We start from the raw sequence: 72,089 nt of genomic DNA on the forward strand, positions 1-72,089 counted from the left end.
CTGGAAACCACTCAAATTCCCATCCCACAATGGAAAAACCAGCAGCTGCGTGCGGGCTACATCTCTTCAGTGGTGTTCGACTCTTTGCAACCCTATGGACTGTAGCCCACCAGGCTGTCTGTCCATGGGATTCTCCAAGCAAGAATACTGGAGTGGGCAGCCATGCCCTCCTCCAGGGGATCTTTCCCACCCAGGAATCAAACCCATGTCTCTTATGTATCCTGCATCGGCAGGTGGGTTCTTTATCACTATTGCCAACTGGGAAGCCCCAGACTGCAGGCACATGTGTCAAACTGGATGGATCTTAAAAGCATAATATTAACTGAGAATAGCAAGCTTCAAAAGAACAAAACCAGTTTCATTTATGTAAATCGGAAATGCACTGGAAATGAAAAAAAAGAACTGAGTAACTATATATACATAATACAGATAGTAAAACTCTAAAGAAAAGAGAGATGTTTAATAACACATAATTTGGAAAAAGCAATTATTACTCCCAAGAGAATGAATTTGACAGGGAACAAACAAGGATTTTTTAAGGTATGAAGCTGACTTCTAAATATACTGTTTGGCTTATCAACATGATTTAATTGTACATCTAAGTTATACACAGCAGCAGCTATATGTATACTTGTATGTGTGTGTATGTATATATATTTCATGGTTTAAAAATGAAAATAATACAATGCTAATAATACATTATATAAAACAATACTAATAGTACCTTATGTGCACAAAATCTAGAGACACAGCCCATTGATAGGGCAGAGTTTGGAATCAGAGAAAATCAAGGTTGAATAGTTATTGCACTACTTAACTAGGTTTGTGACCGAGATTTTTTTAATAAAAATAATAATATCCATTCCATAGGACTGCCATGAGAACTAAATGAAATAATGAAGCAACATGCAAGCAGAATGCCTGGCACATAGATGCTCAAATTGAGAATCAGCAAGAAGGAAATTAACTTTCCTTTGCTGACAGCAGTTACTACAGAAGAGAAGTATGTGTTTGCTGCTGCAACTACACTGTAGGTGGAATTGTCAAATTGTGAGTGAAAAATGCAATGGAGCAACAGCTTCCAATAAATAATATTGTAAGAAAGCAAGAGTTTCCTCCTACTCAGGCATGCATATAGATAGGCAGAGGGGAGGTGCGATAGAAGTGGCTCTCTTCTCACTGAGACTCTTTCGCCCTTTAGATGATCTGTCATTGTATGCAGAACACAGTGGCAGATTTATCCTCATGATTCAGGTTGCTCAGTAATGGTGCAGGTGAAAGCATTTCAGGAGTGCCATAAAGTGGGAACTCATAAATGACGAAGTCTATTATTGGGTGACAAGCTTCAGCCTGGTGACTTTGTTTGTGACTTTGTATAGAATCTGCAGAAATGCTTTCATTGTCACGAGCTTCAGAAGGAAAGGAAAATGAAATGATAACACCAGTCAGCACATTTAATGGCCTGATACTGTTCAAAAAACAAAACTCTCATATAACTGAAGGCTAAGCAGTTTAAAGTAATTGCTATGGTACAGAGCAATTACATTTACTGATGCAACTTGTAATTGTGGTGAGACTGAGATGTACTTTATAGTCTCCTTAATATTACAAGGAATATTGTTATTTCCATGTTCTGAATAAACTGAATTTTCATTCTGCTTTCATTTTATAATCATGATGATTAATGGTGTACTTCTCTACAATTAAATGATAGGTCACAAGAAAAAATGTATATTGTTAGCTTATACATGTGACTAGTATGTTCTGTAAGAATTACTTTGAGGAAGGCAGCAGGAATAAGCTAGCACTTGGGCTCCTGTAAATCTACATTTATAGATAGATAATGGCACTGGTTACTTCCTGTTACTATATTTAAATTTTGAATCATTTAAATTTGTACTTGTGCAAAATGAAAATCATATGGGAAAATAATAATCCTGACGTTTATCCAATTATTGGTATTACAGGGTATTATAGACTCTGCAGAGTGCTTTGTAGAATCTTTAGAAATTACCTATACATTCTTTAATCCTGCTCCCATTAATATTTCATAGGATTCTTCTTTGAAGTTAACCTAAAATGATATAAACGGCATCCTTCATCTCACGTTTTCTGTGATATGCAAAGAGCTGCATCATCACACCAATTAATCAAAAATTTAATTTTAAATATTATTTCATATTTTTGCAATAAAATATCATTATTTTGGGCTTAACCAAGTGGCTCAGTAGTAAAGAATCTGCCTGCAGTGCAGGAGCTGCAGAAGACGTGAGTTCAGTCCTTGGGTCATGAAGATCCCCTGGAGGCAAGCCTCTCCAGTATTCTTGCCTGGAGAATCCCATGGACAGAGGAGACTGGTGGGCTACAGTCCATAGGGTTGTACAGAGTCAGACATGACTGAAGATCTTAGCATGCATGCACATCATTATTTTACTTTTTATTTATGTCAAAGTGTTAATCAGACTAGGTGAAATCAGGAGTCAAAAACAGGTCCAAGTACCTGCATATTACTAGTGATTTACTTGATAACCTAGAAATAATGATCATTGCTTATACAGAAATTTTTATATCCATTAAATCATATTTAAATGAAGAGGCATAAATACAACCACACAGAAAGAAAACTAATTGTGGAGAATTCTAAAGGAATTAGATAAAAAAGAATTTCTTAGGATTAATGGATATAGCTCTACTTTATTGCTCTTTCAATTTTGTTACAATCTGATCTAAATAAGATAAGCAGTTTTTGAGTTGGGTATCTCAGTACATTGAAAAACCTTAGTAAAGCAACACGCTGCTGCTCCTAAGTCACTTCAGTCGTGTCCGACTCTGTGCAACCCCATAGACGCAGCCCACCAGGCTCCCTCGTCCCTGGGATTCTCCAGGCAAGAACACTGGAGTGGGTTGCCATTTCCTTCTCCAATGCATGAAAGTGAAAAGTGAAAGTGAAGTCGCTCAGTTGTGTCCGACTCTTCGCAACCCCATGGACTGTAGCCTACCAGGCTCCTCCATCCATGGGATTTTCCAGGCAAGAGTACTGGAGTGGGTTGCCATTGCCTTCTCCGAGTAAAGCAACATACAACTCATTAAAAGTAATAAAAAAGAAGAAAGAAGATTTTATATAGTTCTATAACCAATGAATAACTTGCGTATCTGATTACATTTCCACAAGAAGGCCAATGCATTTTTCCGACAAATTCTTTGAAACTTATTGTGAAAAAAGTGTAAATCTTCTACAAACTCTGCCAAGATCAGAAAAAGAAGAATTACTTGCTAAATTCAGGTCAATCCCTCACTCAGAAGTGAGTATGCCTAAATATTAAATAAAATATATATAAACAATATATATGAATGACAGTTCTTTATGAACACATTGGCTTTATTAGACCATGAATGAAACATCCTTTGAAATTCAAATTTTGTCATTATAATCCCATCATAACTGAATCAAGAGAAAATATTATAACACTAAGCACCAATGAAAGCACTAGGTAAAATTCGATTATCAATCTTAATGAAAATTAAGCTAGTAATAGAGAATTTCCATAAGGGATAAAAGATATTTATCCCTTAAAGAAGGACATTTATGAAAAGGATAAAGAATGTTCACAAAACCCACAAAAAGATTTGAAATACTATTGAAATGGAAAGTTTAACGTTTTCTCTGTGAACTAAGGAAGAAGACACATTAGAAGAAGGTGTAAAACTATTATTATTCAGAAATATAATTCTGAATAATAACATAATAGTATGTTACTAATATGTCAGTAGAATGTGACTACTCTGCAACAATTGATTGAATATCTATATACCAGATATAAGCCTTATGGAAAGAAAATGATATAGCTGACAGCAAAATCAAGAGGCACGAAATATATTCATATTAAATGAAAAAGTCCTTCAAACTAAAGACCATGAAGCTTATTGATGTACATTTAAAAAGACCTAAATAAATGCAGGATGATATCCTATTCCTGCAACCAGTGATTCAAACCTGATAAACATTAATCTGCTCAGATTGTTCTAAACATGCTGCACAATCACAAACATTACAATGAGTTTCTTTTGTGGATATTGTAAATTAGATATTAAAATATGAAGTATAAGTAATGCAAAAGTAATTAATTAAAAATAAAGAGTTGGTGGATTATTCTAATGACTATTACATATACTGGAAAATAAATTAGAAAGGTATGTTTTGGATTAAGGTTAAGCGAAAAAAAAAGTCAATGGTACAGATTTGGGAGTCCAGAAACACTCACACATACATGGATGTGATATATGACAATAAAGAAAGGATGGTCTGTTCAACAGATAGTGTTATGTCAATTTTTAAAACACCACAAAATATATAATAATGTACTAGTTAATACAATACCATATATATCAGATTAAATATTCAAGTCACAAACTAAGGAACAATATTTGTAAAAAATATAACTGGCAAAAGCTTATCTTCAGAACAATATATATAAAGTCTTACCAATCAATAAGAAAATAGAATCTCATAAGCAATGGACAGGATGGTTGATGAGGCACTTAGATAAAAAGAACATCCAAATGGTCAATTACTGTATGAAAATGTTCCCATTAATCATGAGGGCAATATAAGACATAGTTATCATGACGAAAAATAAATAAATAAACAAGGTAACACTATACAACCACTAGGTTGCTGCAGTTAATAGGATTGAGAATAACCTATATATCACTGATGGAGCTACAATGTGATAGATAAAAATGGAGAATTGGCACTATCTTTTGTTGATACTCATGCACTAACAATTTTATTCAATTGTATGTCTCAAACAGAAATGCATAATATGTTCATTAAGAGACAAAACAAAAATAAACATGGAAGCTTTGACTATACCTGCTCTAAACTGGAAGCAAACTAAATATTTATCAACAATGCACTGAATAAACCAATTGTTATATATTTCTATAATATGAAATTATAAATCAACATAAATGAATTAACTATTGCTACAAGCAACATCTCCGATGAATGTCATCAACCCAAAATTAGACTAAAGAAGACACATATATTTACACACTTATATACATTCATAAACAATAACCCACACCTTCACCATGCACAATGTACACACACACAGATCAAGCACAACTAGACAAAATTATCTAAGCTGTTGGAAATAAAGACAATGGTTATTTGGAGGGAGAGGCAGGAGAAGTATAAATGAGGAACCACTCCATGAACTGTGTAGGTGTTAAATGTCCTCACGATGTGCAAATTGATTGAACTACACACTTAAAATTTTTCATTTTTATACATACATTATATTTCAATTTAACACCTTTCAAGATAGTGGTATATGAAAGGCAGGGCTCCCAGGTGGTGCTAGTCATAAAGAACTCACCTGTAAGAGACATAAGAGATGTGGGTTCCATCCACTGGAGGAGGGCATGGCAACCCACTCGGTTATTCCTACCTGAAGAAGCCCATGGACAGAAGAGCCTGGCAGGTACAGTCCATAGGGTCGCAAAGGATTGGACACGACTGAAGCAATTTAGTACACACACACATATGGAAGATGTATACATTGTGCATGAATATTTTTTTGCTAATTTAGAATGATTTTATACATTCCCTAGCAACAAAGATAAAGATAGTTAAGAAACTTTGCATACATAGAAAGAAAGGCTTGGTGTGGATGTATCAAGGAATACCTATTGCTAATCTAATGGAGTTGGTATAAAATCATTTTCACACTGAAAATCATTATTATAGTCCTTAAAATTCAATCTGATCTGGAAATTTCCAAAAAAACACTCTGAAATACAAAATCATCATTTTTATAACAATGCAATCATATGATATTTCAGACATGCAGAAAGTACATAAAATACAAAGCACCGTTTATTTAGATTTATCAGGAATCAATCCTTCACAGTGGTTGCTCAGTTCAGTCGCTCAGTCGTGTCCAACTCTGCGACCCCGTGAATCGCAGCACGCCAGGCATCCCTGTCCATCACCAACTCCGGGAGTTTACTCAAACTCATGCCCATCGAGTCGGTGATGGCATCCAGCCATCTCATCCTCTGTCGTCCCCTTCTCCTCCTGCCTTCAATCCTTCTCAGCATCAGGGTCTTTTCCACGTGTTGCTGCTGCTGCTGCTAAGTCACTTCAGTCGTGTCCGACTCTGTGCGACCCCATAGACGGCAGCCCACCAGGCTCCGCCGTCCCTGGGATTCTCCAGGCAAGAACACTGGAGTGGGTTGCCGTTTCCTCTCCAATACATGAAAGTGAAAAGTGAAAGTGAAATCTCTCAGTTGTGTCCCACTCTCCGCGACCCCATGGACTGCAGCCCACCAGGCTCCTCCATCCATGGGATTTTCCAGGCAAGAGTACTGGAGTGGGGTGCCATTGCCTTCTCCGACCATGTGTTGCTACAAAGGTTCAAATGAGGAGATTACAGAGGATCGTTTTGAATAAAAGTTCCCCGGAGAAGAACAAGAGTTCAAAGTCGTTTTGGTCTCTTACTGGTGGTTTATGCATTGTTGCCAGGACAGGGAGGGATCTTCCTTCCTTTTCTTAAAAGCAGGTGGTGAAATTCCTATGTAAAAAATGTCCCTCCTTGTACCACAAGAACAGGAACGTTTGTAACATCATGGATAAATGGTTGAAACACAGAGAATGTTACACAAAGAATTCTATACAAACAGACCTCATTGCAATCACTTCTGGACCTTCTTTGCTGGCTCACTCTGGTATGTGCATGAGAGTGCTCCCTGCAGACCCTCCTGATACAATTTCACATGAAGTTTTCTTTCAATTATTTTCACATTTTATAACATGTGGTATAGCATAGTATAGAATAGATTAACATGTTAGAATAAAAGAATGTAAAATAAATAATTATTTTTCCTGTTTCTGTCACCATATCTATGTTAGACTGTCTCTAGTCTAGCCTTGCTGTTATTTAAGACAGAGTCAGCTCCAGATAATTCCACTGACATGCCACTTGTTTGTTTTCTTCTTAAAAATAGAAGAAAGCATATTTTAGAAGAAAGCATATTTTACTTAAACATCCCACATATAAAATAAAAAAGAAATTTTCAACTGAGTCTTAAGATTTTTGTTTTAACTTTGTTTCTATTTAAAGATCTGCTATAATTCCGAGAGAATTGTAAAAGTCTGCTCAGAAACATTATAATGTAAAATGGACGGAGAAAGACAATGAGATATTTAATTTCTCACTGCAAAGCCATTGCTGTGAAGAATGGATAATATATATCAATGGTAATATATGGAGAAATAACACAGGTGAGTAGCACAGACTATAAATTTGTTTCTACCACAGGACTTGTCTAAGGCATTCCTTTTAGTAATAAAATAATTTTAGACCACATGGAACCAGCTTGAAAAGTCCCTTATTTATGGCAATACACATCAGTTTTGATTCAAACAATATAGTCCATTGTTCCAAAAACCTGCAACAAAGGAATAAATCCTCAGGTGAATATTTAAATCATTATTCATTACAAAGTTTCATTTTTTGTCTTTATTGATTCTCATTATTGGAAGTCATATATTTGGTCTCATGTTTTACTCTACTAGGGGCTTCCCAGGTGGCTCACTGGTAAAGATATATTTTTGCATATATATGGATATATATATATGTAAAGATATATATTTTGCAATTAGCAAGTGTCTCTCTACCCATATAGATCTGCTAATTTATTCCTCCAGCTTGAAGTTTCACATGTGTTGTAAAATTAAAAAAATAAACAAAAAATAACTCACAATCTATTTTTTGGTTGGGTTTCATTCTTCAGTACAGAAATAGAGCAGAAATGAAGAGTTGTAAACAGAAACTTTTTCTAAGCTGTTACTTTCTCTCTCTCTCTCTCACACACACACACACACACACACACACACAGAGTCCAATCTCTGGCTTAGAATTATATGCATATATGTAATATATCAACATATATTTCCATTTATTAATGAGTTTCCTACGTATTTCATGTTGGCATTCTATTTCGATGGAATTTCACAAAGCCTTTTCTCAGATGAGTTATACACTGAATTTCAATCTTATCTGCAGTCATTTCCTTTTTAAGATCTCAATGCAATTTTATTAGGCATTTATGATTCTGTAGTTTTATTTTCAAATAGATATTTCATGGTCTCACCTGTTAAAATTTTAAGATATATTTTAGACAGAGTACCTTTCAATGAATTAAGGCAACTGCTTTCCATATGAACTCGTGCTTGAATTGTGAACGTAACAAAATGGCTGCTCATATCCAGCAGTGAAATGAATAACAAATAGAAATTATACATATACAAAAAGACAGCATAAGAGGCTTATGTCACATATATATATCTATATATATAATTCCATACCTTCCTCAAATTGGAGTAGTAAATAGAACAGGAAAAGAGGAGATCTAGAAGTCTCAGTCACTCAATTGACTTTATTTTTTAGAGATACAAAATCTGAATTATTCAAGCTGAAACTATTAAATATTCATAGTGCTTCATATTATAAAGTTATTGATTAATGTCTTTGGTAAAGAACACTATTATCTTTGATTACCTCAAGGTCATTCCAAGGAACAGGACCAAGGCACAAAGTTTTATATATGGAAATATGAGGAGCTAATACATAATTCATATTTAACAGATAACATAAAGGTTAACCCCTTGGAGATTCTGAAGATAATACTCATGTTCTTCTGACAATTCTTTATACTGGCAATTTGGAAAATGCCACTGTTTTATTACTACCTATTCTTGTACTATGACATGAATTAATGCATACCTGCCTCACTATTCCTATGGGCAAAAAAAGGAATTTGAATTATGTACAAGAGAGAGGTCTTGCAAAATTAAATGAGCCAAAATACTTTTCCTCTGTACACTCATTGGAAACACTCTCAGAGCAGTTCCTTTCAATTTTAAGGAAAGTTGGTACTTCATTGTAACATTATACCAGATATCTGTTAAATTTTCTAGGTCCACTGAAAGAATAAAGATATTTGGGATCGATTCACATTTTAAAATCATATACATATTAAGCAAAAGTGAAATATCTCAACTTTAATTTGATCTAGGTATGTCGTCTCAATTAAAAAAATCAGAGACTGTAATTTCAGTAAGTTTAAATAGCTCGCCCAATGTTTCTACAATGTGCACATTGACTGTCTCATGAAAAATGTTACTTAAACTGTCAGTGTCATCATTTTTCTCATATATACAAATGAAATCAATGTCTACTCTGCAAGATTTGCTGAGAGGATGAGATAATGCAAGTAAAAGCATTTGACACATTTTATCACTATCAATATTAGCTGTACTTTTTGTGGAGGGAATAAATTTAAGGTCTTGTCTCCCAAAATTCCTCTTTCTTTCTCTTTCCACTTCACTGCTCTATCACATTTAAGTCAGTGAATCTGTCAATGAGACCAAAGTGTGTATAATTGTCTCCCAAAACCATATTTGTTTTCTTTGTCCGTAATACCATTTCAAAGCAATGGAAGAGAGCTCAATTATAGTATCGGAGTTATTATTTTTTTTCCTCAAGCCACCTTTTTACTGACATCTGCATGTAATTTTAAAATTATGACTTAATTTTAAACATCAAATCAATAAGAATGTTCAATCCCAAGTCTGTCACACCTCAGAATCTTATTCATCATCACCTCCCATTGATTGTATCTTCAAAATACAGAGAGATTCTGGCTACCTCTTGTTACTTCCACTGCTAGCATCCTGCCTTTCTTTTATCATCTGGATTATTACAGTGATATGAAAGCAGATGTCTTTGATACTGAATCAGGAGCCCTTCAGCATACTCTCAAAAATGCACTTTAAAACATAATTCAACTTCTGACTCAATTTTGTTTAAAATTTATTCTCATTTCACTGATTGTAGAAGCCAGAGTTTGTACAAATATTTTATAGAGCTGCACTGTATGAACTCTCCAATGTCTCTGTGAACTTCTATCCTCTTGGGTCATTCATATTCTCATTCAGTTTCAAGTTCAGTAGCCTCTTGTTTATTACAGAACATGGCAACAGATACGGTTTGCCCTGTATCTTCTTGATGTCTTTGGTCAGATACTATCTTCTGCATGACAATTTCCATGGTCATTTTATTAAAATATTCAAATCCTCTGTGCTCAATAGATACTTATCATGCTTGACTTTTACCATAACATTACTATCATTTTACACACTGCAAATTTTACACTTTTGCTTATTATATTGTTTCCTTACTAGAGTATTAGTTCCACGAGGACAGAGATTTCTATTAACAATTTTTTGTGCTGTATTTCAAAAGCCTAGGACATTACTGGGCAATAAATAGTTGATTAAGAAATACATTAGGAATGGTCACCTCAGATCAGAGAGATAGTAGAGTATAATGATTTTTAATAAAAGCATAAAGAGTCACAGATATCAGAATTTGTATCCTTTCTTTAACATTTAAAACTGTGCTACTCTAAACACAGAGTTTGCACTCTCCATTCCTCAGTTTTCTCATGACTCATGTATTAGAAATATTGTCTACACTCAGAGAACTGTCAAGAGTAATATTGAGATAAAATATTAGCAATGTTTAGTACAGTGTCAAATATTTAATATATTACTTCTATTAATCACAGACTTTTTTTCCTAGAAAGAGAAGATGGAATAGGAATGAAGATCATAGATATACTGGAAATAAATAAAGGAAAATACAAATGATATCTTTCCAACACTTTTTAACCCAAAGAATAAAATCTATGTATGGTGCAGAGCTCAACACTTTCCTACATCATGCTTCTGAGGACTGATTGCACTTAGTAAGTAACTCATCTTAACCAGAAGACTTGAATTTATTACAAAGCTGTTCCCCAAGCTTGTGTCCCTGCAATGACTTTTTACCATGTGTTTTCATCTACCATTTGTTGTTGTCACTCAGTCATGTTCAACTCTACACCCCTTGGACTACAGCATGTCAGGCTTCTGTGTCCTTCACCATTTCCCAGAGCTTGCTCAAACTCATATCCATTGAGTTTGTGATGCCATCCAACCATCTCATCCTCTGTCATCCCCTTCTCCTAGTGTCTTCAATCTTTCCCAGCATCAGGGTCTTTCCTAATGAGTCGGCTCATCGCATCAGGTGGTCAAAGTATTGGAGCTTCAGCTGTAGCATCAGCCCTTCCAATGAATATTTAGGACTGATTTCCTTTAGGATTGGCTGGTTGGATCTCCTTGCAGTCCAAGGGACTCTTAAGAGTCTTCTCCAACACCACAGTTCAAAAGCATCAGTTCTTCGGCGCTCAGCTTTCTTTATAGTCCAACTCTCATATCCATACATGACCACTGGAAAAACCATAGCTTTGACTAGATGGACCTTTGCTGACAAAGTGGTGTCTCTGCTTTTTAATACAGTGTCTCGGTTTGTCATACTTTTTTTTTTTTTCCCAAAGAGCAAGCATCTTTTAATTTCATGGCTACAGTCACCATCTGCAGTGATGTTGGAGCACAAGAAAATAAAGTCTGTCACTGTTTTCATCGTTTCCCTATCTATTTGCTATGAAGTGATAGGACCGGATGCCATGATCTTAGTTTTTTGAATGTTGAGTTTTAAGTCAGCTTTTTCACTCTCCTTTTTCACCTTCATCAAGAGGCTCTTTAGTTCCTCTTCCCTTTCTGCCATACGGGTGCTGTTATCTGCATATCTGAGGTTATTGATATTTCTTCTGGCAATCTTGATTGCAGCTTGTGTTCTTCATCCAACCCAGCATTTCACATGATGTACTCTGCATGTAAGTTAAATAAGCACAGTACAATATACAGTCTTGATGTACTTTTTTCCCAATTTTGAATTTGTGATGCATAGTGACCTACTTAGGGCCTTACAGAGAGCAGTGTGTATAAGGAGACACCAACTTTATACTTTACTGTGTATAAGGAGAGACCCAACAACTTCATATATATATATATACACACATAGTCCCATTTCCAAAATAGCCTCTTGAAACTGAACTGCAAGGTATACTTATCTAAGAGAACAAAATTCTTTTGTTGATTTCTGCAATACACTTGTACGCTATCATTCCTAATTTGTCTAAAAAAATCTCCCCTTTAAAAAAACAGTTTGAAAGCCATATTTACTTTTAAAACACCAAGATTAAAAAAGACTAGGAAGCACTGGAAGAAATTAGAAAAATGCTTCAAACTTCAGAGCTAAGGGCCAATATCCCAAGAATTTTTACTACTGTAGAATTCTACATATCAGAGAAACATTAAGTTCTTAGGCTAGTCTTTTTATTTTGTTAGTATCAATACATATGGAAATCATAAAGAAAAACAAAGAACCTTTATATATTAACCTTTCAGCTAGGTATAAAGTAATGTCAATTCAGCTGGAGGCCCCTGGGAACTTTTATCAAATTCCCTTTTCTATTCATAGAATAAACCAATACTTTAAATTTGGTAATGAATATGTTCCTGTAATTATTTATCTTCCAGTTTTTATATGCACACAATTGGATGATTATGTATTTTTAAAAGTTAAAAAAAATGTATATCTTTACCTATACCTTGCTTTGCTTTGTTTCACATTAGACATTCATGATATCCATCTGTTTTAACATTTCTTATCCATTATTTAAATGCTGTTTAGAATCTACCTGCCAATGCAGAAGATGCAGGAGATGCGGGTTGGATGCCTGGTTTGGAAAGATCTCCTGAAATAGGAAATGGCAACACACACCAGTATTCTTGCCTAGAAAATTCCATGGACAGAGGAGTCTCGTGGGCTCCAGTCCATGATGTTGTAAAGAATCAGGCAAGACTGAGCACGCAAGCACTGTATGAACATGTCACAATAAAGTTATCCATTATTCAATATATTGTCATTCACCTTTCTGAAGTGTTTGGCACTTTTAAAAATAGCTTCTATGAGAAGGTGTTAGTGTTAGTCGCTTAGTTGTGTCCGACTCTTTGCGACCCCATGGACTGTAGCCTGCCAGGCTCCTCTGTTCGTGGAACTCTCCAGACAAGAACACTGAAGTGGGTAGCTATTCCTTTCTCCAGGGGATCTTACTGACCCAGGGATTGAATTCAAGTCTCCTGCATTGTGGCAGATTCTTTACCTTCTGAACCACCAGGAAAGCCTCTCTGAGAATGTATTCTTATACAAATGGGTCAGAATTTCTCTATGCTATTGTCATAGTCAGTTCAGACTGCTATACCAAAGTATCATAGACTGAGTGGCTTGTAAATAACTGAAATGTATTTCTTACTGTTCTAGAGGCTATAAATCTAAGATCAGAGTGCTGGTATGCTTGACTTCTGGTGACAGCTGTCTTTCAGTTTGAAAACTTCTAATTTTTTGTATCGTCATGTGACTGGGAACAGAGAGTCTCTCTGGCATGTCTTTTATAGGGTACTAATCACATTCTTAATCACTTAACCACCTTCCAAAGTCCCCACCTCCTGTATTATCATCTTGGGAATTAAGATTTCAATATATGAATTTGGTGAGGACATAAACATTCATTTCCTTACAGATATACACATAGGAATGCAATTTCAACATCATAGGGTACATTGGCTGCCTCTTGTGTGATCTGCTGAGTCACTCATTGGATGTCTCTTCAGTTCAGTTCAGTTCAGTTCAGTCGCTCAGTCGTGTCCGACTCCTTGAGACCCCATGAATCACAGCACGCCAGGCCTCCCTGACCATCACCAACTCCCAGAGTCCACTCAAACTCATGTCCATCGAGTCGGTGATGCCATCCAGCCATCTCATCCTCTGTCGTCCCCTTCTCCTCCTGCCCCCAAACCCTCCCAGCATCTGGGTCTTTTCCAATGAGTCAACTCTTCGCATGAGGTGGCCAAAGTATTGGAGTTTCAGCTTCAGCATCAGTCCTTCCAATGAACACCCAGGACTGATCTCCTTCAGGATGGACTGGTTGGATCTCTTTGCAGTCCAAGGGACTCTCAAGAGTCTTCTCCAACACCACAGCTCAAAACCATCAATTTTTCGGCACTCAGCTTTCTTTACAGTCCAACTCTCACATCCATACATGACCACTGGAAAAACCATAGCCTTTACTAGATGGACCTTTGTTGGCAAAGTAGTGTCTCTGCTTTTTAATATGCTATCTAGGTTGGTCAAAACTTCCTTCTAAGGAGTAAGTGTCTTTTAATTACATGGCTGCAATCACCATCCGCAGTGATTTTGGAGCCCAGAAAAATAAAGTCTGACACTGCTTCCATTGTTTCCCCATCTATTTCCCCATGTAGTGATGGGACCAGATGCCATGATCTTAGTTTTCTGAATGTTGAGCTTTAATCCAACTTTTTCACTCTCCTCTTTCACTTTCATCAAGAGGCTTTTTAGTTCCTCTTCACTTTCTGCCATAAAGGTGGTGTCATCTGCATATCTGAGGCTATTGATATTTCTCCCAGCAATCTTGATTCCAGCTTGTGCTTCTTCCAGCCCAGCGTTTCTCATGATATACTCTGCATATAAGTTAAATAAGCAGGGTGACAATATACAGCCTTGATGTACTCCTTTTCCTATTTGGAACCAGTTTGTTGGTCCATGTCCAGCTACACCACTGTAAATCCTCTCTGTCTTAAATTTTGTTCAGGAATGGCCTTGTTTACCGCCAGTGTGGACTTGTTCAGCTTTATAAAAATGCAACTGCTAGTATCAGTCTTCAGGCCCTGGAAAGACTTCACTTTTGGTCCTGGAACTTCTTGGAAAATGTCGTATGGCTAGAGGAACCTTGTTTGGTGTTCACATACATTCCATCCAGACATATCGATGAGTTAACACCCATGTAGCAGCTCTTGAACAACGGAATCCCTAGAGCTAATGGAAAAGTATTTCCCTTTAGTTTCACTTCAGTGATCTGAAAGCACCCAATTCCTAAAGCATCCAATAAATTGATAATTTATTCAGATTTGACTCTTTTCCCCTGGTTCATTCATCTGTTCCTCATTCTGTCTTTACAATCACATTCCCAATAAATTTCTGTGCTCTGGGTGGAATGGAGGAAGTGATTCCAAGATGACAAAGCATAGATACATCTTTTTTTTCCTCTAGATTGATTGTGCTGATTTATACTCTTAACAGAAGTTCATAAAACTGTCCCTTGCAGCTAAGATGTGGGCATACAACACCTAATGTATATCTCTAACTGTATCTCCTCTTTGAACACTCAATTTTACAACTGCCTTGAATGTCAAAAGGGCGTCTCAAATTTAACAAGTAAAACCAAATTCTAAATCTGCATCTTCCCAATTCTGCTTCTATTCCAGTAGTTTTCCACCTTGTAAACTGTGACCATCTTTACTCCATTTATGCCATCATCTATGCCACTCCAGTCAATTAGAAAATGTGCTTTTCTTCACCTTTAGACAGGACATCTGTTTATCATTTCTTATGTGAAGTGAGAACTTTCACTTTAATGACACTAGATACTTTTTAAACATCTGTCTGCTGCTATTATCTAGTCTTCCTTCCATCTCTTCTCCAGAAAACAACCGTCATTTTTTATTGTACAACTCAGATCATGACATTGTAGTCTCACTTCTCCAAAGTAGTCCCATCACACTTCCACAAAAACCTGAGATTTAACCTGGCCCCTTGCTGCTTACTGCCGTTGTCTCTTACTACTTGACTGCCCTTTGTCTCCATCTTGCTTTCCCTGATACAGGGCCCTCATGTTTCATGCTCAGTTTTGAGAAAACACACCGCTGCAAGACAATTCTTCTTTAGAGTGCCTGTCTAATCAACCGATCACTATTTCATTGTCATGTCACCCTGATTAGACAATGCAACAATGATCACTAACCTGTGATCCTATATCACATATTTAGCTTATCCTTCTAATTGTTTATGTCTAACCACAAACTTTCAGAAAGTATAAAGGTGCTTTGGCTATTCTGATTAAGGGCATAGACCCAGATTTAGCAAATGGTCAGGAACATGCATGATGCCTAGTTAATAGTTGTTCGAGGATTGAATGAAAAGAACACTATGACTTTGGGATCCATTCTTGTTATGACAATAATGACTCTAGAAATGTCAGCTTGACACCTCCCACTCGGTCAGCCAAGTTATCCTGTACGGCAAGGTGCAGCACAGTTACCTGAGGGTGTGTTCTGGGTAGAGGGACTGGGAAATGTTGCTGTCTCACTTAGAAATGAATAGAAATGACAAGTGTTAATAAAAATACTTCCTGCAGGTTCATCATAAGAAAAAACAAAAACAAAACAAAAAACCTTCCACTTAGTTTCTGCCTAGCCATCAGAAATTAGGCAGAAACCAAGGGCCGGGTTTGCCATTTGAAACTCCAGTGACTCCTCCAGCTCCTCCAGTTTCAGCCCACCTGTCTTAGAGGGAGTGACTCTGGGGCTGCAGGTAATGGGACAATGAGCCAAAGGAAGAGGAGAATGTACACCACAATGGGAACTGGAGACACTGCCCCCAGGATGACTGTGAAAAGCCGTAGACAGCCCCTGCAGCTCACCAAGCACAGCTGCTGTCTGTGTACAAGACTTGCCTGTAGAGAGGGGCAAGGCAGAATCAGAGCAGCCTGTGGCTTCCGCAGATGAGGGGAGGGCAGCTGAAAGCCATAGAATGAGGATGACTTTGGAATATGAGTTCACTCATTTAGCATTTACTAACAGTAGCTTTTTTCTCTGCGATAGATGCAAATTTATGTGGCTTGTTTTATGCATAAAGGTAAGAATCTATCTGGATGGTACCAAAGAAAGCCTTTACACTATTTAATATAAATTAAATTAATTTTAAAATTAGCAGGCACATATACATAACCTCATACTTGCAGACACATGACTCTGTAATGAGTGAGGTGTTTTTTATATTTAGTGGAAAATAATAAGATCTGTTGCATAACGTGCATTGCGTCACTTATAAGTAGTGACATTAATGAATATATTTTTTGTTTTCTAAACACCTAACTTGTTTCTATTTTCCTACTACTGCAACTCAATTTTCAGAATAGAGAATCATCAGTGAGTGGCACTCAAATCTAGAACACAGGTATGACCACTGATTGTAACCAAACCTTAATTACCAAAAATCTACATAAATTATGAATAAAATTAGGTTTGGTAAGAAATTCACTTTCAAAAATTAACTCAAAATTGATTAGCAATACAAGCCTTTGTTGCATTTGAATATTTGGATTGTATATTTTAAAATATTCATCTATTATTTGTAATAAACTTCAACCTATGTAAAATATTTCTGTCTATATGTACATACTAATAAATTTTAAGAGAGTGCTTCAGGGCTTCTCTGGTGGTCTAGTGGTTAAGAATCTGCCTGCCAATGCAGGGGACATGAGTTCCCTCCCTGGCCTGGGAAGATCCCACAAGCTAGAGCTGGTGAGTGGTAAAGCCCATGCACCACAATGGACAGTAGCCCTTGCTCTCCACAGCTAGAGAAAGCCCACACACACAGCAAGGAAGACCTGGTGAGCCAAATTTTTTTTTAAGTAAATGAATAAATCTTTTAAAACAAAGAGTGTTTCAGCAATTTTATATTAATGAAAATGGATATTTATTGACTTACTTCCTTTATATTTGCCTTTTATCATGTCACATTTATGATTCCTTAGATATCATTTTGTATAAGCAAAAGAATTTTCCATTGATTTATATCTGCATCACATCTGATTCAGAACAAATGGTGAAGACAGGAATCTCACAGTACATACAGCAAGCATTCAATACATTCTATTTCAAGAATACATAGAGTATATATAAAACCAGAACTGTGTTGGGCCAAAAAAGCAAGTATCATAACATTTTATTAATTTGCAAATACTAAAATACTGACAATACCAGATACTAGTGAAGATATGGAATATCAGCCATATGAATTAATACAACCACTATATTTAAAGGTCATAAATTAAAAAGTACATACTCTCCAAGAAAGTAATTTCATCTCTAGCTATACATCTGCCTAAATATATATATATAATATGAATCACAGACTACTATTAATAACAAAATTTGGGAATAAAGATAGCTATAACAATAAAAAAAAAAGTCAGTTTTCATTCCAATCCCAAACAAGGGCAATGCCAAAGAATGTTCAAACTACTGCACAATTGCACTCATTTCACATGCTAGCAAGGTAGTGCTCAAAATCCTTCAGGCTAGCCTTCAACAGTATGTGAACTGAGACTTTCAGATGTACAAGCTGGATTAGAAAAGGCAGAGGAACCAGAGATCAAATTGCCAACATCCACTGGATCATAGAAAAAGCAAGACAATTCTAGAAAAACATCTATTTCTGCTTCATTGACTATGCCAAAGCCTTTGACATTGTTGTGTGGATCACAACAAATTGTGGAAAATTCTTAAAGAGAGGGGAATACCAGACAACCTCACCTGCTTCCTGAGAAACCTGTGTGCAGGACAAGAAGCAACAGTTAGAACTGGACATGGAACAACAAAATGGCTCCAAATTGGGAAAGGAGTACATCAAGGCTGTATATAGTCAACCTGCTTATTTAACTTATATGCAGAGTACATCATGAGAAATGCTGGACTGGATGAAGCACAAGCTAGAATCAAGATTTTCGGGAGAAATATCAATAACCTCAGATGTGCAGAGGACACCACACTTATGGAAGAAAATGAAGAACTAGAAAGCCTCTTGATGAAAATGAAAGAGGAGAGTGAAGAACTTGGCTTAAAAATCAACATTCGAAAAATTAAATCATGGCATCCGGTCCCATTACTTCATGGCAAAGAGATGGGGAAAAAATGTAAACAGTGACAATTTTATTTTCTTGGGCTTCAAAATCACTGCAGATGGTAACTGCAGCCATGAAATTAAATGATGCTTGCTCTTTGGGGAAAAAAAAAAAAAAGGTATGACAAACCAAGACAGCATATTAAAAAGCAGAGACATTACTTTGCCTACAAAGGTCCGTCTAGTCAAAGCTGTATTTTTTCCAGTAACCATGTCCAGAGGTGATAGTTGGACCATAAAGAAGGCTGAAGAATTGATGCTTTTGAATTGTGGAGCTGGAGAAGACTCTTGAGAGTCCCTTGGACAGCAAGGAGATCAAACCAATCAATCCTAAATGAAATCAACCCTGAATATTCATTGGAACAACTGATTCTGAAGCTGAAGCTCCGATACTTTGGCCACCTGATGCAAAGACTCTACTTATCGGAAAAGACCCTGATGCTGGGAAAGATTGAAGGCAGATTGAAGATGAAAAAGGATAAGATGGTTGGATGGCATCACCTACACAATGCACATGAGCTTGAACAAGTTCCGGGAGATAGTGAAGGACAGGGAAGCCTGGCCTACTGCAGTCCATGGGGTTGCAGAGTCAGATGAGAGTGAGCAACTGAACAACAGCAACACAACAATAAAATTGATAACTGAGAACAGTTCACACAAAGGATGACATACAATAGAAAATGTAAGCAAATGTAGAGTCCAATACCAAGCAATACTAAATCATATTTTGTACAGAAACTGTACATAATTGCAAGAAAAAAATTATCATAAATGCTGGAGTAAAAGTTACATAAAGGGTGAATACAAAGGATTTGTGGCTGGGAAGGACACAACTAGAGTTTGTTAGGTTACTAAAAATGTTCCGCTTGTCATCATGCCTAATGACTGCATGAATTTTATTCTCCATTACTTATTTCAACTTAAGCATATAGAAAAATTATAATGATCTATCCAAGGGATATTTAGTGTAATCAATAATCACATATTATCCTCCTGAAGAAGTTAAAATAATTTTCAATAGCTGTTGAAATCTAATCCAAGTCGCAATCAGGCCCAGTTGATATGTCACTTAATGAATACCACTCCATCCCACATCTTATAAATTTTTTTTTCTCTCCTCAACAAACTCTTAATATTAAGTATAATTTGTCAAGTACGCTCTTCACAAATATTTTTGAATTGTGTTATATTTAGTACAGTTCCTATAAGAGGTAGATGGCACAATCACCTTGGATCAAAAGGAAATTTTAAGAAATGAATTTTTACTGAGGTATGAATAGGAGTTAGGGTATCGAAAAGGATGATGAAGCACTCAATAAGGGGCGGGAGGAAGGCTCCATAGGTAAGACAGGGCAAGGAAAGAAAACGATGTTAGAAAAGTCCAGAGAAAGAAGAAAGGCATTGAGAACAACCACAGGAAAAAAAGAAGCATTGTGGAAGAAGGCGGCAAATAGCAGATCTTCGTCTTTGACGTAGGGAAAGATGTGGGAGAAATATTTCAACATCTCTTTCTTTCCCCACTAGCAAAATGCAATCAGAAGAGTCATGGCAATAGAAATTGGATGTTGGAGCCCACTAAGAATAGATCAGATGGACACAGAGCATGTGAATCTTCACATTTTATAGCCAATTTATGTCAATTTTAAGGCTTAATATAGTACCCTACAAATACTAGGTATTGAATAATATTTATTGTACTTACTAAAATTTCTCATATTTTATTGACTGCAACTTTTCCCTTTGAGTTGTATAAAAGTATAAATGTTTCAGATGATTTTGAGGCTTGAGTCCTTTCCATATATGTCTGAAATTACTAGTACTTGCTTTTTCTGGGGGCAGTTGTCTGAGCATTTATTTTCCCTATTTTTTACCTTTCTCATCTAGCATTCATTTGTCCGTCAATAAAATGAACTACTGGCTGCCACATAGTTCTAAGAATAATGAGCCATTCTCGAGAATAACTGTTTCTAAGAAATTAATTCTCCTCAGGTAACTGGCATTGGGAAGCATCATCAGAGAATGATAAACTGACTTGTCTGACTCTTTGTGACCCTATGGACTGTAGCCTTCCAGACACCCCTGTCCATGGGATTCTCCAGGCAAGACTACTGGAGTGGGTTGCCATGCCCTTGTCCAGGGGCTCTTCCGGACCCAGGGATTGACCTGGGTCTCCTGCATTGCAGGCAGATTCTTTACCACTGAGTCACCAGGGAAGTCCTGTTCACTTTATATCTACTACTTATTTAGTCTTAAAGAGATGGACTGATGCTAAGAGATAAAGATCAAAACAATTCATACAGGGGATGAAGAATCCCATACATTTGTTCACTGAGTTAATTCTTTCATTACCAGAGATATTGAAGCATGTTGTAAGCTTTTCTTTTTTTCTTTATGAAATATGGAGGCATGGATAACTCTTGGATTTAACTCAAGCCTTGTTTGTTTCAAAATTCAAGGTTTGTATTTTGAGAAAAATAAATTCTAGTATAAATGCAATGTTATTTCTTCATGAATACTGTTTTGCACATATAGTTGAAGTGATCAATTTAAAATACTCTTTCCTATCTTCTCTCATTCAGGCAGATAGTAGTTCCTTCAATCACAAGATGAACATGCAAACCTTTGGAGTTCACTGGGGGTCTTTGATATATGATTATGAATTAACAAATGTAATTACAATGTTAAGTAATTTTTTGAAAGTATTTCCAGTATGTCTTTAAAGACATTTGCCAATTATAATTTCATTAAACTAAAAGAGGAAATTGAATGCTAATATTTAGGGAAATTTCCCAACACTATCAACTACAATCAACAAATGTCACAGCAAAGAATGTGATAGTTCTTATATTGTTATTTTGACTAGCATTTTAGAAAATATCAATGTGTGTTTGCCTAAGTTGCTTTAGTAACATTTGACTTTTTGCAACCCTATGACCTGCAGCCCACCAGGTTCCTCTGTTTGTGGGATTCTCCAGGTAAGAATACAGAATTGGATTGTCATGCCCTCCCCCAGGGGATCTTCTTAGCCCAAGGACCAAACCCACATCTCTTATGTCTCCTGCATTGGCTGGTGGGTTCTTTAACAGGAGCGCCACCTGGGAAGACCAGAAAATATCAATAAATAGTCATAAATCTACAGCTGAGTATTTCATGATTAAAACAAAATTTAAACAACTGCCTATCTTGTGATTCTGTAAACAAAATGTGAATTCATAAATAATAGCTAATTTTGCTAATAAGTTTACACTTTGTCAGAAATATTAAACTTACTGCTTTCTAGAAGCAATAAAATATAAAGGAAGAGATTTTCTGTGGTGCCAAAGTAAAATCTGTATATGCAGGTGTAAAATCTTTACCATGGCTTACCTTGCTATGAGTCTTAGTCTGCACACATGGAGAAGGTCAACTTTGATATTTAGAGTTCTACAGACTTTCTGCATATTGTGCTATGCAGTTGGTTTGATTTCTCTCATACCAGTCTCTATTATTCTTATTTAAACTCTTATTCATTCTATGTCTAAAGTTCTTGGCTCTTGCCCAAACTTTTTTCACCTTTTTTTTCTTTATTCACCTTCCTAGATTTTACAGCTTCTCCCATATTTTTATTCCCATTTTAAAAGATTGTGTAGAAATTCAGACTTAAATCTAATTTAAATCCTCATTTCAATGTATTTCTTAATTTAATTAAATTTAACATGAAAATGCAAGGTAGAGGAAATCTTAGAAATCCCATAGATCAACAGCTTTAATTTACAAATGACAAATGGAAAGAAAAAGAAGTTACACTGTTAAATTATGAGTTAGTATACAAAACTCTATTAGAAAGGACTTGTGTAAGTCATGGTGCATTACATTTTGTTCCATGTGTTTTTGAACATTTAAAAAAATGGACAAACTTCTACCATTTGTGTCATTTCATATTATACAATTTTGTGTGAAAATTACTTATTATGAAGTGTAGTTTTAGGAATAGAATAGCAAAAATTAACAATTTTCAAAATGTACTAATTTCCTTTACTTACTTTTTATTATAATACCCACATTTTAAAGGAAAAAGATCTAATATTTCTACTGTAATAATTAGGAATTAGAAAGAAACTAAAAAAATGAATGGATAAGTGTGAAAACTGTAAATATATTTGTAGCTGATGTTGTAAGAATTAGAATCAAATTCTATTTCCAAATTTCACGTCAAAGTTAATGATGAATCTATTATAAAACACTGCCTAACTTTACCCACTTGAAGAACGTGTGTGTGTCTGTGGGTATATGCAAATTAAAATTTTTCCTCATTCTGGGTTATCATGCAGCAAAATTGTACTATGATTATGCTTAAAACCTTATTGGTATTTTAAAGTAAATTACAGGATAAGTCATGATAACAGGACAAATAATACTCAGCTGCTGAATATAAACAAAGTGTAGAGTAGCATAAATCTTGCAAGCACAAAAGTGGTAAAAACAGCAAGATTTAGAGGCTCTAGTACAAGAGAGATATATAGTACCAACTGCAGTAATCTCAAAAATTTATATCACAAAATGTGCAGACTTGATCTTATTTTCAGTCAGTGTGTTCTGTATGGAAGATGAACATGCTCATGACAATGGTGTATGATTTAGAAAACTAGATCCTGCTCAGAGGAATATAAAATGTGATTATATATCTCACTTATGTGTAAAATTTTAAACAGAGTTTAATCAATCATCTTAAAACTTAGATATATTTGTGAAGCAATGACATCACTCTTAAATTATATGTAGTTTGTAAATGCACAGAATTAATGTCTTTTGTGTACATGTTTTACTTTGAGAAGAAACTACTATGAACTATATTATCAGATCAAGTAACCTTAAAAAAATTGTGTGCTACAGGGAAATTTGTCACTTCATTTTAATAGAATGTTCCTTACTGAAAATGTCTAACTGCTCAGAAGAGGAATAGAAGTATAAATTTATTATCTGAGAAAAAAAAATTAATTGACACGGGCCAAAAATGTAATGGAATTAGGCCCATGTGGAATAACTGAGAACTTCAGGAACTCAATCTAGACTCTATGGGATGATAAAATTACATGCAGAAAAAAATGAAATATATCATTTTTGAACAAAGCCCAGGATTTCTCAAAGGAATGGAATATAAAATAAGGCTGCTTTATCTCTGAAAAAGTCTAGTCAGAGCAGAACAGAAAATGTCCTTTGAGATACAAAACAAATTTTGTTATTTTGTTGGTTTTGTTATTGCTGTTGTTTTAAGTGAGTATTTACCATTCCAGAGAGGATTGGCGACTACCAGGTAAAATGAAAAAAATATTTAGAGATCAGTGAATGATATAAAAATGTTACTAAGTCTGGAATGATTTATTGAACATCTATTATTTGGTAGATTATGTTCATAGAATGGGGGATACATACAAGACATCTATATGAAATGGAAAATTTGATGAGACTTATAGCAGGGAAGTAATTTGATAAAAAAAAATCATTTCCAATAGCTGTGTGTGCTATGGAAATGGTTTTAAAAAATCACACAAGTAGAAAAAGCCAGCAATGGCAAAACCATAGTGTTGTGGTGAGTTTTCCAGGTTTTGGTAAGTAGAATGTAGTTCAATGTGACTGGAGGTCAGTGAGAGTCAGAGGAAATGCACTGTGGATTATGGTTTAGAGAAACATTCAGTAGATTTCAATCACAGTATTGCTTATGCAAAAGTAGACTGAATTTTAGTGTTAAAATATTATATATGTTGTGATAGATTAATGGATTGGGAAGAAATATCTCACCAGTCTATGATTTTTATAGCCTTTTCTGATAATGATGATGATGTGTGAATTTGTGACTTTAACTTGCTCATTTCAGAAAATATGTCTGAATATTGAGAAAGGTTTTCCTCACTGAGCCAAAATTACTGCCTCCAGATAAACATAAATTTGTATGACTTAAAGCATTATTTTGTTTTCTAGGATATAAAATAAATGCTATTTAGAAATTGAACAGGAACTTTGTAAATATAAATGCTAATTTCTTTAGGCTTCTTTAACAAGATCAAAATCTAAATTTGTAAAAGAAAGCCAACTTGATATAAAGTTATTTGCCCACTTTTTCAGTTCAGTTCAGTCACTCAATTGTGTCTGACTCTTTGCAACCCCATGGACTGCAGCACGCCAGGATTCCCTGTCTATCACCAACTCCCAGAGCTTGCTCAAACATGTCCACTGAGTCAGTGATGCCATCCAACCATCTCATCCTCTGTCGCCTCCTTCTCCTCCTGCCTCCAATTTTTCGTTCACTCCAAAACACACAAAAAAATGATAGCAAAGCAGAAATATCTCAAAACCTATTACAATTCCTTATACAGCTTTAGTTTTTCAAAATTAGTTTTATAAATATCTAATTTATAGATAAAAGAAACAGCTGGTAGTGAAATTTCTCTGTTAAATAAGGTTTAGCCACTTTTGTTGGATCCAAACCAGCTATCATTATGTGAAACAGATCGCCAGTCCAGGTTCGATGCATGAGACAAGTGCTCAGGGCTGGTGCACTAGGATGACCCAGAGGGATGGGATGGGGAGGGAGGTGGGAGGGGGGGTTCAGGATGGGGAACACATGTAAACTCATGACTGATTCATGTCAATATATGGCAAAAACCACTACAATATTGTAAAGTAATTAGCCTCTAATTAAAATAAATAAATTTTTAAAAAAGTTAGAGTTTAATATTTTTTTAAAAAAGTCAATTTGTCTCTGGCACAATATGCGTTTTTGCCAGAGATTTGAAACATAAATTATGTCAATGTTGTTATTTTTTCACTTTGGAGTTAGCCACAGAATTTTAGTCACCACTGTGGAGAGGTAGCAATCTGGTATATACAACAGATTTATGAAAAGTATATGGAGGTGGCAGAGTCCCTAAAACATGGTGAGCCTGTGTTAATAACATGTTGATTAGAGAACTCTTTTGGGAATGCAGGTCCATATTTACAAGAATTCTGAACAACGCAGGGATAATGTTCATTCTAACAGGACATCAAAGGGTATTGGCAAAAATTTAGGTATTACTAAGATGCAGAATAGATTGTTACTTGTAACAGAGCATTACACAATTCCTCCCTCCCATGAATTATAAAAGAGTTTCCCACATGAATGAAATCAATGGTAAAGAATCAGCCTCCCAGTGCAAGAGACAGGTTTGATCCCTGAATTGTGGAAAATCCCCTCAGTAGGAAATGGCAACCTACTTCAGTATTCTTGCCTGGAAAATTCCATGGACAGGGGAGCCTGGTGGGCTAAAGTCCATGGGGTCACAAAGAGTCGAACATGACTGCATGCACACACTGCCTGAATCACACAGGTTATCACAGTCTTCATTCACTTACCCATAAGCTATAATGACTGAATACGTAGCTGCTGTGATTGTTTTGGATGAACTGGTATCTGATAGATTAATAAAAATATAAAACATTTTAAGTAATTTTTATTCACTATGTAATTCTCTTTTTTATAAAGATCTAAATTCTCACCTGTATCATTTTTCTTCTTTCTGAAGAATATTTTCTTCACTATTTCTTGCAAGGCAGACCTATTGGTGAAAGATTTCTTACATTTTTGCTTGAGAAACTTTTTATTTGTCCTTCACTTTGAAAGATAATTCACTTGATAAAAATTCTAGGTTATTGTGTATGTTTTTTTTTTTAACCTCTAAACATCTCAAATATATTATTTTTCTCTATTTTTGCATGGTTTCTGAGAAGTTCAACATCATTCTAATCCTTGCTCCAGTACAGGTAATTTATGCCCTCATCCCCTAGCTTCTTTCAAAATTTCTTCTTTGATTTCTTTTTCTAAAGTTTGGAAATGATATGTGTGTGTATATATGTATCCCACCTGGTCTTCTCTAAAATTTCTGGATCTATGGTTTGGTATCTATCAGTAATTTTGAAAACTTCTCATTCATTATTATTTCATTTTTTTTTTTCTGTTTTCTCTTTTCTTTCATCCTGATATTTCCATTACAAATGTGCTATACTTTTTATAATTGTCCTACATTGCTACAGTATTCTACTCTGCCTTTTTTGTTCTTTTTCCTCTTTGAAGTTCAGTTTTGGAAATTTCTACTGACATTTCTAATTGCTCACTTATTCTTTCCTTGGTTATATCTTGGCGAGTATTTGAGCTCATCAAAGGCTTTCCTCATTTGTGTTCCAATGGTTTCGATGTCTAGAATATTTCTTTATGGTTTCTTAAGAGTTTCTCTTTGTTTACATAACCCCTCTATTCTTGCATATTTTATACTTTTTCCATCAGAAGCCCTTACTGTATTGATCTTTTTCAACCACCAGTCTGAAACTCCGACCTCTGACCTCTCTGGTTGTGAGACTTGCTCTACTCTTCAAGTTGTTCTTTTCGTTTTGTAGAATGCTTTGCAATTTTCTTTTTTTTCCAATGCACAGCTGCGGTAAATAGGCCTTTTGTGTGAAGGTTTACCTGGTTAGGAGTTAGGCTGAGTCTATTGTTGGTTATACCTGAAGTTGTCTGAGGCTAACATTTCCTCCTGTGTTCTTGTTTTAATTTCCCCTGTTGTCTTTGACTTGCCTAGAGGCTCCTTCTTAAATAAATCTAAAATGAGCATTTCCTTCAGGCATATTCTTTTGCTTTAATACAATAGCCCTAGTGATATGGTGGTAAGGTGTGGGGGAAGGGATGCACACTCTGTTATTAGGTTTCAGCCTTTTATTGATCCTGTGACCTGCCGAATTTCTTCTCAGTTTACACTTCCCTTTCTTGGGTGAGAAAGGAAGTCTATAGGGGCTGGGGTTTGATATTTCTTTTCTTCCATGTGAAAAGGTACAGTGGACTGAAGTTGGGTATTTTCCCTTCCCCAGATTGCTTAGATGATGGTAAATATTTTCCTTTTAGGATAGGCCTTGTTAAGAAGGCTAGAATGTTAGAGGCATTTCGAAGCACTATTTCAGAATGCCTGCTTTTCCTAGCTCCCTGAAGGAACCATGTGTGTGGAGAGGAGTGGGTTTTTCAACCTTCTTTGTATGAACCTGATAGAACTCCTAGAGGTAAAACCAACAAAACTTTGGAGATGGACTAAAGTGACCTCCTGGAGTTTTTAACTTTCTAACAGGTTCATACTGAAACTTTAGCAATTTGTCAATTGCACTGGGAAAGTTCAGTTTGCATTCCAATCCTAAAGAAAGGCAATACCAAAGACTGTTCAAACTACTACACAGTTGCACTCATCTCACACACTAGTGGGCAACCCACTCCAATATTCTTGCCTGGGAAATCCCATGGACAGAGGAGCCTGATGGGCTACAGTCCATGGGGTCACAAAGAGTCAGACACGACTGAGCAACTTCACTTACTTACTTCACATGCTAGTAAAGTAATGCTCAAAATTCTCCAAGCCAGGCTTCAACAGTACGTGAACCATGAGCTTCCAGATGTTCAAGCTGGAGTTAGAAAAGGCGGAGGAAACAGAGATCAAATTGCCAACATCTGTTGGGTCATTGAAATAGCAAGAGAGTTCTAGAAAAACATCTATTTCTGCTTTATTGACTATACAAAAGGCTTTGACTGTGTGGATAACAACAAACTGGAAAATTCTGAAAGAGATGGGAATACCAGACCACCTGACCTCCCTCTTGAGAAATCTGTATGCAGGTCAAGAAGCAATAGTTAGAACTGGACATGGAACAACAGACTGGTTCCAAATAGGAAAAGGAGTACATAAAGGCTGTATATTGTCACCCTGCTTATTTAACTTATATGCAGAGTACATCATGAGAAACACTGGGCTGGATGAAGCACAAGCTGGAATCAAGATTGCCAGGAGAAATATCAATAACCTCATATATGCAAAGGACACCACCCTTATGGCAGAAAGCAAAGAAGAACTAAAGAACGTCTTGATGAAAGTGAAAGAGGAGAGTGAAAAAGTTGGCTTAAAACTCAGCATTCAGAAAACTAAGATCATGGCATCTGGTCCCATCACTTCATGGCAAATAGATGGGGAAACAGTGGAAACAGTTACAGACTTTATTTTGGGGGCTCCAAAATCACTGCAGATGGTGACTGCAGCCATTAAATTAAAAGACGCTTGCTCCTTGGAAGAAAAGTTATGACCAACATAGACAGTTTATTAAAAAGCAGAGATATTACTTTGCCAACAAAGGTCCATCTAGTCAAAGCTATGGTTTTTCCAGTGGTCATGTATGGATGTGAAAGTTGGACTATAAAGAAAGCTGAGCACCAAAGAATTGATGCTTTTGAACTGTGGTGTTGGAGAAGACTTGAGAGTCCCTTGGACTGCAAGGAGATCCAACCAGTCCAACCTAAGGGAAATCGGTCCTGAATAGTTATTGGAAGGACTGATGCTGATGCTGAAGCTCCAATACTTTGGCCACCTGATGTGAAGAATTAATTCATTGGAAAAGATCCTGATGCTGGGAAAGATTGACAGTGGGAGGAGAAGGGGACGATACAGGATGAGATGGTTGGATGGCATTACAAACTCAGTCAACATCAGTTTGGGTAAACTCTGGTAGTTGGTGATGGACAGGGAGGCCTGGCATGCTGCAGTCCATGGGGTCACAGAGCTGGACATGACTCAGTTACTGAACTGATACTGATCTTATGACTAGTTCCAGCTGAGATTTCAGCTTCTGGGCTTTTGTGTTTCTCCAGTCTGTCTGTCTGTCTGTCTCCAGTTTTGGGTGGAGCAATTTGTGACTTCAGTTTTCTGATGTATGTAAGAAGAGTGACTGATTTTCAGTTCATTTAGATTGCTGTTGTTGTTATTTGTTACAATAGGAGTGTCAACTTTTCTTGTTGCATGCTGGACCAGAAACTGGATATTTTATAATCTATAATGCTGGGCTTAAACCCCTGAATATTTGATTCCTTATCTCTAGGATAAGGACCATAAGTTTGTATTTTAACAAGCTCCTAGTTGAATATTGAAGGTACTTGTCTGAGAACCACATTTTTAGAGCCACTGAATTGGAGCATCACTTTTACTGAAGTACATTCTCCAGTTGTTATCTTAAAAAGAAAGAGTAGTAAGCAAATTTCTTTATTCTTTTCATAAATCATTCTTCATTTTGCTTCATATAGATATCTAAGTATATATTTCTCTATTATATTTTATCAAGCCTTAGTGTATTATGGTTTTTTTTTTCAAAGTTTTTTCAATTTTCAGAAGTTATATTCAACCTTTCATCCTGGAAACTAGTGTCCTTAATTTCTGAAGAATTTTCTTAATTCATATTTTATTTCTCCTTGTCCATATTCTTGGTGATCTCTTCCTGGTCTTTTTCTTTATTGGTATCTGCACACTAATCCCTGTAATTTATTTTTTATTTTTACATCTCTTTATTTTTGAGGACTCTTTTCTCCAACACTTTCTTGAAATTTTCCTAAATCTCTAGTGTATGTACGTTTGTGTCTATATATATATATGCATGTATCACATTTCCTCTCTCTGAAGTCTTTCACATTCTCAAGTTATTACATGGCCTTGATATCTTACATTTTCCTAAGAATGCAGTAACAGAAATTAAAATTATCACAGGACTTATCTGAATTATAATGGACTTATTAAAGAGCAGAAGAAAAAACTGTTATCAAACTGCTTTCTAGAGGGTTTCAGATCTCACACATGTGGAAAGAGACTGAAATTTTGCAGGGTAAATGAAGGAAATATGGCTAAATAACATACTGAATCACTGAATCATCATTGAATTGACTCATTGGAAAAGACCCTGATGTTGGGAAAGATTGAAGGCAGGAGGAGAAGAGGGTGACAGAGGATGAGATGGTTGGGTGGCATTGCTGACTCAATGGACATGAGCTTGAACAGGCTGCAGGAGTTGGTGATGGACAGGGAGGCCTGGTGTGCTGCAGTCCATGGGGTCTCAGAGAGTCGGACATGACTGAGCAACTGAACATATTGAATCACTGCTTCTTTATTCTTACTGAAGAATAGTTAACCAGAATATGTACTATTGTTTCAAAAAGATAAAGATAAATCAAGATCTTGAACACCCTTAAAAAATCAAATATTTCCTATTTTTAAAAAATAATGAATATAAATAAAGCACTTGTTTAAAGGGGAGATGGGACAAGACAAAACTTAAGAGGTAAAAAAGATAACATTAATTTTCTTTTCTCTATATTTCAGCTTTCCATACTTTTTATGGTTGGTTTGATTCATATCAGTCCACTGACTGGCTTAAGTTTATGGGAAAATGCCTTTGAGTTCACCTTATTAATTGGTGGCATTTATTTGGAGATTTATGGCAGGCACGAGCTGGACATAAGTTGGATATCATAAATTAAGTGTAAGTCCAGGTTGGAAAAACAGATATTTAAGATATAAGCTTTTAGAAGTAAATCTATTTACATGAAATCTATTCTTCTGAAACAATTTGTAGAATGAGAGAAGAGATAGAAGAACAGAAATATGAGAACTTTTTCCATATAGAAATTTTAAAAACTTTTTTCATAGATCCTTTTTTGAGGAAGTTGGGAAATCGTTCTTAGGAAATAGTTATGACAGGAATAATTCATAGCAAAAGGAAAATACAGTTTAAAGAATGTAATAGCATCACAGGGAAGAGATAATTTTATATTCAACATGAATATTATAATTCAGATTGTCATTATATGCTCAGTGCTTAGGACCTAGGTCTATAGATATGATGGGAAATATGGGATTATCTGTTCAACTATGAATTATCTGTTCAACAATTGAATCAGTTCAATTGACATGCTTGATCCAACTTAGCCGTAATTCACTAAAGCAGAACTACAAAATTGGCTCAAGTATGCCAATGGGTACCTCTCCTAACATTTTACTTAGGAAAATATTTAACATGGAAAAGTCTTGAGAATCTCGTACAGTGGTTAGAGCTTGTATACATACATGATAGAAAGTATCTTCAGGGGTATTCTACTATGTGAAGAAAATATGGCCATATGCCATGGAAAGAGAGGCTATAACCTATGGAAAATGTAAAGTGGAGACAAAGTCTAACAATTTTTGGATTTCTATTTTTTATTGTACTTGTTAGCATCTGCCTCCTTGTCCTTCCCTATGGCCTTAATACTCAGCACATCCTGCATGTGCATGGCAAATGAATTATCTTTTGCTTAGGCATGTGAGTTGTATTGTGCCTCTTGCACTTAAATAATTTCTAACTAAAATGGGATTGGAGCAATGTAACCATGTTAGGAAACAAAACCAAAGAAAGGTGATGGTAATAAAAGGATCAATTACACTGCTTGCAAAAACACTGATGTTGATTACAATTTCTAGTCTGTGTTGTTATTGTTGTTTGCTGTTGTTCAGTTACTAAGTGGTGTCTGACCCTTTGTGACTGCATGGACTGTAGCACACCAGGCTCCTCTGTCATCCAGTATCTCCCAAAATTTGCTCAGATTCATGTCCATTGAGTTGGTGATGCTATCTAACCCTTTTATCCTCTGCCACCTCCTACTCCTTTTGCCTTCAGTATTTCCCAGTATCAGAGTCATTTCCAGTGAGTCAGCTCTTTGCATCAGGTGGTCAAAGTATTGTCATAGCTTTCCTTCCAAAGAGCAAATGTCTTTTAAAAGATAAAAATATGTGTCTCTTTCAGATCTGGTTTCCTCAGTGTGTATGCCCAGAAGTGGGATTGCTGGGTCATATGGCAGTTCTATTTCCAGGTTTTTAAGGAATCTCCACACTGTTTTCCATAGCGGCTGTACTAGTTTGCATTCCCACCAACAGTGTAAGAGGGTTCCCTTTTCTCCACACCCTCTCCAGCATTTATTGCTTGTAGACTTTTGGATAGCAGCCATCCTGACTGGCGTGTAATGGTACCTCATTGTGGTTTTGATTTGCATTTCTCTAATAATGAGTGATGTTGAGCATCTTTTCATGTGTTTGTGGAATTTAGAAGGTGATAACGATAACCCTATATGCAAAACAGAAAAAGGAGACACAGAATACAAACAAGACTTTTGAACTTTGTGGAGAAGTGAGGGTGGGATATTTCAAAAGAACAGCATGTATCTATCTATGGTGAACAGATCACCAGCCCAGGTGGGATTGCATGAGGACAAGTGCTCAGGGCTGCGTGCACTGGGAAGACCCAGAGGAATCGGGTGGAGGAGGGAGGTGGGAGGGGGGATCGGGATTGGGAATACATGTAAATCCATGGCTGATTCATATCAATGTATGACAAAACCCACTGGAAAAAAAAATAATAATAATTAAAAAAAAAAATATGTGTGTGTGCTTAGTCAGTTATATCCAGTGACACTGAGATCCTATGAACTGTAGCCAACCAGGTCCTCCGTCCATGGGATTTACTAGCTTCGATTTCTTGAACTGATATGTATCTCCTCATATCAATAACCATAGTCCTAATTCATTGTCCTCTCTTCATTTGTCCCTCTTTAAGTGGATAAACCTTCCCCAAACTTTGATGCTTCAATTTTAGTTTTAAAAACTTTTTACAGCACAAAAATAAAAATACACACACACACACACACACTTAATGGAGAGAGAGAGAGAGACAATAAAAACTGAAAATATATTGAAAATATAAGAAAATATCTTATTGGTGATTGGGTAGCAAAATATTTCTTAATAATAACAAGAACCACAAAAAGTAAAAATGATTACTATTTATCAAGAAAGAGCAAAGAGAGTAAAATATGAATTTTTATAAAGCCACAGATCAGGCTTGTAAATAAGAAAAAAATGCAAGAAGTTTGTGTTTGTAGGGGGGGCAACTTCTAACAAATCATTAAGGAAAAAGATAGAAATAGAAATCCAAAAGAAAAATAGGCAAGAGAACTGAGCATGCAATTTTATAAAAAAGGAATCCATATGACCAATAAATACATGAAAAGATTTAAACTTTATTAAAACAAAAGAAAGATATATTCACACCATAAGATTTCCACTTCTTGCTTTGATAGAATACCTTGTATTAAATTAACCATCCCACTGAAAATAATTAGGAAGGTTCAATTTCACACCAAGAAACAAGCATTCAAACACAAAACAATAGATGAAACTATGGAAAAATAGCAAAGATGATCAGGATTTTATGTGTCAGGAGGCAGAAGAGACCAAAGAAACTAATTAACTCTTCATTGGCAATTGCTTTATCACCTAGGGCATTTGTCAATTCCAATTTGGGGATGAACAAAGCTGAACAAAGGACAGAGACTATTATGATCTTAATGTTTGTGACTCCCACAAATTTTGTTGAAGTCGTAACCCTAATGTGATAACATTTGGAAATGGGGCCTTGGAGATGCAGTTAGATTTATATAAAGTCCTAGAATAGAACTCCAATGGAGGGATTCCTGTTCTTAAAAGAAGAGCTCAGAGCTCTTTCTCTGTTTTGTAAGGGCATGGTGAGAAGGCAGACATCTGCAAGCCAGCAAAGAGGCCCCTGCTGAGAACCTGACCACATTGGCATTCTGATACCAGATTTCCCCAAACTCCAGAAGCCTGAGAAATGAGTATCTGTGAGAAATAAGCTCATCCACATCTAGGATGACCTAGGAAGACCAAGATTTTTTTACCAGTTATTTGGAAGGAAAATGTAAAATAGAAATTCACAGATATCATTTCCTTCTAGGATCCCAGAGAAGGGGGTATGCAAGTTGATGATGTGGCACCAGATACCACAAGTTTGTACATAAGGAACCTTGGTAACTTAAAATGTTACAGAATATAACATTTTTAACAGGGGCGCATTGACACCCAATAAGATATATTCTTATGTGGCAAACATATTGAGGGATATTTACATACAGTTCGTAACACCTGTCTCCAGAACAATACAAATAATTTCTAGACACAACATATAATGAAACAGAACCATGCATAGAATGATGCTTGATACACAGCAAATATTGCAGAGTACAGATAAAATGATAGCATCTCCAATAAAGGATTATATCCCATTTTGATATCCACATAGAGATATAAAATCCTTGTAGAGAAATCAGAGCCAGTATGTTATAGATACAGATAAGATAAACCATAAAATCTTCCAGAAACTCATATTGAATTCCAGAAGGATATTTTCAAGAAATGTGAGTAGAGGTATGTACTAAACAGTTTACATTTTGAACTGAGTACATGTTTGTTGTGGTTGGGCTACTCAAGTTCTATAGCATGTTTAGCAGCGTCCACGGTCTCTACCCATTTTATGCCACTAACATGCCACCACTTACAATTACCATAAATGACTTCAGTCATTGCCAAATATCCCCTAGGTGACAAAACCACCTCCCAGTTAAGAAGCATTTTATTAAATAACAAGGCATGACATTATTTGATTTCTCTGTGTCAAAACAGGCATACTACATGCAGATTAAAATCAATATGCCATTTCCTTTTAAGGACATTATTCTTAACCTTGAAAAATAAAAACAATAAAATTATGAAGTAAATATATAATTTAAAGGGAAAAAAATCCACTTTCCAGACAAAGATATTGCTTCCAGACTGTTGGTAATATAAAGATATAATGCCAGAGAATTTTTAAGAGTGTGATAAATCAAGCAGTTAGTTTGTCACTTTAATCAAGGAGAAACTTTGATAACTGTTAAAAATTTAGCCCTTTGTTTCCTTTTCTACACATTAAAAACAAACAAACATCAAACCCTTGCATCTATTTAAAAAGCTCACAAAATGAATGTCTAGAGAAATGTATAATTAAGGATATTTTTTGAAAATTTATGGGATTTCTTTTAGAAAATATTATTTTGCAAGTTTGAGTCAAACTACTAGGAATTATGTACCTGAAAATACTTTGTTTTCTAAAATTTCAGTTTAGGAAAATATGCTTTTAGCCTTGTTAAATAAAATGTGTTCATGTTTACTTGGCAATCTTGAATCTCAATCTATATGATGCTTATAAACTTTCAAGTATCCATTACATTGGTTAAGAATCATTTGTTTACATTTATTACCTAAAATATTATTAAGTACTTCATTGTAAGGCATATTTATTGTGCCATAATATCCTGGGGAGAATTGAGTAATGATCAGTTCAGTTCAGTCGCTCAGTCATGTCCAACTCTTTGCAACCCCATGAATCACAGCACACTAGGCCTCCCTGTCCATCACTAACTCCTGGAGTTTACTCAAACTCATGTCTATCGAGTGATGCCATCCAGCCATCTCATCCTCTGTCATCCCCTTCTCCTCCTGCCCTCAATTCCTCCCAGCATCAGGGTCTTTTCCAGTGAGTCAACTCTTTGCATGAGGTGGCCAAAGCATTGGAGTTTCAGCTTCAGCATCAGTCCTTCCAATAAACACCCAGGACTGATCTTCTTTAGGATGGACTGGTTGGATCTCCTTGCAGTCCAAGGGACTCTCAAGAGTCTTCTCCAACACCACAGTTCAAAAGCATCAATTCTTCGGCACTCAGCTTTCTTCAGTCCAACTCTCACATCCATACATGACCACTGGAAAAACCATAGCCTTGACTAGATGGACCTTTGTTGGCAAAGTAATATCTCTGCTTTTTAATATGCTATCTAAGTTATCTAAGATAACTTTCCTTCCAAGGAGTAAGCGTCTTTTAATTTCATGGCTATAATCACCATCTGCAGTGATTTTGGAGCCCAAAAAAATAAAGTCTGACACTGCTTCCACTGTCTCCCCATCTATTTCCCATGAAGTGATGGGACCAGATGCCATGATCTTAGTTTTCTGAATGCTGAGCTTTGAGTAATGATAAGAATATTCAAATGGTCCTCTTGATAAAAAGTTGATACTCAACAATTTTGTTTTCTTCTTTTGCCAAGGGAGTTCACATATCTGTTACAGATTTCCTCTCCTAATTGCAAAGCCCACCACCAGTTGCTTATATTCCATGACCAATATTGCTAAAGTTGCTATTGCTAATGTGGTTGTTGCTACTATTCCTAGATGAACTAGTGAATATTAACAAATATCCAAGGCTTCCTACAATGTGAATTCTTAATCTCTGTAATCTTAGTGTTTCTTCTGAGAGAATCTTCTCCCAGCATATTTATCTAATAAAGATACTTTACCAGTATAATTACCTCCCAAAAGGTTGTATTGCCACTGTTGATATTTCTTGCTAATGTAAATTGCAAGAAAGTAGATGATTTAGGGAAGGGTAAAGCCTTCATATGGATCACAACAAACTATGCAAAAGTCATAAAAAGATGGGAGTACCAGCCACCTTACCTGTCTCCTGAGAAACCTGTATGCAAGTCAAGAAACAACAGAAATGGACATGGAAAAATTGACTGGTTCAAAATTGGGAAAGGAGTACATGAAGACTGTATATTGTCACCCTGCTTTTTTAACCTATATGCAGAGTTCATCATGTGAAAGCCAGGCTTGAATCACAAAGTGGAATCAAGATTCCCAGGAGAAATTTCAGCAACCTCACATATGCAGTTGATACCACTCTAGTAGCCTCAAGTGAAGAGGAACTAAAGAGATCTTAATGAAGGTGAAAGAGAAGAGTGAAAAACACTGGCTTAAAACTCAGCATTCAAAAAACTACGATCACGGCATCCTGCCCCATCACTTCATGGCAAATGGAAGGGGGAAAGTGGAAGCAGTGTCAGATTTTATTTTCCTGGTCTCCAAAATCACTGCAGATAGTGACTGCAGCCATGAAAAAAGACACTTGCTCCTTGGAAGGAAATTTATGATAAACCTAGACAGCATATTAAAAAGCAGATACATCATTTTGCCGACAAAGACCTGTCTAGTCAAGGCCATGCTTTTTCCAGTAGTCATGTATGGGTGTGACATGACATTTGCACCATAAAGTAGGCTGAGCACTGAAGCACTGATGCTTTCAAATTGTGGTGCTTTCAAATTGAGTATCTCAAAGCCTCTTGAGAGTCTCTTGGACTGCAAGGAGATCAAACCCAGTCAATCCTGAAGGAAATCCACCCTGAATATTCATTAGAAAGACTGATGCTGAAGCCGAAGCTCCAATATTTTGGCTACCTGATGTGAAGAATCAATTCATTGAAAAAGACCCTGATGCTAGGAAAGATTGAAAGCAAAAGGAGAATGGGGTGGAAGAGGATGAGATGGTTAGATAGTATCACCAACTCAATGGACATGAGTTTGAGCAATCTCTGGGAGACTTTGGAGGACAAAGGATCCTGGTGTGCTACAGTCCATGGGAATCTGACTGAACAACAACAACAAATTTATACCTTAGGTATAAATTTTAACAAATTGAGTTTGGTATAATTTTATTATTTAAAAAAAACTAAAGTGACTGAATGAAACTATATTCCAACCATCATCATACTTTTCTTTGAGAGGATACCAAAAGCATAATTCATAAAATGAAGAGATAAATGATGAGTTGCACTTCATCAAATAAAAGACTGTTGTGCTTCAAAAGATACCATTAACAGAATGAAAAGATAAAACTGGAAGGAAATATTTACAAATCATATATCTCATAAAGAATTTTTATCTAGAATATGTAGAAAAGTTTTAGAAGTCACTAATAAAATGAAAAATAAGACTATTAAAATTTTGACAAAACATTTGAGTAAAGCAAATTTAATTTCACTGTAAGAATAATTAATAAGATCATTAAAAACTGTTCAAGATCATTAGTCATTAGGAAATGCAAATTAAGATCACAATTAAATACCAGTTTGTACTCAGTAGAATATTTATATTAAAAAGACATTCAGTGCCAACAATACAAAGCAGCGACTGAGATACAAATCAAACAAACTGCAAGTCAGAAATTAAAATGATAGCTACTATTAATCTGGCATTTCTTTTAAATACATTAATCTAAGTTTATCAAATGTTTGAGTGATTCTGTAATTAAAACCACAATAATCCAATTAAAATTAATTAATTTTAAAAACATAGTAGAATGACATTATGTACCTACTAACATAGCAAAGCGACAAGGAAACGGCAGCCCACTTCTGTATTCTGGTCTAGAGAATCCCAGGGACAGAGGAGCCTGGTGGGCTGCTGGGGTCACACAGAGTCAGACACGACTGAAGCGACTTAGCACGCATGCGTGCATTGGAGAAGGAAATGGCGACCCACTCCAGTATTCTTGACTGGAGACTCCCAGGGACAGAGGAGCCTGGTGGGCTGCGGTCTATGGGGTCGCACAGAGTCGGACACGACTGAAGCGATTTAGCAGCAGCAGCAGCAGCAATATAGCAAAATTTAAAATAACTATCCATGCCAGTGTTGTTGAAAACATCAAGAAACTGCAACTCTTGAATACTGTTGGTCTGAATGTGAAAGTGAAGTGAAGTGAAGTCGCTCAGCCGTGTCCGACTCTTTGCGACCCCACGGACTGTTGCCTACCAGGCTCCACCGTCTGTGGGATTTTCCAGGCAAGAATACTGGAGTGGGCCATTTCCTTCTCCAGGGGACCTTCCCAACCCAGGGATCGAACCCGGGTCTCCTGCATTCCAGACTGACGCTTTACCATCTGAACCACCAGGGGGGTTCTGAATGTAAAATGATATATATAGGAAAAATTTCTTATACACATTTGAAATTTATTTAAAAATTAAGCAAAATTATACCAGCATATACAAATAAATGTTTTTCAATGTCAGAGATGGCTATGTGTGTCTATTAAATGGCAAAATAAGGAATACCTGTAATGATTGAAATATTTTTTCTTAACAATATCAATGTCAATATCCTGGTTCTCACTGTAATATAGTTTTGCAAGAAACTAAGTAATTGATATGCAAAATCTCTTAATGTTGCTTTCAACTACATGAGAAACTACAATTAACTCAAAATTAAAAGCTTGCTTAAAAAATACAAAAATATGCATTTACCATATGATTTATCTGTTCCATATCTAGTTATTTACATATGAGAAAATAACACCTATGTTACATGATGAATTGTACATAAATATTTTTATTATATTATTTCAAAACTACCTCTATGCACTTGTCCATAAATGGATGGATATATTAACAAATTGCTGTGCATACAAAAATTAGAACACTATTAAGCAATAAAAATGAATATAATACTAATAAGCACAATGACACAGATTGGTATCAAATAACTATGTTGGGTTAAAAACAGATGAGAAACAGTATATACTGTATGATTCTATCTATATTAAAGTCTAGAAAATCAAAAATAGTCTACAGTGATAGCAGAGTTATGTTTCTCTTAGTTTATGGAAGAAGGGTATTGGGGAAGAATAGTTAGGTGTGACTGCAGGGGCATAAGGACATTTCGGGTTGTGGGTAGATATGTTTACCTTTTTGATTGTGGTTATAATTTCACAGGTGTAAACTTGTCAAAAATATTTGAAATTGAACATTGAAATAGTAATAGTCATACAATTTAATATTGTTTATCACTAAAAGGAACCAAGTACTGATACATGGTATGACATTGATGCACCTTAAAACGTGCTAAGTGAAAGAAGGAAGACAAAATATGCTACATACTATATGATTCCACTTATATAAAAGCTCAGGATAGGCAAATCCATAAAGACAGAAAGTATATTTCCCCAAAGATGGGTGATAGAAGGAATGAATAATGTCTGTCGCTTCTTCGTGTAGTGATACCGTTTTTCTAAAATTAGATATTTGTGATAGTTGCACAATTCCGCACATATTCTCAAAACCACTGCATTGCATAAGAATGAATTTTATATGTGAATTATATCTCAATAAATATTTCATTTAAAATGTAGGAATAGATTGTTGACCCAGTCTGTAAATGTAGAGATATGCTAATCACCAATAGACCCTGAGTAGTACAGTAGTAAAGAATCCACCCGCCAATGCAGGAGATGCGACAGACGTGGATTCAATCCCTGGGTCAGGAAGATCCCCTGAGTAGAAAATTGCAACCTGCTCCTGGAAAATTCTATGGACAGAGGACCCTGGTGGACTACAGTCCAAGGTGTTGCAATGAGTCGAACACAACTGAGTAACTGAGCATACACACACACACACACACACATGACCCTCTAGTATCTACGTGTTTGCATATTAAAATCCATGAATGTTTTGACCAATAGAGCATAAGCACCTTTCAGAGTTTACTGCAGGCATGTGTATGACCCTTTTGGAGGGTCAGCATTCTAAAATCAGTATCTCAAAATGTCTAACCATTTGAAGATTTTTGGCTTAGCCAGGACAAGAGAAAATACGGTGAAGAATGAGAACTGTTTTAAATATTTTGTAGCCATTCCACAGAAATGCTTTCTCTGTAGATCCAGAGGGTAGTCCTAGAACTGGCATGTGACAGTTATAAGAAGACAATTTTAATTTATCAATGCCTTTAGCCACTCTTGCTTACCTTATGTTATTGATTGATTACAAGAAATAGCATCAAGTTTCCATCCCTTCCTGCAACCATGATCTTTGTGATGTGACTTCTCCTAACAGGCAATCTTTTTTCCCCCTAATTTTTGGTGCTGGGCTGACTTCAGAGTCAAACAGCTTAGGCTTTAGACAGTCTTGTAGTTTCTTAATTTTTTTTTTCTGCTATTCCTCTTGCAGCATTACCACCATCTTAAGCCAGTGTCAGTACTCTGAAAATTTGCTTAAAACACAGGAGATTTCAGTAGTCTCAGCACAGATCTTTAATGTGCAAGTGTAGATCAGACAAGTCAAGCTCACATCAGCAAAACTATCAAGGTAACGCACAGCAACATGAGAAATAATAAATGATTATCATTTAACACTGCTAAGCTTTGGTGTGGTTTACTACTCAACCAAAGTTAATTGATAGAATATATCTCATTGATTCTATAGGGTTTATTTATTATTTGGTATGAAAATTTCTTCCGGGCATTATTGTAGAGAGTCACAGCATGCATTCATGCTAGGTCACTTCAGTCATGTCTGACTCTTTGTGACCCTATGGACTGTAGCCTGCCAGGCTCCTCTGTTCATGGGATTCTCCAGGCAAGAATAATGGAGTGGGTTGCCATGCTCTCCTCCAGGGATCCTCCTGATCCAGGGATTGAATCTGCCTCTCTTAGTTCTCCTGCGTTGGCAGCTAAGTTCTTAACCACTAGCACCACCTAGAAAGCTTCAGAGTCATTACATATCTGACAATAGAGAAGTACTTTTATTTACCACCAGATAGTGAAGGACAGCGAAGCCTGGTGTGCTGCAGTCCATTGGGTTACAAAGAGTCAGACACAACTGAGCAACTGAGCATTTAACAGGGCTAACCAGTGTAAAAATTATAGAAGAGCAAATTTCATCCTATATCTTGGAAACAATCAAGATATTGTTTTTATATTATATATATGTATGTTATGTGTGTGTGTGTGTGTGACTACATACATGTGCCTGCATTCAGTTGCTCAGTCGTGTCTGAGTCTTTGCAACTCATGAACTGTAGACCGCAAGGCTCCTCTGTCCATGGAATTTTCCAGGCAAGAATTTTGAAGTAGGTTGCCATTTCCTCCTCCTGGGGATCATTCTGACCCAGGGATTGAAACTGCATCTCTTGGGTCTCCTGTATTGGCAGGCTGATTCTTTACCAATGCAATATATATAATATACTATTAAGATATTATACCCAATGTTTTATTACATGGAGAGTTTCCTTGCATTTTTATGTTAATCTGAATCTGACTCATTTACAGGTCTGTTTTTGTCATTCTGAAAGCTTACTCTTTTGTCCTTAATAATTTTATCTTAAGCATCAGTGACATAGAAGCACTTTGTGGTTGGTTGCTTTGTTTGTTTTAACCCACTGTGATTTATTGAAGATTCTTGACTATTATCTCTTTAGCTTTTAACTCTGAGACTTCTAAAATGTGGGGATTTCAACATGACTCCTCTACATCTTACTTTACTATCAGTTACTATATCTTCCTAATATCTCCTGCTCTGGAGAAGAAAATGACAACCCACTCCAGTATTCTTGCCTGGAGAATTCCATGGTCAGAGGAGCCTGGTGGGCTACAGTCCACAGGATCACAAAGAGTCAGACACAATTGAGTGACTTGAGCACAACGCAGCCTAGATGATTTTTGCCCATTTTGACCATCGAGCTCATTATTTTCTTCTGCCATATACTTCTTTACTTTCATTTTGCTATTTTTCAGGATAATATATATTAGATACACATATTAGATATAATAGATATCTATCATAGAGGGTTTGCTCTCAATTACAGCAATAATGCTGGAAATGGAGATGCAACCAGAGACTTCTTTCCTAAGCCATCTCTGAGCCTGAAGCTTATACAAGTAAAAGAGAAGTATATAAAGTAAATATGAAACACTTTACCGATACAATTTTTTCATATTCATATGGTCATGTAAATACTTGGCTAGTGTCCCAGCAGGGTCCTTGGAAGGGGCTAGTGCAAACAGCAGACCTAGTAACCTAACTTTGGTAAAATCACATCTGTTTCTAACCCTCTCTAGGTGTTGGAGCTTCTATTTTCCCTCTCCATCAGACTAAACATGTCATCCCCTGATGTTTTCTCACAGTTTTTCTCCAAACTCAGGGTATGGTCCTGCATGCATCCTACCTCCAAATCTCCAGGCAGCATGTTAGTATTCAATTTTGAATTGATGAGAAAATTGAGTCCACAGGGTGCTTTTCAAACTGCATGTATCTGCTGAAAACAATGGGTGCCTTCACTCCCTTGTTTCCCCTGCCAATAAGGATTGTGTTCTTGCTGAGGTAGTGTTACTAATGATGTGGTGCTGTTTCAGCCCATGTGTTTTGGAACAGAAAAATAATGTGTGAGCCAGCCACTGGAATGAAAATTACCTTCATTTAGGATAGTAAATAAATAAATAAACTTGCTATTAATGCGTAAACACTAATGCTTTGTTGGAACAGAGAAGGATTATCTCAAAGGCTGAAATTTAACAGATGAGAAAGCTACTTATTAGAGATCACACAAAATTAAGAAGAGTCGATAACAGTGATCTATTTTCTGATAAATTATATCTCTATTACATGTCAAATGAAGATTAAACATTAAATCTGGCAATACTAAATTCAAGCTGAACTTCAACCCTGACTGTGAAGTATTTGACAACATATAGAATATAATATTATTTGTGTGTATGTGCAAGCATTTGCCTAAATACACATATCTAGAGAAATTATACCAACAAAACTTTCCATAATCAGGGTAACTACTTTTGTAAGAGAATCAGAAATCACTATATTACTCCATTCTAATTACAGAAAAGGTTTGGGGGAATGCCTTGTCATGGCACAGAATATAATCTCACCTGAGGCACAGATTAGTCATTGTTTCACATCTTCCCTGTGTCATCATCTGATGCTCTGTGTATTAGTGAATCTTTGTGAGGGCAGACTTCTGGATAAAACTTAAACCTATACGATAATTAGAAGGGAGACTGACACTACTTGAATAATGCAAGGCAATATCGACATTGTAGGTAGAATCAGGCCAGGATTCTTAAAGCGTGTGATCCGGATTACTTGTATCACAACTACTTGGAGAACTTATTTAAAAAACAAAATGTTGGATCTTCATATAGAAAAAAAAAAGAGTATGTGAAAGCAGGACTTGGAAATCTTTTAAAGCATCAACAAATAACATTATGCACATTAATAATACTTATCTAAATACTTTCTATAATTCAATATTGGTTTTTGGGAGTTGTGCATTTATAAATGTTTGCATGTAGGTTCAGTTCAATATTTTTTCACTAAAATGTATCAAATGTGCTTGTTTCTATTTTTATAGTAACATTTACTTAGAATCTCAAAAGGAACTATGTATTAGGATATCACAACTGACTCCTAACTTTTCTTGTGATCTTGAATTGTCAGAGTTGAAATTCAACTTCTATGCTTTAGAGTTTTTAAGATAGGAAAGAAAAGATGAATCCCAGAGGAGATCGGTCTCTGTGGGAAGGGATAGAAAAGAGAGAGGTATGTCACTGATATTTGAGGGTACTGATAATTTCTTGGGAGAGACTAGAAACTTAAGAGGGGAGCAAGGATAAGAACTGGGGTTTATGCAAAAGGATTCATACTCTTAGGGCCCATCTTTCTCCTCTTAATTTTACGCCTACCTGTTTATTAGAGGGTTGTATATTAATATAGATATATAGATATCTAATTTTCCTATTTGTCATTCTACTTTCCTTGAACTACCTCAACTGTTCAAAGACGTTTGATAACCCTGTGTTTTCCTGTTAGACTGAAGTGAAGGCATAAAGGAAAAGACTGACTCTCTCACAATCTCTTCCCACTCATGTTAGGGAAAGTCAGGTTTTCACCTGCATTTCCTCATTTCCCACTACTAGCACATTGCCAACACTCCTGACAATACATGTGTGGAGGTTTTCCCCTACAAGCATTTATTTCCAACACCAGTGTCAATTATGACCCTACCTAACATGAAGACAGCATGAAACCCGACAGGTAAAGGGCTCAGCACTATAAGACTGCTCCCCCGCCACTTCATACGCCAATCACCAGCCCAACTTGCCCGCTGTGTTTTTGACCCATTGGCTATAAATCTCAGGTCTCCAAAACCCCCTCCTCAGGTTTGACTAATTCACTAGAGTGGTTCACAGAATCCAGGAATACACACGTTTATCAGCTTACTAAGCATATGGTAAAGGATACAGATGAACATCCAGATGAAGAGATATATAGTGTGAAGTCTTGGAGTTTCCAATCTCAGGACTTTCCCATGAAGATGGGGACCCTCCCAACCATGGATGTGTTCATCAACCTGGAATCTCCCAGAAGCTTGTACTTTTGTGGTTTTTACGGAGGTGTCATCAAATAGGCATGATGGATCACTGATGCCACTTCTAGACCTTCTTCCCTCTTCAGAAAACAAAGATTGGGACTGAAAATTCCAAGCTTCTAATCATTGCTTGATCTTTCTGGTAACAAGCCCCTTCCAGGACCCCACCAAGAGGTACCTCAAGAGAACAGAAGATAATCCTAGTGCTCTTATCACTTACAAATTTACAAGGGTTTTAGGAAGATAGTGTCGGGGAAAGGGTCAAAGACCAAAGATGAGAACAAGAGATGACTCTGGTCTTTTTATCAGTTAGGAAATTACAAAGGTATATGAGTTCTATGACAGGAACCAGGAGCAGAGACAAATATATATGCATATATGTGTGTGTGTGTATACATATTAACATGCATATGTATTTTCTTACATCTCCTTTAATCTGTACATACGTGGATCTAAAAACTTTTCAGGAGATATTTAATACAGAGTAAGTGCATGACTTTTTGCTCAGTTGTTTCTGACTCTTTGGGACTCCGTGGACAGTAGCCCCACCAGTCTCCTCTGTCCATGGAGTTTCCCAGGCAAGAAAACTAGAGGGGTTTGCCATTTCCTTTTCCAAATATAGAATATAAGCAATAAGAAATGAATAGCTGGGAGTTCCCTGGCAGTTCAGTACTCAAGACTCATTACTTTCACTGTTGTGACCCGAGTTCAATCCCTGATCAGGCAACTAAGATCCCACAAGCCACATGTTATGACCAAAAAATATAAATAATTTTTTTTTAAAGTTATAAAATGAAAAGGAAATGAAAGCAACCAAATTAGCAGTGTTCTGTAGCAAAAATACTAACAGCTCTTATCCAGAAGAAAGATCAGTAAGACAAACCCCCTTTTATAATGTTATTAGAGGAACTAGCTCCTAAATGGGGACAAGGCTAATACTTTGTAGACTGTCTGTCCATCTCTCCACCTGTCTATGAAAATATTTTGCTTTGCTTGAAAAGATAGTGTAAATTGGACAATCACTTTAAGAAGCTATAATACATATTACTTGGGCAGATTTTGGTAGTTGCTTAAGATGAAACTGGCTCAGCGTGGGACAAGTAGATATCTTAAGAGACTAAATGACAGGGAAGACTTGTACTGTCATAAGCTTTCAACAAGATTTAAAGCAGTAAGTAATGGGTGTGATATCTGTCTGCTCAATTAACAGCAAGAAGCTTCTCTGTACAGTGTTGATTGGATGTTTCCCAGACCTCATAATAAATAATTTATGAATCACTTTGTGTGTCAGATTTATTTTCTTATTCCAGGCAAAAAGTTAACAAAATCAGTATAGAAACTATAAATTTTATAAATATTTACATTTGCAGTACTTCATAATAGATAATAAAAATCAAAACACTGCTCAGAACCTTTTCAGTATACTTAGGCATTGAAATAGACTTGCATTTATGTTTTCCCCCACTGTAAAGCTTTGATTCTCTTTTGCAAAAGAACTGTGCAGCTTCATAGAAACAGCATGGAAAAAGATGCTTCTTGAACCAGGATCCTTTGGTATTCCTGAAAGCAAGTATATTCGTGCATTCACACACATACTTTAAATTAGGTTTTGAATATAATTTGTGATGGAAGTGATTATATTCTCCCTAATTGTATGTCCTTTTTGTGTCTTACAGGTAGAAAGGAAAGGGAGGAAGTCCTGAACCTAGTATCCAAAATCTGTGTACTTCCTTTGAAGCTGACAACTCTGCTAGGTTCCCTACCTCAATGCCGAAATTTTATTATTACTGTTTTTATTCTCACACTCTTATGTACGGCCCTGACTTTGATGAGTTAGGCTGGGTCACATGTGATCATTAATAACTTTATTCAAAAGATGCCAAATTCAGCAGACTAGAGTAAAGCAGGTAAGTGGCTTTCTTGTCCCCTGCTCTAGGTCAGACTTCTGATTTTGTTTTTCTGTGTCCACTTCTTAGAACAATGAGCACATTAAAAAACAGATCCAAAGAGTACAGCTAAGGAGAGAAAGTGTTTATGCAACATTTCCCAAGCTACCTTCTAAGACTTTTCTGAGTGCAGTCTTTCCCAAACAATAGCAATCTCAGACTCATTTTATAGCACCAGCTACAAAAGGAACATGAATTCAAATACACACAACACATACTCATACATACACATATGGTCATCCATAAAAACACTACAAAGACACACATAGGAAGAAGACCCGAAGTGGAGACTTTGAGAAAGATAAAGAAACCAAAGAATTTTAAAAAAATAGTCCAAAATCACTCCCAATAAACCATACCTTCCATAAGCTTTCAACTTTGTAAAGCTACATATTTCTGCTACTGGAACCATGTGAAACAACTGTGAACTATCTTGACTGTAATGAAGATCAATAAAACTCTGCCTGGGAGTAGAAAGAGAAGAATATTTAAGTTTCTTAGAGAGGTTGGAATGTGCTACTAAGTTTAAACAAACTCAGTCAAAAGGTATTCATCTATTTACTCATCCATTTAAAACTGTTTATGTAACCTCTCATGTCTGCTACCCTCATTAAAATGTATATATTCACTGATCAAATATATAGTTGTTGAGAGAGTAGATATGTTCAAGTAGTATGGGTCGAGTTCATAAAAAGACAAGGCAAGTTAATAGAGTTAAGTTAGAAAGGGATTAGTGGTTCCGAAGTTCACAGGCATCACTTTGCCGAGAAACGTCCATATAGTCAAAGCTATGGTTTCTCCAGTAGTCATCTATGGGTGTGAGAACTGGACCATAAGTGCCAAAGGCTGAGTGCCAAAAACTGATGCTTTCAAACTGTAGTACTGAAGAGACTCTTGAGAGTCCCTTGGACAGCAGGGAGATGAAACCAGTCAATCCTAAAAGAAATCAACCCTGACTACCCATTAGAAGGACTGATGCTGAAGTTGAAGCTCCAATACTTTGTGTACCTGAAGTGAAGAATATCTACTACTCATTTTCTACTCATTGGAAAAGACCCTGATGCTGGGAAAGATTGAGGGTAAGAGGAGATGGGGTGACAGAGGATGAGTTGATTGGATGCCATCAATGATTCAAGGTACATGAGTTTGAGCAAACTATGGGAGACAGCGAAGGACAGAGAAGCCTGGCATGCTGCAGTTCATGGGGTTGCAAAGAACCAGACATGACTTAGCAACTGAACAACAACAAAAGGTCTGCCGTGAGAGTGCAGAAGTTTACAGAAAAACCTATTCTCGTGATAACTGGAAGCTGGAAACTGGCATTTCCTTCTTTAAAAAAAGAGTAGAAGGAAGAAAGCATTCTCAAGAAAACATGATTATTAAAAACAAACCCCAGCAATAAGTGATACTACAATCTTCCTTTTTAACTTAACTATTTCTTCCTGAAGCCCTAGATATGTAAATCTGTGATAATATATGAATAATTATAGGCAATAAAGGAGAAGAGAGATGGGTTTTTTCATTTGAAGAAGTGGATTCATTCTGCCAAATCACAGTGAATAAAAATAACAATAAAAATGGTTATACTGAAAGAGTGTGTATAATGATTTAATACTTATACATGCAGATCAGATGATTCCTGAATAATACACGTTTAAACAGAATGTGTTCACTTATAAGCAGATAAGGTTTTGTTTTGTTTTTTTTCCACATATGTGGTACCTGTATTTTCATTTTATAGATCTTTAAATTCATCCTGTATGAGGAAAATTTCATGTTCATCTGAGAACACAATATGTAGAAACAAAAGAACAGGATTTGAATCTTGATTCTATCTAAAGTGTATCAACTTCCTGCCAGTGAATGAGACATTATCAGTTTGTTTTTCAGGTAGGGATAGCAGTATTCAGACTTTCAACTGCAAGGGCAGGGGCATTAAGTGCTCCTACATTGTTCAAGGGTCACATGTGTACATATAAAACATGCTCCTATATACATGTATGTAACTCTAACCAGTCCATCCTAAAGGAGATCAGTCCTGGGTGTTCATTGGAAGGACTGATGCTGAAGCTGAAACTCCAGTACTTTGGCCACCTCATGCGAAGAGTTGACTCATTGGAAAAGACCTTGATGTTGGGAAGGATTGGGGGCAGGAGGAGAAGGGGACGACAGAGGATGAGATGACTGGATGGCATCACCGACTCAATGGACATGAGTTTGAGTAAACTCCGGGAGCTGGTGATGGACAGGGAGGCCTGGCGTGCTGTGATTCATGGGGTCGCAAAGAGTTGGACACGACTGAGCAACTGAACTGAACTGAACTGATGTGCATATATTTAAGCTTCCATGCATGCCAAGTCACTTCAGCTGTGTCCCACTCTTTGTGAACTCATGGACTGTAGCCCACCAGGCTCCTCTGTCCATGGGACTCTCCAGGCAATAATATTGGATGGATTGCCATGCCCTCCTCCAGGGGAATCTTCCCTACTCAGGGATGGGAACTGCATCTCCTGCTGCCCCTGCATTGGCAGGCAGATTCTTTAATGCTGGCCACTGGGGAAACCCATCAATATGCTTACTCTTACTCAAATATAGAATAAAAGAAAATTCATCAGAGATAAAAATTCAAGCCTATCTTTAGCAGAATAAACTGGTTTTAGGGGAAAATAAAATATTAGTAAACATTTTATTGAAACAAAGTATTCCTGGGAAACTATAGATAAGGTGTATATGGTTTTTTATGCTGCATTTGAAAGGTGGTATTTTTTACCTTCATTGTAAGCAGATATTAGACTTTCTTTACCTCAGTGGGAAAAAAAAAAAAAAAAAAAAACAGAGTAAAACTCAAAGAGAGAAAAACATCTCTTGAAACTACACCACCACTCATTTGCTGAATGTGTTCCAATAAGCACAAAATAGTTCATATATATAACTAATTTTTAAAAAGACACATTGTTACTAAGCATGAAATGCCTGTTTCACTTCCTGTATAAATATAAGGAATGGAAACAAGTGAAAAATCGTCCTTTTAATGATCAAATGAAAATGTTTGGTGTGGAGAAAATGTTTTACTAACTTTAAGCACTCTAAATTCACCAACTAGACTTATTTAAACAATCATTTTATTCTGTTTTCTGAACACATGGCCATGCTATCTAATGGAAAATAAGTATTTCATCTTGAAGACTGAAATCTAGATTTCTAGTTTAATCATTCACCACTGAAACATAGTAAATTATTACAAAGGCATAACTATCTTTAATTGTGAAGAATAGAAAGAATTGAATTTTTGTCAGTTGCTGTTCTGCCTACAATAACTTGAAATAGCTACAAACTGTGTTATGGACAGAGAACACTTTCTTACAGTTGAGTATTTTAATCAGTACAACCCCTACATTTAATTTAAACAATGAACTAAGAATTTGTTTTTGGAAATTGCTCTTTCAAATTTCCATTCAGATTTTAGTCTGTCTAGACCTATTTCCAACCAACTGTTATTTTACAGTGTGGTTTAGTTTCTGTGTATTTGTGACTTTTGCAAGTTTCTACTGTTATTGATTTCTAACTTCAACCCATTGGGGTCAGACAACATAATTTATTTGATTTCAATCATTGAACATCTATTGTGACATATTTTATACCATTAAATATGACCTCTGTTGGAGAATGTTTTATGATCACTTTGAGAAGAATGTGTATTCTCCTGTTCTAGAGGACTTGTGGCATTGTAAAAGTCTTATATTTCTTGATCTACTTCTGAGATGTTAAATTGGATATGAAGTCTTATTATTAAATTGGATATGAAGTCTCATATTATTATTTTCAAATTCTCTATTTTTCCATGCAGATTTTCAGTTTCATATATTTTGGTCCAGTGCAAACATATGTATAATTGTGTCCTCCTAGCCATTTGAAAGCTATGACAAACCTAGTGACAGTATGTTAAGAAGCAGAAACATCACTTGGCTGACAATGAGCCGACTCATCGAAAAGACCCTAATGCTTGTAAAGACTGAAGGCAAAAGAAGAAGAGGACGACAGAGGATGAGATGATTAGATAGCATCTCTGACTCAGTGGACATTAATCTGAGCAAACTCCGGGAGACAGCAAAGGACAGGGAACCTGGAATGCTGCAGTCCATGGGGTCACAGAGGTTTGGACACGACTTAGTGACTAAACAACAACTAAACCATTTCATCATTATAAAATATTTGACTCCTGTAGCAATTTTATTTTAACATCTATTTCATCTGGTACAATTGCAGCCTCTGTACCATGGGTAGTGTTTATGTGTTTATCTTTTTCCATCATTTTTTTTTTTCAATCAGTTTGTTACCCTGAATCTAAAATGTATCTCTTGAGGGTAGTATTGTAGCTGGATTGTGGTTTTTTTCATCTCTTCTTTCAATGTTTACGTTTTATTCTAGTTTGTATTTTATTGACATTTAATAACATTATTAATTAGGTGATTTATATTTGAAATTTTGCTATTTGTTTTCTGTAAGCTTTTTGTGCTGTTTCTCTGTTGTTCCACGACCATATTATTTTGTGTTAGATAGATATATTGGCGTATTTGATTTTAATTTGTTATTGCTCATTTTACTAAATTTTTCTATTTTTTAATTAATTTATTTTTTATTGCGGGATAATTGCTTTACAGAATTTTGCTGTTTTCTTTCAAACCTAAACATGAATCAGCCATAGGTACACATATATCCCCTCCCTTTTGAAACTCCCTCCCATTTCCCTCCCCATCCTACCCCTCAAGGTTGATACAGAGCCCCTGTTTTCGTTTCCTGAGCCACACAGCAAATTCCTGTTGGCTATTTATTTCACATATGGCAATGTAAAGTTTCCATGTTACTGTTTCCATACATCTCACCCTCTCCTCCCCTCTCCCCACGTCCATTCTCTATGTTTGTTTCTCCATTGTTGCCCTGTAAATAAATTCTTCAGTACCATCTTGCTAGATTCTGTATATATGTGTTAGCATACGGTATTTATCTTTATCTTTCTGACTCACTTCACTCTGTATAATAGGTTCTAGGTTCATCCACCTCATTAGAACTGACTCAAATGCATTCCTTTTTATGGCTGAGTAATATTCCATTGTGTATGTATACCACACTTCTTTATCCATTCATCTGTCAATGGACATCCAGGTTGCTTCCATGTTCTAGCTACTGTAGATAGTGTTGCAATGAATAATGGAATACATATCTCTTTCATTTTGGTTTCTTCAGGGTATATGCCTAAGAGTGGGATTGCTGGCTCATATGGTGGTATTATTCCTAGTTTTTAAGGAATCTCCATACAACCTTCAATAGTGGTTGTATCAATTTACATTACCACCAACAGTGCAAGAGTGTTCCCTTTTCTCCACACCCTTTCCAGCATTATTGCTTGTAGACTTTTTGACGAGGCGCATTCTGACTGGTGTGAGGTGATATCTCATGTAGTTTTGACTTGCATTTCTCTAGTAATGAGTGATGTTGAGCACCTTTTCATGTGTTTGTTAGCCATCTGCATGTCCTCTTTGGAGAAATGTCTGTTTAGGTCTTTTCCCCACTTTCTGATTGAGTTGTTTGTTTTTCTGGTATTGAATTGTATGAGCTGCTTATATATTTTGGAAATAAATCCTTTGTCAGTTGTTTCATTTGCTATTATTTTCTTCCATTCTGAGGGTTTTCTTTTCACCTTGCTTATAGTTTCCTTTGTTGTGCAAAAGCTTTTAAGTTTAATCAAGTCTCACTTGTTTACTTTTGTTTTTATTTCCATTACTCTAGGAGGTGGGTCATAGAGGACCTTGCTCTGATTTATGTCATCGAGTGTTCTATATTTTCCTCTAAGAGTTTTATAGTTTCTGGTCCTACATTTAGGTCTTTAATCCATTTTGAGTTTATCTTTGTGTATGGTATTAGGAAGAGTTCTAATTTCATTATTTTACATGTAACTGTCCAGTTTTCCCAGTACCATTTACTGAAGAGACTGTCTTTACCCCATTGTATATTCTTGCCTCCTTTGTCAAAAATAAGGTACCCATAGGTCCATGGGTTTATTTCTGGGCTTTCTGTCTTGTTCCATTGGTCTGTATTTCTTTTTTTGTGCCAGAGCCATACTGTCTTGATGACTGTGGCTTTGTAGTATAATCTGAAGTCAGGAAGGTTGATTTCTCCAGCTCCATTCTTCTTTCTCAAGACTGCTTTGGCTATTCGGATCTTTGTGCTTCCATATGAATTGTGAAAATTTTTGTTCTAGTTCTGTGAAAAGTGCCATTGGTAATTTGATAGGGATCACATTGAATTTGTAGATTGCATTGGGTAGTATAGTCATTTTCACAATATTGATTCTTCCTACCCAGGAACATGGAATACCTCTCCATATGTTTATGTCATCTTTGATTTCTTTCATTAGTGCCTTATAATTTTCTGTGTACAGTTCTTTTGTCTCCTTAGTTAAGTTTATCCTAGATATTTAATTCTTTTTGTTGTAATGGTGAATGGGACTGATTCCTTAATTGCCCTTTCTGATTTTTCATTGTTAGTATATAGAAATGCAAGTGATTTCTGTGTATTGTTAGGTTGTCTATTCCATGTTTTTCTTGTTTCTTGGGATAGGACTGTATTGCTGTAAACTTCCCTCTTGGGTTTGGGTGGATTCTGGGAGTTGGTGATGGACAGGGAGGCCTGGCATGCTGCAGTTCATGGGGTCGCAATGAGTTGGACACGACTGAGTGACTGAACTGAAATGAAACTTCCCTCTTAGAACTGCTTTTGCTGCATGCCATAGGTTTTCAGTTGTTATGTTCTCATTGCCATTTGTTTCTAGAAAGTTTTTGATTTCCCTTTCGATTTCTTCAGTTGCCTGTTGGTTATTTAGAAATGTGTTGCTTAATCTCCACGTGTTTGTGTTTCTTACAGTTTTTTTTTTTTTTCTTGTAACTGATATCTAGTCTCATAGTGTTGTGGTTGGAGAAGATGCTTGATGTGATTTCAATTTTCTTAAATTTACTGAGGTTTGATTTGTGACCCAAGATGTGGTCTATCATGGAGAATCTTCCATGTGCACTTGAGAAGAAGGTGTATTCTTCTGCACTTGGATGGAATGTCCTGAAGATATCAACGAGATCCATCCCATCTAATGTATCATTTAAGACATGTGTTTCCTTTTTAATTTTCTGTTTTGATGATTTGTCCATTGGTATGAGTGGGGTGTTAAAGTCTCCTACTATTATTGTGTTACTGTCAGTTTCTCCTTTTATGTCTGTTAGTGTTTGTCTTATGTATTGAGGTGTTCCTATGTTGGGTGCATAGATATTTACAATTGCTATGTCTTCCTCTTGGATTGATCCCTTGATCATTATGTAGTGTCCTTCCTTATTTCATGTAATCTTCTTTATTTTAAGGTTTATTTTGTCTGATATGAGGATTGCTACTCTAGCTTTCTTTTACTTTCCATTTACATGGAATATATTTTTCCATCCTCTCACTTTCAGTCTACATATGTCTTGAGGTCTGAAGTGGGTTTCTTGTAGATAGCATATAGATTGGTCTTGTTTTTATATCCATTCGGCCAGTCTGTGTCTTTTGGTTGGTTGTAAATTGAATCCATTTACATTTAAAATTACATTTAAAGTAATTACTGATATATATGCTCTTCTTGCCATTTTCTAATTGTTTGGGGTTGATTTTCTAGATCCTTTTTCTTCTGTTTTATTTCTTGACTATATAAGTCTGTTTAACATTTGTCATAAAGTTGGTTTGGTGGTACTGAATTCCCTTAACTTTTACTTGTTGGAAAAGCTTTTTGTTTCTCCATCAGTTTTGAATGAGATCCTTGCTGGGTACAGTAATCTTGGTTGTAGATTTTCCCCTTTCAGTACTTTTAAATATATCCTGCCATTCCTTTCTGGCCTGCAGAGTTTCTGCTGAAAGATCAGCTGTTAAGTGTATGGGGTTTTCCTTGTATGTTACTTGTTGCTTCTCCATTTGATTAGTATGTGTCTTGGGATGTTCCTCCTTGGGTTGATCCTGTATGGGACTCTTTGTTCCTCTTGGACTTGATTAGCTATTTTCTTTTCCATGTTGGGAAAATTTTCAACTATAATCTCTTCAAAAATTTTCTCGTATCCTTTTTCTTTCTCCCTTTCTTCCTGGACCCCTATAATTTGAATGTTGGTGTGTTTGATATGGTCCTAGAGGTCTCTAAAACTGTCCTCAGCTCTTTTCATTCTTTTTACTTTATTCTGCTCTTCAGAAGTTATTTTCACCATTTCATCTTCCAGCTCACTGATTCGTTCTGCTCCTTCAGATATTCTGCTATTGATTCCTTAAAAGTATTTTTAATTTCAGTAATTGTGTTGTTTATCTCTGTATGTTTATACTTTAATTCATCTAAGTCTTTGTTAATTGATTCTTGCATTTTCTCCATTTTGTTTTCAAGGTTTTGATCATCTTTACTATCATTATTATGAATATTTTTTCAGGAAATTTTCCTATTTCCTCTTCATTTATTTAGACTTATGCATTTCTAGCTTGTTCCTTCATTTGTGCAGTATTTCTCTGCCTTTTCTTTCTTTCTTTTTTTTTAAGTTATTGTGTTTGCAGTCTCCTTTTTCAAGGCTTCAAGGAAAGTTGAATTCTCTCCTTGAAGAAGGTTGAATTCTTTCTCCCTTTTGGTTTCTGCCCTCCTAAGGTTGGTCCAGTGGTTTGTGTGAGCTTGTATAGTGTGAGACTTGTGCTGAGTTTTTGTTTGTTGGTTTGTTTTTCCGCTGAGGGGCAAGGCTGAATGAGGTGCCACTCCTGTCTGCTGATGATTGGGTTTGTATTTTTGTTTTGTTTGCTGTTTAGATGAGACATCCTGCATGGGGTGCTACTGGTGGTTGGGTGATGCTGGGTCTTATATTCAAGTCTTTCCTTTGTGTGAGTTCTCACTACTTGATACTCCCTAGGCTTAGTTCTCAGGTAGTCTAGGGTCTTGGAGTCAGTGCTCCCACTACAAAGGCTCAGGGTTTGATCTCTGGTCAGGAACAAAGATTTCACAAATGGTTTGTTATGGCATTAAGGGAGAGTAAAACAAATATCCAAAAATGAGAAACCAAAGATGAACCCCAGACCAATGGCAGTTACAAAATAAGGCAAATAATACTTAAAATAATGGACTATACACATGTATGTATACATCTATGAGCAAAGTGAAAACAGTCCAACAAAAATAAAGTACAGTAGAGTGATCTGGTGAACAAAGGAAATAAAAAATTATATTTACCAGTTAAGAACAAAACTAACTTAAGCACAAACTTGGGGAAAAAAAAAAAAAAAAAAAAAACCCTAAAGCAAGGTGCCAAGTGGGGAATATAGCAATGAAAACAAAACTAAAAACACATTGAGAGGAAAAGAAAGAAAGAAAAGAAAGAAAGAATAGATATGCAAAGTTAACTAGAGGTAGATGAAGAAGATTTATGTACATTAAAGATTAACTGCAAGGAGAAAAGAACAGTAGGAAAGGCAAATGAAGGAATAAATGTAGAAAAAATATAACAGGTTAAAAAAATAAAAATTAAAGTTATAAAAAACAGAAAAGAGGAAAAAATTGGAAGAAGAAAGAAAAAGGGGGAATAAAAGGAAAACTCCACAGAACTGCAAAGGCTCAATGTAGAGGCAGAGGTTTGTAACAACAGTAGAAAGTGTGACTGAATATACACATATACATATACACCCATAAGCAAAATCAAAACAGCCCAACAAAAATTAAGTACAATAGATTGACCTGATGAACAAATGAAATAAAAAATTATATCTACCAGAACAAAACTTATTAAAGCACAAACTGGAAAACAAAACTAAAGCAAGGTGCCAATTGGGGGATAAAGCAATGAAAATAAAACTAACAAATATGTTGAGAGGAAAGGAGAGAAAGAAAAGAAAGAAAGAATAGGTATGCAAAGTTAAATAGAGATAGATAAAGAAGATTTATATACATTAAAGATTAAGTGCAAGGGGAAAAGAACAGTAGGAAAAGAAAACAAAGGAATAAGTGTGAAAAAAATAATACTAGATTTAAAAATTAAAAATTAAAACTAAAAAAAGAGAAAAGAAAAAAAGGAAAATTCCACAGAACTGCAAATGTAGAGGCAAAGGTTTATGACAACAATAAAAAAAGTGACTGAGGAAAAAGAAAAAAAAAAGAAAAGCTCAAAAGCTTAATTGGATTTCTCAGTGTCAATAAAAAAATGTTAGTTGTCTACTGAAATGTCATGGCAACATTCTTTGTTTACTGAAATGACAGGCAACAGTTCCTGTCCACCCTTTCACATGATGATATATTTTTTCATGCTGTTTTCAAGATTTTTCTTGGATTTTGACAATTTCACCATGATGAGCATAGGTGTGGCCATCCTTGAGTTTATTTTACTTGAAATTCATGAAAATACTTTGTTGTGTTTTTCAATCAAATTGTTTCCATGTTTAAAAACAGACCAATGTTTTTCATCAAATTTGAGAAGTTTTGGAAATTACTTTCTAGAATATTTTTTCATCCCTTTCTTTTCTTTCTCTGGGATACCCATCATGAATATTTTGGTATATTTGGTAGTGTAATACATACCTATGAGGCCCTGTTCATCTTTCTAAACTTATTTTCTGTTCTGTCCCTCAAATTGGATATAATAGCCATCTTTAAGTTTCATAATTATTTATTCTATATATTCACATATGTTAAGATACACCAATGAATATTTCCTTTTAGTTTTTATATTTTCAACTGTGGAATTTTTATTTGGATCATTAAAAAAATAATAGTTTATCTAATCATTGACATTAGACTTCCTTAGGAATAGTGTCTATTGGCTGTATTTTTCCCTATGGGTATGGACTATACTTTTCTATCCTTTTGCATTTCTCTTAATTTTTTTTTGAAAATTGAACTTTTAAAATGAAAACTGAATTTTTAAAATATAGCCACCCTGGGAGTTATTTTTTCCCTCTTCTCAGGTTTTGTTATTCTATCACTTTGCATATATAGGCAATATTTTAAATGTGGCAACCTTGAAATCATCCCTCCTCATGCACAATCTCAGGGTTCTCTATTGCTGCTGTTTGTTGTTGTTTCATGGTTGCTACATATTTGAATAGTAATTTCTTTGGATTAATGTTTTAAAGTCTCTTTCTTTCTTACATGAGATCTGTTTTAAAGGCACTGAAGGCTCTGTTCTGTCCACTTAATAATCACTTAAGAGATCCTCATAGATTCTTTGAACCAATTCATCTTCCAGTTTTTGCCCATGTGTGTCTTTTAAAGTTCTGCCAGGTAATTTTCAAGTCTAGCTTAATTTTTACTTCCGGTTTGCCTATCGTCATAAGGTAAGTCAGAATTCAGAGTTTAGGACTTATCAGGTCTCTCCTGGGTATGTTCACATCCTGGGTGTGCACACAGCTCTGTACATCCATGTGGTTTTTACAGAATATCAGGGTATATCAGGGGTTTTCAAAATACCCTTTGGATATCACATTCCTCCTTTTCAACTTTAAGTTTCTTGGTTACACTTCTGTTGGCTGCAACTGTTATCACCACCTCAGGCAGCTGTGTTGTTCAACAGTTGCCACTGTTTTGAAAAATGCCCCAAGGATAGGGCTGTCTACAAAGAGCAAGCTCTTTGTCACATCAAATATAGAAGAGCCAGGGAATCAAGTATTTCAGGTACCTGTCTAGACAGCTCAAATAATAATTCACTAGACTTTTGGCTTTTTATTTTGGATATCCAAACCTGATATGCTCTTATAGTGGCTGTCAGTTTGCCGATTATAATTATGAGGCTATTGGTTTAAATTTAGGGACAGAAGAGTGGGATTAGAGCAAGTTAATAATCACAAGTCTTGCTATTATTACTATGATTAAACAATTTTTCTTGAGTAAACACTCAGGATTCCTGCAAGCTTTTAAGTTAATTTCCTGTGTTCTGATGACATTGATTTTGACAGATTTTTTTGTTTTTTCCTCTGTGTTTTCATTGCTTTTATGGTGGAGTGGATTTTTAGGTGTCTTAACCATTTAAATATTGTCCTGTAAGACCCAGTGTTTTGGAACTTTCTTTCCAGTTAACATTTTTTTTAATCTTTTTCAATGTAAAGTGTATTAAGTGGCAGTGTTTTAAGGAAACATTTGTGATAGATAACAAAGCATGTGGACTATTCCATTTTCTCATCTATTTTCAGTTCTCTTGCAAAGCCATGTGACGGATACTGTCAATAAAATTTAAGCAGAAGTCACATACCACTATCATGGGGGCGATAATCTTGAGGCAGAACTAGAGCTACTAATTATTTTTCGAGTCATTTTTTTCTGTGATATGCGAGACTGTGTTTCTGTCTTACTAATTGTTTGACCTGAGGTTTCAGGGAGTGGGCATCCCTGGTGGCTCAGACGGTAAAGAATCTGCCTGCAATGCAGGAGACCTGGGTTCGATCCCTGGGTCAGGAAGATCCTCTGGAGAACAGGATAACTACCCACTCTAGCATTCTTGCTTGGAAAATTTCATAGACGGAAGAGTCTGGTGGGCTATAGTCCATGGGGTCACAAACAGTTAGATACAACTGAGTGATTTTCACTCTTTTCCAACAGTGGAGTGTGCGGGCAGTTGGGTAGAGCCAGGTCTTGGTGTTGAGTTGAGGACCTCTGGGGTACCTCACTCTAATTAATATTCCCTGTGGCCTGACTTTACTCCAGTAGTATGAACTCAGCTCAAGCCACTAGAAATTCTGTGCCATGGATTGCCCAAGTCTGACTCTAGCAGTGTGCTTTGTAGAAAAATGCTTTATTTTCCCCTTCTTAACTAATACTTTGGCCACCTCATGCGAAGAGTTGACTCACTGGAAAAGACCCTGATTCTGAGAGGGATTGGGGGCAGGAGGAGAAGGGAATGACAGAGGATGAGATGGCTGGATGGCATCACCAACTCGATGGACATGAGTTTGAGTAAACTCTGGGAGTTAGTGATGGACAGGGAGGCCTGGCGTGCTGCGATTCATGGGGTCGCAGAGTCAGACACGACTGAGCGACTGAACTGAACTGAACTAGTTATGAAGCGTTTGCATTTATATTCTGTTGCTCCAGGTCTAAAAATACAAATGACTGTACACACCAATGTATGAGGAAAGGTGATTCTTAAAATTGGTTATATATTGTTACTGCAGAATGGTTATTGTTACAGTAGCTAAGTATGAGAAGTGAAATGGGGGCAGGAGCCAGGTGGCAGGAAACCAGGAAGCTTGTAAACAGCAGGGGTCCATAGGCAGACAAAGGAAAGCAGGAACCTCCAGAAAGACAGGAAACCACACATTTTGGGTGATAAGGTAACAGACAAAGAAAGATGGGGAAATGCAGCAGTCTTCTGCAACTGAATGTAACTTGTTGCTTATTATCCTCTCATTACAATAAAAATAGCCTTACAGATAAGAAGAACCCATTATGCACCTACATAGCCATGATACTTCAGTTCAGTTCCATCACTCAGTTTTGTCTGATTCTTTGCAACCCCATGGACTGCAGCATGGCAGGCTTCCCTGTTCATCACCAACTTCTGGACTTAAGATAACAAGGACCAAAAAAATTCCCTCCCCACCTTGGGAGATTGGATTTAGGATGAAAAATCAGGGAACAAGACCCCCAAGGATGGGAACAAGGGAACAAGGGAACAAGGGAACAAGATCCTCCATCCCCAGTGAATATCCCACCCCTTCATGTGTATGCTCCTCGTAACTGGCTTGCCAAAGAAACCCAGAGCAGCAGCTCTTCAGCTTTGTGCCTGTTTTCACTCTGAAAGTGTGTCTTAGCTTAAATAAACTTTCACTTTACTTTCTTAGCATCTCTGCTTCATCTCTGAATTCTTTCACAATAAAGAAAGAACCTTAAACCCAGCAGTAACAATGTGTGTGCCTTTCTCCCCTAATCTTCACTACCTAGTTTTATTGGTTGTATTAATAAACTGAAGCTTCACAGAAGCATCTCTCAACACCCAACCACTGGAAACTCCCTGAATCATGTTGTATTCTTAAGGCTGAGTTATGTGCTATGAATTATGCATTGTTATAAATTATAAAAGAGTTTTAAGATGTATTAATTGTGCCATACCTGATACAGTAGAATGTATTCTAAAGTCTCTTTAAATGAAAGTTACCTCACTTAGAACTGAACATTCTCAGTGATAGGCAATTTACTACATGATTAGTTAGTCTTTGTAGTTGTGACCTGTAATTCTCAAAGACAGCTTTTCTGTGGTTTGTAAATATATCTGTCTCTCCTTTCCATCCTCCTTCCTAGTCATAGGCAAATTACCTACAGTGGACCTGAGAATAGATTGAACATTCTTTTCAGCATACTGTGATCATTCCTAAATTTGCATTTAATAGCAAAACAAAAATGTTAATTGGGAAGGAGGTTATATATAGTGCTGACATCACTTAATAGACAATCTAAAAAATAAAGTTATTATTTGTCTAGAGAATTACAACAACCTCACAATCACAGAAAAGTTTTATGCTTTTTTGGGAGGAGAATGTCTTTTAAGAATTTATACTGAAGAAGGAATTCATAGGGCCTGGACTCCATCTCAGGCCTGTTCATGCAGATCATGCTCGGCCACCTGTCCAATGAACTCTGAACTCTGTGTTTAGTGTCTGTGGAAACAACTGAAGGATAAGACCCCCTCCAGACTGGGGAATCTTGAAGACTGTATCCAGGTTACTCATCGCCTAAGAGAACACATACACTAATCACCCCTTCCTCCAGACAGGCCATAAATTCTTCTGTACCTGTCGGAGTGTAACCTCATGCTTATTGATTATTGGCTAATCGTTTAACTGTCTGAGCACATGGCACATGAGTGACGGGGTTATTAGGATTGTACTTTCCCTTCCTTAGTTTATGTAAGTCTCAAGGAATTTGGGGTGGTGGGTTTGGACATGTACACATGGGGTATAAAAGATGTTCACAAATGCTGGTCGAGGTCCTTGGTTAAGAGGAGACTCTGCCTTGGGCCCACTGGTGTAATAAACTGCACTCCACTATCTGCATTGTCCTTCTGAGTGAGTTTGTTTCCCAGAAAGCGTGGCTACAACAATACAAATAATCTTTCCAAAAACATTTATATCCAGAGTAAATAATAAGGATATAGAATAATATAGCTTTGCTGGAGCAGCCGTGAAGAGATACCCCATATCCAAGGTAAGAGAAACCCAAGTAAGATGGTAGGTGCTAAGAGAGGGCATCAGAGGGCAGACGCACTAAAACCATAATCACAGAAAACTTGCCAATCTGATCACAGGACCACAGCCTTGTCTAACTTAGTGAAACTAAGCCATGCGGTGCAGGGCCACCCAAGACAGTCGGGTCATGGTGGAGAGGGCTGACAGAATGTGGTCCACTGGAAAAGGGAATGGAAAACCACTTCAGTATTCTTGCCTTGAGAACCCCATGAACAGTATGAAAAGGCAAAAAGATAGAACACTGAAAGATGAATTCCCCAGGTAGGTAGGAGCCCAATATGCTACTGGAGATCAGTGGAGAAATAACTCCAGACAGAATGAAGCGATGGAGCCAAAGAAAAAACAATACCCAGTGGTGGATGAGACTGGTAATAGAAGCAGGTCTGATGCTATAAAGAGCAATACTGCATAGGAACCTGGAATGTTAGGTCCATAAATCAAGGCAAATTGGAAGTGGCCAAACAGGGGATGACAAGAGTGAACATCGACATTCTAGGAATCAGTGAACTAAGATGGACTAGAATAGGTGAATTTAACTCAGATGACCATTATATCTACTACTGTGGGCAGGAATCCCTTAGAAGAAATGGAGTAGCCATCATAGTCAACAAAAGAGTCCAAAATGCAGTACTTGGATGCAATCTCAAAAATAACAAAATGATCTCTGTTCCTTTCCAAGACAAACCATTCAATATCACGGTAATCCAAGTCTATGTCCTGACCAGTAATGCTGAAGAAGCTGAAGTTGAACAGTTCTATGAAGACCTACAAGACCTTTTAGAACTAACACCCAAAAAAGATGTCCTTTTCATTATAGGGGACTGGAATGCAAAAGTAGGAAGTCAAGAAACACCTGGAGAAACAGACAAATTTGGTCTTAGTGTACAGAATGAAGCAGGGAAAAGGCTAATAGAGTTCTGCCAAGAGAACACACTGGTCATAGCAAACACCCTCTTCCAACAACACAAGAGAAGACTCTGCACATGGACATCAACAGATGGTCAATACTGAAATCAGATTGATTATATTCTTTGCAGCCAAAGATGGAGAAACTGCATACAATCAGCAGAAACAAGACTGGGAGCTGACTATGGCTCAGATCATGAACGTCTTATTGCCAAATTCAGACTGAAATTGAAGAAAGTGGAGAAAACCACTAGACAATTCAGGTATGACCTAAATCAAATCTCTTATGACTATACAGTGGAAGTGAGAAATAGATTTAAGGGACTAGATTCAATAGACAGAGTGCCTGATGAACTGTGGATGGAGGTTTGTGACATTGTACAGGAGACAGGAATCAAGACCATCCCCCAAAAAAGGAAATGCAAAAGAGCAAAATGGCTGTCTGAGGAGGTCATGCAAAGAGCTGTGAAAAGAACAGAAGCGAAAAGCAAAGAAGAAAGGAAAGATATACCCATTTGAATGCAGAGTTCCAAAGAATAGCTAGGAGAGATAAGAAAGCCTTCCTCAGCGATCAGTGCAAAGAATAGAGGAAAAAAATAGAATAGGAAAGACTAGAGACCTCTTCAAGAAAATTGGAGATAGCAAGGGAACATTTCGTGCAAAGATGGACTTAATAAAGGACAGAAATGGTAGGGACATAACAGAAGCAGAAGATATTAAGAAGAGGTGGCAAGAATACACAGAAGAACTGTACAAAAAAGATCTTCACAACCCAGATAATCATGATGGTGTGATCACAAACCTAGAGCCAGACATCCTGGAATGTGAAGTCAAGTGGGCCTTAGAAAGCATCACGACAAACAAAGCTAGTTGAGGTGATGGAATTCCAGCTGAGCTATTTCAAATCCTAAAAGATGATGCTGTGAAAGTGCTGCATTCAATATGCCAGCAAATTTGGAAAACTCAGCAGTGGCCACAGGACTGGAAAAGGTCAGTTTTCATTCCAATCTCAAAGAAAGGCAATCCCAAAGAATGCTGAAACTACCAAACAATGGCACTTTTCTCACACGCTAGTAAAGTAATGCTTAAAATTCTCCAAGACAGGCTTCATCAATATGTGAACCATGAACTTCCAGATGTTCAAGCTGGTTTTAGAAAAGGCACAGGAACCAGAGATCAAATTGCCAACGTCCACTCGATCATCAAAAAAGCAAGAGAGTTCCAGAAAAACATCTATTTCTGCTTTATTGACTATGCCAAAGCCTTTGACTGTGTGGATCACAAGAAACTGTGGAAAATTCTGAAAGAGATGGGAATACCAGACCACCTGACTTGCCTCTTGAGAAACTTGTAGGCAGGTCAGGAAGCAACAGTTAGAACTGGTCATGGACCAACAGACTGGTTCCAAATAGGAAAAGGAGTACATCAAGGCTGTGTATTGTCACCCTGCTTATTTAACTTATATGCAGAGTACATCATGAGAAATGCTGGGCTGGAGGAAGCACAAGCTAGAATCAAGATTGCTGGCAGAAATATCAATAACCTCAGATATGCAGATGACACCACCCTTATGGCAGAAAGTGAAGAAGAACTAAAGAACCTCTTGATGAAAGTGAAAGAGGAGAGTGAAAAAGTTGGCTTAAAACTCAGCATTCAGAAAACTAAGATCATGGCATCCGGCCCCATCACTTCATGGCAAGTAGAAGGGGAAACAGTTGAAACAGTGACTGATTTTATTTTTTTAGGCTCCAAAATCACTGCAGATGGTGACTGCAGCTATGAAATTAAAAGACGTTTACTCATTGGAAGGAAAGCTATGACCAACCTAGACAGCATATTGAAAAGCAGAGACATTACCTTGTCAACAAATGTCCGTATAGTCAAGGCTATGGTTTTTTCCAGTAGTTATGTATGGATGTGAGATATGGACTATAAAGAAAGCTGAGCACCAAAGAATTGATGCTTTTGAACTGTGGTGTTGGAGAAGACTCTTAAGAGTCCATTGGACTGAAAGGAGATCCAACCAGTCCATCCTAAAGGAGATCAGTCTTGGGTGTTCATTGATAGGACTGTTGTTGAAGTTGAAACTCCAATACTTTGGCCACCTGATGTGAAGAGCTGACTCATTGGAAAAGTCCCTGATGTTGGGAAAGATTGAGGGCAGGAGGAGAAGGGGGCAACAGAGGATGAGATGATTGGATGGCATCACTGCCTCAATGGACATGGGTTTGGGTAAACTCCAGGAGTTGGTGATGGACATGGAGGCCTGGTGTGCTACGTTTCATGGGGTCGCAAAGAGTCGGACAAGACTAAGCGACTGAAGTGAATGCTACAAAATGACTTCTGCTGGAGTAATGAATGCTGAAATACAAAATCTCTGAATTTTTATAACAAAAGTTTCTGTGATATTGGTAGAACACATTAAATAAATGATGCCATTGAGTGAAATACTAATAAAAAATATTAAGATGGCTTTTGGCCTTCCCAGGTGGTCCAATGGTTAGGATTACACCTGCTAATGCAGGGGACACAGGTTTGATCCCTGATCAGGGAAGATTTCACAGTACATGGGGCAACTAAGTCCTTGTGCCACATGTACTGAGCCCACACTCGATAGCCCCTGAGCCGCAACTACTGAAACGTGTGCATGCTAGAGCCTGTGTTCTGCAACTACAGAAGCCACTGCAATGAGAAACTCTCACACCGCAATTACAGAGTAGCCCCTGCTCACTGAAACTAGAAAAATGCTCATCTACAAATAGGACGACACTGTGCAGCCAAAAATAGAACAAAGCAAAACAATAACAATGGCAACAAAATACTTGGCTTTCATATATTTTATTTGTAACAACAAAGAGCAGAATCACTGAAGGGGAAATGAGCTAAGTAAAATATCAAATATCTATCAATATGCAGAAATATGGCTTCCTTGGTGGCTCAGATGACAAAAGAATCTGCCTGCAATTCGAGAAACCTGGGTTTGACCCCTAGGTTCGGAAGATCCCCTGGAGGAGGGCATGGCAACCCACTCTAGTATTCTTGCCTAGAGAATCCCATTGACAGAGGAGCCTGGTGGGCTATAGTGTATGGGATCAAAATGTATTTCACTAGCATAGATACCTTCATGCAATTAACTGAATAGAAATATTATTAAATGCCAAACCGTTCTAGTTCTCACATCCAGAAAGGTAGAATGATGGCCATTAAGATAAGCATTTGTAAGACATTAATTATGTATTAATAGTTACCCTCGAGTGCATTCAATTTCTATTGCTTCATAACAAATTAGCATGAATTTAGCAGGTTAAAACAACCTCAGATCACTACCTTACAGTGATTCACAGCATTGTTACTTGTGAATCTTCTGTTGTTCTCCTAGGGATCATCAGCAGAATAAGTCAAGATCTGTAACAGGCACCAAATGTACTCATACCCAGCCTCAGGAGAAGCATATTCTTGAGTACAAAACAAAAGCCCCAGAAAACTAAACTCAAATATTTGGTTGAAATCCTTTCCATTTGGAGATCTTACTTATACTGGTGAGATTTCTATTTCCATTCTCACAATTTTGAGCTACAGCAGGGTCATAGAGATCAAAATTCTCATACTCAAGATATATGTTCCTCATTCTTTGACTGTAGTGATATTTGTCAATGGTACATGTTGAGTCCTTCGGTAAGGAGATGCTGAAATGAAGCATAGAGAGTATATGATCAGCATGTTAGAGCAATATGTTAGAGGGTAAAGCCTTTGAAAGTAAAGAGTTAAGGGAAACAGAATTAGGCAGTGAATGCCTGTTATGTCTTGAAACCACATTAATCAGCTCTAGTAAATGTGCATCTTCTGCACAGCAGCTGCTCTCCAGAATACTACTTGGCTGATCTACTGTTAGCCTTTGAGTCATTTTTCAGGATATTTTTCTTCAGTGGTCAGAAAGGGTGAATAAAACTTGAGATAGAATAAGTATTTCTATTTCTGAATTAAGATCCCTAAGCCTAGCACTTCTTCACTACTCAACCCAGGTTATAATACTGTTTGTGATTTGGTGTATTGGTTGTTGATCAAGATGGGGAAGTGGGTTTCAGAGACTTTCACTCTATCTTTTCTACTATAATACCTTTTACACCCACATTCTAAGGACACATGTGAGAAGTCCTACAATGTCAAGTGTCACTCTGAATTATAAACTTGGAAACTCAGAAGACCCACTTCAAAGGTGACTTTAGCCAAGACTGTCATTACCTTGTCTCCTTTTGATTTCCTTCTAACAAGGGAGGGGCACTAGTTGGGGAGATCATGATATTTTTAGTCTCCAAGAGTATTAGCTCATATATTCCTGGTAGAAAAATTCCAGGTTTTCCAACAATGGCACTGAATTTGGCATTGCAGACCTGCCAGGCTGAAGATTAATTAGTCTTTAAGGCTAAGGGTCATCAACTAATGAATCCTGGATTTAGTCTTCAGATTGTTTTCTTTTTCCTTTCAAAAAATGAGGGCCCTGCGAAAGTTAACACAGGGGGTGTTTTGTACTTCATTTTTAGTTTACATTTGTGGTTAACTATCCAAAACCTTTCACTATCTCTCTATAGCACATCAATGAAATTTAACAACAATCAGTAAATCCCATGGTTCTTATATATTTTATTCTCTACCCTTTACTTTTCAAATGACTGAATCATTTTAACAGTTTGGAGATTCCTTTCCAGTGGAACATAACTAAATCAATCCAGGTTAAAGTTTAAATAACTGGATTACAATCTGGTGTCAAGGAATATACATGCAACACATACCTTACAGAGTCAATCTTCACTACCAGTCAGGTGTTGAGAGATCCATTCCTAAATCTTCATATTACCAGCTTGAACCATTTCTTATAATAGCTTTACTAGTTTGGATCTCTGGGAAGCAGGAAATGAGAGAGAATTAGAATTTTATTATGAATGATAAAAAAGAAAAAAGGAATAGTTATGCAGAAAAGACTTTCAGATTAAACTCCAGACTAAATCTGAAACCTTAAAAGAAAGTGGAGAAAAAAAAAGAAAGAAAGTGGAGAGGCAGTGAAATAGGTCAAGGAGAATCACCAATTATGGCACAAATTTGACAGTCTTCATAAAACCAATGGAGAATTCTAGAGTAAGCATAGCTCTTCTGAGAAGTTTCATATTCAGCTGAGATAGACAAACACTGAAAACCTTATCCTAGTCAACCATCAGCTGGGGGCTGTCCTGGACAGCGGAGGTAGATCATGAAAACACTGCAGCCAGAGATAATCTACTATTTCCATTCCTTGCAGTGGAAGAAATTTTTTCCTAAAATAAGATGTGAATGGCAAAACTTTATGATTGTCATAGCAATACACAATCCATATGCAGTTATCATAAACTTTGCTGCTTGAATAGCTTTTGTTTTGTTTTGATATCATTTTCAAAGAGAAAACTTTTCCAAATCCAAAGATTAGATTATTTTCTAAGTATTAATGAATACACATGGTACAAAAGCAACAACTTAAGAAAGATGTACTATCAAAAACAAAAACACAAAAAACTTCTCCTACATGTCAACAGTGAGTTCACAAATTTTTTTCAGCAGAAGCTACCACAACTACTAATTTTTTATGGGCCCTTCCAGAGAAATTTCATGTAGCTTCACAAAATTTCACATAATTTCCAGAGAAATTAGCACACAAATATACTAGTAGGTATGTATAGATGTATGAATGTATTATAAAGAAGCTAAAGCAATTGACTTCGGATCCATTACTTACTCAATTACCTGCGTTTTTTGGAAAAGCTCTTTGGAAAACAAAGCAGGCAAGGAGCCTGATCATTATATATGTAAGCATGTTGATTGTTCATCTACCAGTAAAAGAGATAATGGTAATTGCTAGGAGGAGAGTCCATATCTAGGAAATGCTTATAGTATCATGTGTGCTAAGTTGTGTGCTAAGTTGTGTCCAACTCTTTGAGACCCTGTGGACTGTAGCCCTCCAGGCCTTGCCCATTGGAATTTTCCAGGCAAGAAAAATGGAGTGGGTTGCCATTTCCTACTCTAGTGGATTTTCCCAACCTAGGGATTGAAACTGAGTCCCATATGTCTCCTTCATTGGCAGGTGAATTCTTTATTACTGTGCCACTAGAGAAGCCCCTTACAGTATCATACCCTGCTTTATATCATTGATTACCATCAATGTAAATCTTCAAACTAGAGATTTATGAAGAACATATCATTGAATGCGAAGCAAGCTACACACTGTCCAGGAGTATTAAATAGAGATATCTTACAACCTAGATGCTTCTCAATATGTGAGATGATTTGCGCACTTCATTGGAGATATCATCTACTCTAGGCAAAAGAGTCCATGTTTGAATGATGGAAGAAAGGACGTAAGGAGACAAGACTGATATGCAATTATTTACTGACATCTTTTAATCTTAAAATTATTAGTAATATGGTTAATTCACAAGAGTCTCATTCACAATTCATTGTATATGTTAGCTCAATATGCATTTCATGAATATTTGCATTATTCAAATTTTTAAAATAAAACCTTTTTGAGAAATACTCAAATAGTGTGCCATAGTAGTATCTGATTCATTTTTGTTATTCTACAGTATATGACACTATGATTGGAGAAAGCTTCAAAGTGTTGGCAGATTTTTAGTCTTTAATTTCTTCTATTAATATATCTTATTCAACCAATATTTCTTGGGCATGCCATGCTTAGTTGCTTTGTAGTGTCTGACACTGCCAGTCCATGGACTGTAGCCTGCCAGGCCATCTGTCCATTAGGATTCTCCAGGCAACAAAACCAGAGTGGGTTGCCATGCCCTCCTCCACGGCATCATCCCAACTCAGGTCTCCTGCATTCCAGGTGGACTCTTTACCAGGTGATCTACCAGAGAACCCCTTTCTTGGTCATATTAATGATTCATTCAAGTAGGCCTTGATTTCTGATTGTGTAAGTACTCTGTTATTCAAAATTTTCATAACTATTATCAATACTTTGTATTTCAATATGTTTTAGAATAAGCTTGTAATTTTCCACAAAAAAATCTTTTTTTTTTTTTGAGATATTCCCTTGAATCTATAATTTAATTTGGCACAAATTGACATCTTCATACTGAGTGCTATAATCAATTAATATCATATATCTCAGTTGATTAAATTTTTTCAAGAATGCTTTAATATTTTACTGAGAGGTTTTGTACATATTTCATTGGATATAGTGCTGATATTTTGCTTTCTTCTTCTAGATTACATGTAAATTCACTTCCGCATCTTTGCTAGTGTTTAAAAAGACAGAGTTTTGGGGTTTTTTTGTATATTAACTTTGTTTATGATATTGCTCATTATTTTCAATAGTTTGATGAATATTATATTTATATAAATATATTATCTGCAAACAATGAGCTTTAATTTTCCTTCTAATTTTTATATGTTTTATTTTTGATGCCATATTTCACTTGATAAAGCCTATAATAAACTGTTGAAAGCAAAATATTGAATAATCCTCTAGAATTTGATTTTATAATCTTAAGATTAATCCTAATCATACTGCTTAGGTGAAAGTAGTGCTCTTGTCAATTTAGAGGCATGAAATTGAGGCTCACTGAAGTACTTTCGCTTCTTCAAAGCCCACTGTTCCTACGTGGGCAAACTAGCACTAGAAACTCAGTTCTATTATACCATTTAATTTCAAATTTAATTGGAAATATATTTTCTTCTAATCTTTTTAATATATGTTTCTTTTTAAAATTCTCATTAAGCATCCCCTACACTAATAAGGTTAATTGAAAATCAGTTTTCTCCTACTAAAAGCTACTGCTAAAGTAGACCCTTTTGAAAATTTGCTTCTCAAAACTCACATGTGCTCAGGACTTGCCTCAATGATAGCTTCATATGTGACATATACTGATTACCTTACTGAAATTTATGCAATATTATTAACACTTCTATCTAGAGGGCCTTTAATTGTCATATTAACAGCTATTCTTTGCAAGGTTAGGTATTGCCAGTCCTCAGTCTAATATGTCTAAATTGCCTAAATATTCCTTTCTTCCCTCTTTCTCAATGTTTCTATGTCCAAACCTAAAAAAGTTAAATACTAAATGTCAAATAGCCCGTCTAGATTTTACTATATACAAAAAGAATAGTAAAATGTGATATAAAAGATTGCTATACTTGCATATGATCTGTCTGAGCATATTTTTAACTACCTGCATGAGCCCAGTTAAGCCATTTTTGATGCTTTATATGGAAATGATTATAGAGACCATTTGATGTTATTAAATTACATGGAAAAACTCTTACATTTCTCTAGTTGATGAATCTCACCCTTGAGTTTCATTTTATTAAACTATAATTATTAGATCCTCTAATATTCATACAGGAAGAGCCTGCATCAAATTTTGAGCTCAAAACTAAGCAGAAAG

This window comes from Cervus canadensis, chromosome 16 (assembly GCF_019320065.1).
Source record: "Cervus canadensis isolate Bull #8, Minnesota chromosome 16, ASM1932006v1, whole genome shotgun sequence".
In the NCBI taxonomy this organism is placed as follows: Eukaryota; Metazoa; Chordata; class Mammalia; order Artiodactyla; family Cervidae; genus Cervus; species Cervus canadensis.